Source organism: Quercus suber, unplaced genomic scaffold (assembly GCF_002906115.3).
Source record: "Quercus suber isolate HL8 unplaced genomic scaffold, Cork oak 2.0 scaffold_194, whole genome shotgun sequence".
NCBI classification, from domain to species: Eukaryota; Viridiplantae; Streptophyta; class Magnoliopsida; order Fagales; family Fagaceae; genus Quercus; species Quercus suber.
In genome coordinates, this window is record NW_027069652.1 from 32,388 (window position 1) to 104,476 (window position 72,089).

General features: G+C 35.5%; 2 protein-coding genes across 5 annotated transcripts; one reads left to right on the forward strand and one right to left on the reverse strand.

Moving 5' to 3' along the window:
• The first annotated feature begins 23,208 nt into the window (after positions 1–23,208).
• On the forward strand, positions 23,209–37,227 carry LOC112029285 (helicase-like transcription factor CHR28). 4 transcript variants are annotated; one of them, XM_024061971.2, is made up of 12 exons: positions 23,209–23,673; positions 24,232–24,325; positions 24,598–25,023; positions 25,185–26,452; positions 26,626–26,697; positions 28,008–28,085; positions 28,190–29,081; positions 31,265–31,395; positions 31,570–31,791; positions 33,602–34,222; positions 34,377–34,586; positions 36,751–37,227. In XM_024061971.2, the coding sequence occupies exons 1-12, from the start codon at positions 23,494–23,496 to the stop codon at positions 36,853–36,855; spliced, it is 4,299 nt and encodes a 1,432-aa protein (XP_023917739.1). In that variant the 5' UTR covers positions 23,209–23,493; the 3' UTR covers positions 36,856–37,227. The 4 variants fall into 4 exon arrangements, with proteins under 4 accessions (XP_023917739.1, XP_023917740.1, XP_023917742.1 ...); XM_024061972.2 differs by having other exon boundaries at positions 23,557–23,673; positions 24,606–25,023; XM_024061974.2 differs by having other exon boundaries at positions 23,562–23,673; positions 24,237–24,325.
• A 12,302-nt stretch (positions 37,228–49,529) lies between these two features.
• LOC136069875 (uncharacterized) lies at positions 49,530–50,009 on the reverse strand. Its single transcript, XM_065778961.1, has one exon. The coding sequence runs from the start codon at positions 50,007–50,009 to the stop codon at positions 49,530–49,532; it is 480 nt and encodes a 159-aa protein (XP_065635033.1).
• Positions 50,010–72,089: the final 22,080 nt, after the last annotated feature.

Below are 72,089 nucleotides of genomic sequence, written 5' to 3' on the forward strand. Positions count from 1 at the left end.
GGTTTTACTTTTGTTTATCACATATATTAAATCCTAAAGTATTGGTTGTTGCCTCTGAGTTTTGATAAATTCAAGGAAACATATTTTTGGGTAGAGATGTTTTGCATCAGTGTTATCATTTAGTTCAACAAATTATTTTTTCCTAGTGAGTCAATTTGTATAATTCGATAAGCTTTATATTTTGTGGGGGATATTAAGTAATTTCCATGGTTGATTATAGGTCCTATTTAAGAGTGTTTTGAGACTATTTTGAGGGTGTTTCGACTGGACTTTCAAAGTGAGTTTCAAGGTAAGTTTTCTAAAAAGGTTCTTGTTCATTAAATTTGTTTAAAACCAAGTGATTTCAAAGTTACATTCCTATTTTTCCAAATGGTATATAAAATGTTTCTTTTAGCAAATTGAGCTTCCAGACTTACTCAAGAATTGTAACATATATATATATATATATCTATAAACTCCTCAATTCATATTAGTTCCCTAAAAGAGTCAAGCATCCTTTGATTTATGTTTCAATTCAATATTGTGATCTTTGACATGCCTCTGTATTTGGAATAATTGTTCATATTAAGTAAATTATTCTATTTTGTATAAACTTTGCTTTGGTGATATGTGACTCAAAATAAGTATTTTTAGAATTGATTAGATTTATGTGTGTGGTGGGCCTTTTTGTGTTATTGGGCTTCGATCCCTCCTGCTGTACTGCGGCCTATAAGTCTGAGGTAAGAGAGTTGGGACTAGCTTAAATGGAGTTACATCTTAGAACAGCTTATGCATAAGCTGAGTCGTCCCAATGTAGACCCATTCTGGCAGAGACATCGCGGGCTAAGCGTATCACATGGCCACAACAGGAACAACTGTTACAGATGTTATAGCAGTAATACAATACGATAGAATAACCATAATACTAAACGAAATAAATAAGACTAACACCGAGAAGGAAGGTAGCTAATAAAGTTATGGCAGAGTAATACAACAAATGGAAATAACGCTATAGTAGACAGTTTAATAACTAAACAGTAAACTAATCACCCAATAAGCATAAATAATAAAAAGAAAACTTGTCTACCAGAAAAGTAAGCTTAGCTTCTCAGTAGAAGCAAGTCCAAGAAGGGAACCAATCCCTAACGTGAGTAACCTCAAGGAAGACTCCTGTGCCTAAAATGGTTTAAGCTTCAATCCTCAATTCCTCGGAGAGTAGGTTAGTCGAGAGGGAGAGAAAAAGGTAGTCTATTGATGCATGCCTCTATTCCTACCCCTCGGGTCTCTCTAATTTTTTGTATATTCTTTTCTTTTTTCTCTCTTCTTTCTTTTCTTTCTTTTTCTACCTCTTATTCCTTTTGTCTGTTGTCCCCCCTTTTACTGTTCACAGCTACCCCTTTTTATACTATCTGCCATGATGGGATTTACCATTTTTACCCCTTAACTGCTTTTGGCTCCTTATAAGTGTCCTTCGAAGACTGCGTACTAACCTGCCAGCTGCTTAGCCATTACCATTGCTCTAAATGTATTAGTTGCAATACTCTCTATTCCCAAACAAAATTGCTTGTCTTGATTCTTACCTTTCTCTGTTTTTTCACTTCCTTCATCCGAATAAGGATTAAGCCTCTCCATTACCTACCTTTATGGCATGCATTAAGTGGTCTCAACCCATACTTACCTCTTTTGGGTGAGATGTCATCCCAATAGGACATCTCTCCCCAAATAAGTTTGAGTAGAAACCCCAAAATGGACCCCCTCTTTCTCTCCACCACCATCACATCCTTTGAAAGTTTTGACTCGTGGCCCACCTCCCATGTATTGGTTGGATATAAATAGGTGGTGACATGACCCTTTTGATGGAAAAATACAAGTTTGTATCGCATATAAAACATACACAATGGAAAATTAATTGATCTACTTCATTCACAATTGATAACATGTACTATGTAAGTTTCAGAATATAAAAACAAAAGAGTGTACCTTAATGTGGTGAAATTCATAACTCAAAGATTAGAAGTTCTTGAAAACACTTTTAATCTTCACTCCAATTTCACTTGTGCCCAAGAAGTGTGATCTCTCAATCAATTTCTATGAATGTGTTCAAGAAAGAATTAGAGAATGTCCAACACTCACATACAAACTATTTCATTCTCTTCCAAAATTCTGCATGTTTCCCTCCTTATAACTAATTATCTAATTAGGCTAGTCTTTGGACCTTTCCAATTGAACTTTAGTATGTGGCTTGGAGTGGGACCAAAATGGAACAAATATTGATAGGCCAAGAATGTATTGACCCCTTGTGATATATTAATTGATTAATTACCCAAGTTTATTAATTAGTTAAATTAACTTGCAATGTACGTGGCAACAAAAACAAATCACCAAATAACTAAGTATGCAGCAGAAATTAAATTGACACAGTGATTTGTTTACGAATGGGGAAAACTTACATTGCAAAAACTCCACCGGGTGATTTTAAGATCACCACTTCTAAGAATTCACTATTATCAAAACAAGCGATTACAAGTAAAAGAATTTCAATACTTTATACCAACTTATAGTTGAACCCTTACTCCAATACCCAATTAGACTTGTTCTGTAGTGACATTCTCTCATTTTCAATGCACGGCTCCCAGTACGTGACTAACCAATAAATGCGTGGATCCTAGTACGCAACTTAATTACCAACTTGAGAAAGATGTTGGCTGCAACGCTTTTCAGTTCATTCAGACAATAAAAATCAAGAAGCTCATTGGTCACAATACCCTACCGTGTACAAACATAACAGCTTCTTCAAGAGAAAGATGAACTAGGGCATATGTCTCCAGTTTACAATACGCTTATAAAAAACTTTTACATTGAATTGCATTAGCTGTAATGGCCCTTAAAACAATCCTTATATATATGTTTAGGGTTATGAAAAAATAAAGCTTAACACATATTCATAGATTGGATGCAAAACAGACTTGAAAATCTGCTTTTCATAAACCTCTATAGATAGCCATCTATCGAGCTAGTTGTCAAGCCACGAGCTGAAACAGCTTTTAAACCTCGATAGATGTTAGCAGAGTTTTAAAATCCAGCATTTTCTCACTTGATTCTTGGATAAACTTGCATAGCTTTAACACTTGAAATTGAAACCTTATTCCTTGAAATATTAAACATATCCTAGATCTACCCAATTACAAGTAAAGTACGTTGTTAGGTTCTAAGGTCTTAGGAGTTCTTGTATTTAGAATTCTAATTTGTAATGTTGGCAAACCATGATCAAAACAGTGTATTTAGTCTTGTTTAGAATTGCTCAAAGTTGGTTTAATATTGTAAATTTGGAATCGAGTGGCTACAGAAGTACTTGGGACTTTCGGCCTGGCTCGATCGATCGAAGAATAGACTCGATCGATTGAAAATCGCACAGGTTGAATATTCTGCAAATTTTCCAACTCAGCCCTACTTCATTAAACGTTTAGGGTTTTGTGTTTTTACCCTAGGTATATAAACTAAACCCTAGCCACGTTTTTGAGGTTGTCCATATTGCTTTGTTGCTCATACATTGCTGTTTTGTGTGAATCTCGTGTGAGATCTTTGAGGAGACTTCCTTTACACAAAACTTAGGGTTTTCAAGGTAGAGATGATTTCAACATCTTGAAGATCATTATAGTTGCAACCATTGGAACTTAAAAAGAAAAGCAAGCGGGGAGCTTGTAGCTGATTGAAGAATTCAAGAAAGAAGTAGTCCGTGGATTCGGAGCCTGCGCGTGGTCGTGTCAGGAAGTTTTACTGGTGGGTAGCATTAGGAAGTCGAGCGGGGAGCTTGTAGTCCTTCTGTAAGAACTTCAATTCTTTCATAGTGAATTCTGTTATGCCTTGAGGATCGGTGGGTCAAATCCTCCCCAGGTTTTTACCGAGTGGTTTCCTGGGTGATCATATCTTGTGTTATTTATTATTCCGCTGCTTTATATCTTGATATGATTATTTGATTGCTTTAACCTAGAATTGCATAATTTGACTAAGTAACAACTTGGCTAATTAATCTAGGCTACGCAATCTGTGTGTTTAAGGGGTCTAAATTTCCAACAAGTGGTATCAGAGCGTGGTAGCTCTTTTTGCTTGAGATTTCTATCTCTGAGCTGATCCTTGACCCCAGTTGTCATGGAGCATGGACACTCTTTGTTTGTTCCTCCTCATTTTGATGGGAACAACTATGCTTATTGGAAAGTAAGGATGAAAGCATTCCTGAAATCCATTGATGAAAGGGTTTGGAATTCTGTTGAATACGGATGGGAGAAGCCCACTACTCCTGTGAGTGAGTGGCAAACTTCTGAAAAAGAAGCAGCAGGCTTCAATAGCAAAGCTATGAATGCCATCTTCAATGCTGTTTCTATGGAGGAATTTAAGAGGATCTCTAATGTTGAGGTTGCTCATATTGCTTGGAAAATCCTCCAAACTGTGCATGAAGGCACAAAGGCAGTTAAGATTAATAAATTGCAACAATTGACTTCTAGGTTTGAGAGTATTAGGATGTCTGATGATGAATCCTTTGATGAATTTTATGCCAAACTGAATGATATTGTCAATTCTGCTTTTAATTTGGGTGAAATCTATGATCAACCTAAAATTGTTAGGAAGATTCTTAGATCTTTAACTGAAGATTTTAGACCCAAAGTGACTGCCATTACTGAAAGCAAGGATGTGGACTCCATCCCTGTAGATGAACTTGTAGGATCTCTCCAATCCTATGAGTCTGACCTACCTAAAGTAAACAAATCCAAATCAATGGCTCTTAAGTCAGTTGATGATGTTGATGGTGGTGGATTTGATGATGAGCTCTCTGCTACAGAGATTGCCTATCTTGCAAAAAACTTTAAGAATTTTCTTAGGAATACAAATAGAAAGGCAAGAGGTACCAACACTGCTGAACCTAGAAATTTTAGGAAGAATGATCCCACTAAGGTAAATAATTTTGAAAAATCAAATGATAGAGGTGGTCAATCTTCTAATAATTTTTTGGGTCCTCAATGTTTTGGTTGTCAAGGGTATGGTCATATGAAATCTGAATGTCCTACATTCTTGAAGACTAAGGGTAAAGCTATGGCTGTAACCCTTAGTGATAATGAGGTTTCTGATGATGAGTCCGGGTGTGACGAGGATGGAAACTTCATTGCTTTCACAGCTACTGCTATGGTCAGTGAAAGCGTATCTGCTGAAGAGAACCCTTCTGATGGGGAACTCTCTGAAGATGCAGATCTTCAAGAGGCCTATAACAAACTTTGCAAAATTGCTGCAAAGGATGCTATGAAAGTTGATCTTGGCCTAAAGAAAATTGACTCTCTGGAGCTTGAAAAGAAAAATTTGCTTGTTAAACTGTTTGATGCTAATGAGCTTCTAAATAATGTTAAATCTGAGAACATGCTTTTGCTTGATAAAGTTAGAACCTTAGAACATGATTTATCTATTGCTAGATCTGCTAGTTCTAAACTTGATCACATGTTAAATGTTCAAAAGTATCCTGCGGATAAATCTGGTTTGGGATATGTTGAAAGCATCTTTGGCTCTACTCCACATTCCACAAATTTTGTTCCTGCTTCTTCTTCTGAACCTTCTGCTAGTGAGGTTGTGAGTGAAACTGTCAAACCACCTGTGAGTGAGGTAGTTAATCCTGTAGAAGTTTCACCACCTAAGAAGATTAGGGTAGACTTAAGAGAATCTAAACCTAGGGAGCCTACCAAATCTAAGGACAAGATGCATGGTAAACCTGCTTGGGTTTGTCATTATTGTGGTAAGTCTGGACATATTCGTCCTAATTGTTACAAGCGTCAAGCTGATAAGAGAGCAACTAAACCAAAAGTGCCTGTGCCTCAAGCACAAGACCCTATGGCACTAATTGGTGAATTGGTAAAGGTGTTAAACCTTTATTCCAATCCTGGAGTTGGGAATCACTCGAATGTGAATATGAACTCCAATGCTCGTGGTGCATCCAAAAGGTCTTGGATGCAAAAGACTCGAACTAACTGAGTCTTTCTGACATGGTCCTTGTGCTTAATTGCCTTTTCCTTTGGTGACCATTGTTCTTTGGTTTTTTGTCTTTTTGTTGTTTTTGTTCTAGGACTTGCATTGCATTACATTCATGCATTTCATTCTAGGATGTATCTGTTTTCTCTTTTAATAAAAATAAAAAAAAAAAAAAAAAAAGGGAGAAAGCAAACATTATGTTAGACACTATTTGTCTTGATTTTTGAAAAACAAGGTTGGTCTATCTTGTGACACATATCATGGTCTGTGTACCTTGTTTAACTTTGATGAACTTTTTCATTGCACTTGACTAGTTAAAACTTTGTAGTGCATGTTGTGTGGGAAAGATGTGTTTGGTTTTTATTCTCCTTGTCTTAATCATGAAGTCATATGTTATTTAACTGTCGGACTTGATTCTTTTGAGAAAGGCATAAATAACCATCTCACCACTGTTCACTAGCCAATCATGAACACCTTAGTGCATATCATAAGATTCTGTGCTCGAGAAAGTGTAGCACATGCACAAAAAGAACATAAGGTGTAGCCTCAAAATAAATTAAAACTGGTGTGTACTATTAGGCTTAATGCCAATTCACTTAATTCAAACCGGTGTGTACTATTAGGCTGAATGCCATCTCATGCAAATAAGAGGCAAAAATACAAGAAACTTACATGATTGCAAGCTTTTGTTCTAGGAGATGTGGGAGTTATAGGATGTAACTCTTTAGGTGATAGTCTCTTTTAAATTCTATGTGATGAATTTTGTAGACTTTGTGATTGATTGCTATTCACATATCACCTCACATGCATCTCAAGTTTTTGCTAGTATCACACACGACACAAGTTACTCTTTGTTAAACACTGTACATGCTAGTGTGTGTTTTTGGTCTGACCAACCAAGTTTGAAAATATCTTGAGATTTATGCACAACATATTTGTTGCTTGAGAAAATTCAATGGGAGTTTGATTGAAATTTGTTTTAAGAATATTGGGTTCAAAATTTTGGGTTTTTGAAAAAGCATTCCATCACATACTCATGCATTTTGTTTCTTCAATTTAATGCTTTGAGGAGTTATTTTCAAAATTCGGCTTGTGTCTTTCAAAAACTGTGATTTTTCCAAAATTTAGTGAGCCTCTGCCCATTTCGATCGATCCAGCCTGTTTTTCGATCAATCGAAAAAGTGCTCTCATTTGTCTTAAAATGACTGTGCTTTTCGATCGATCGAATGTAATTTTCGATCGATCGAATATCGTGGAAAAGCTTTTTAAAAAGGGCAGTTCTGACTTTTTCAAAGGATCTATTCAAATTTTTTTCAAACTTTTCTCTCTCTCCGCGTTGGCAAGGCTCCACACCTCAGGATTTTTGTCGTTTTCCTCCGTTGTTTTTGCAAAATCTCTCTTTCCTCAAGCCGGTAAGACTCTTTTGCCCTTCCTTTTGATGTTATTTTCATTATTTCATGCATAAATCCATGCATTTAAGGGTAATTTTCGGACTTTGTTCTTTTTGGATTTTCTGTTGATTCAAACCTTATTTTATGAAATTGATCATTGGGTTTTTGTGGGGACACATTATATTAATGATCCTTGGTGGTTAATTTGATCAATTTTGTGTTTTGTGAAAAATTGAAAATTCTAGGGTTTGTTCTTGATCCGAATTGGGGCTTTTGTTAAATTGGATAGAATTTGATGAAATTGGCTTGTTGTGTTGGTGTAATTAAGCATTATAATCTATGTGCTGTGTTTTGTAATGCTTAATTCATCAATTTGTTGCAAAATTTTCAAGTGGTTTTTCAAATTTTGGGATTTTTGATAGAAATTCCTTGTTCAAGCCAATTTTGTCCAATTACTCTCAATTAAACTTAATTTGTCACTGCATTTAGATCATGCATCACAACATGTTATTGTTCATGCATCATATAGATTTTTGTTCTATATTATTTATTGTGCTAATTTGCAGTCTGCCTTTGGTTTTGTTTTCTCTTGTTTCTTTGTGTTTTTCTCTGTGTGTCTCTGTCCTTTCCTTAGCACTATGCCTAGGAAAACTAGAGCCCGTAGGAGTGTTCCCTCACCTTCTCCTTCACCCCCTCCATCCTTTGATAGTGAGAGGTTTCCGAGTGAGGAAAACCAAGAGACTTTTGAGAAACTGACCGTTAAGAGAAAGATTTGGGCTGAGCGTTCTGTGCTATTAGATGAGCTTGATCCTGCCATTAGGGCAAATTTTGAGCGTCGGGGTTGGTTACCCTTGGTGGATGTTTCTGATCCTCCTCCACCTTCTGCCTTGATTAGAGAGTTCTATTCGAACATCTCTATCCGCGTCTATGATTCCAACACTCTAGTTAAGAGTTGGATACGAGGCGTAGAGTACACCATTACTCCTCGGGTAGTGGCTGATGCTCTAGGGGTACCTTTGGTCCAGCATCCTGTCTATCCTTATGATGAGTCTCCCGAGATTAGCGATGTTTTGTCATACGTCACTGGTACTACTGTCCAGTGGGGTTCTGATCCTCGGATCACTTCTGCTGAGCTCTCTGGGTTGCACTATCTGTTCTTTCGGATAGCTTGTCATTCGATCTGGCCTATTTCCCATGTTCACACCATTCCTCTTGAGAGGTGTGTTTTTCTGTACGCTCTTGTTACTGATGCTCCTATTAGTTTTCCCCATCTTTTTCTTCGTTCTTTGAACGAAGTTTATAGGAGTTCATCTACTGCTCATGCTCTTGTTCATCCTATTTTCATTCATAGGATTCTTCTCTATCTTGGTCTTAGTGACTTTCCTTCCTCTGAGCCCGTCCATGTGATAGGTCCTTTAGGTGCGTCTTTTCTTAGACAGAGGGCCGCTCATCTTCGAGCTGGTTCTAAACACCCTAGATCTGAGCCCTCTAGTAGCGCACCTCCTCCTTCTTCTTCTGCAGGTCTTGCTGGTGAGGATATTCCTATTCCAGTTGGTGATGATGCTGCTGCTGCTGATGTTCCTCCATCTCCTTCGGCCGACTTTGATGTTCGTCGTACTTTGGAGACTGTCATGACTGTTCAGCAGGCTCATGGTCAGATTTTGGTGGACTTGCTGGATGAGATGCGTGCTCTCCGAGCTGATCTTGCGCGTCTTCATTCACCCTCACCACCTCCTTTTGATGGCGACTTGTGATTGCCCTTTGGCATTCCGTCACAAAAAGGGGGAGTGGAGTTTTGACTTGTAGTAGAGTTTTTGTTGTTAGGGGGAGATTTTTTTTTTTTTAGAGGAGCTTGTGGAGTTTTAGATTGTATCTATGTGCTTCACTTTGTATATCATTTTTGGGGATATTCATGTTAGGGGGAGTAACATTGATTGATATACATGATATTTTTTATTGATTCTTGTTGCTTTATGATTCACTGCGTATTGATTTATATTTATGACTTGTTCATTTTTATATGTCTTTATTTTGTGTTGTGTGGATCTTACAAGAATGTTATACCTGTTGTTTTACTCTTTACTGTCACACATGCGTTTATGCGTTTGTTGAGTATTTCAGGATTATACAGGTTGATTCAACTAAGCTGCTGTCTACACTTGCAACTATGGATAGTAGTTAGGCTGAATTGAATTTTATGAGCATTATCTTTGTAAAGGGCTTTTTATTTGTAAAACTTTGAGCTGTTAATTAGGGTTTTGTCACGGATTGCCAAAGGGGGAGTTTGTTAGGTTCTAAGGTCTTAGGATTTTATGTATTTAGAACTCTAATTTGTAATGTTGGCAAACCATGATCAAAACATTGTATTTAGTCTTATTTAGACTTGCTCAAAGTTGGTTTAATATTGTAAAGTTGGAATCGAGTGGCTGCAGAAGTACTTGGGACTTTCGGCCTGGCTCGATCGATCGAAGAATAGACTCGATCGATCGAAAATCGCACAGGTTGAATTTTCTGCAGAATTTCCAACTCAGCCCTACTTCATTAAACGTTTAGGGTTTTATGTTTTTACCCTAGGTATATAAATAAAACCCTAGCCACGTTTTTGAAGGTTGTCCATATTGTATTGTTGCTCATACATTGCTGTTTTGTGTGAATCTCGTGTGAGATCTTTGAGGAGACTTCCTTTACACAAAACTTAGGGTTTTCAAGGTAGAGATGATTTCAACATCTTGAAGATCATTATAGTTGCAACCATTGGAACTTAAAAAGAAAAGCAAGCGGGGAGCTTGTAACTGATTGAAGAATTCAAGAAAGAAGTAGTCCGTGGATTCGGAGCCTGCGCGTGGTCGTGTCAGGAAGTTTTACTGGTGGGTAGCATTAGGAAGTCGAGCGGGGAGCTTGTAGTCTTTCTGTAAGAACTTCAATTCTTTCATAGTGAATTCTGTTATGCCTTGAGGATCGGTGGGTCAAATCCTCCCCAGGTTTTTACCGAGTGGTTTCCTAGGTGATCATATCTTGTGTTATTTATTATTCCGCTGCTTTATATCTTAATATGATTATTTGATTGCTTTAACCTAGAATTGCATAATTTGACTAAGTAACAACTTGGCTAATTAATCTAGGCTACGCTATCTGTGTGTTTAAGGGGTCTAAATTTACAACATACGTTTTGTCAAATGATAAGCCAATTACATAAAATATTGACATACATTCATAATATTGAATCATATATGTCTTAACAAATATGACACTAGATCCAATGGACCTTGGGCTTTTCTGTCAACTCTTGACAAATCCAAAGTTACCATTAATTATATTTAATACCACTATATAAATATAATTGCACTCTAAACTTTATTAATAAATTATATCCCAAGACTTTATTCTACATGTAACATTTTCATAAAATATTCGTAGTAATACAAAGTTATAAATGTAAACTGTCACTTTGAAGATTATTACATCTTAATCCTTGAGTACCCGGTTTAATTCTTTAAGTTATTCATCATATATTTATGAAATCTATTCTCACAAATATATACTTTAGTAACTCCTTACTAAAGTGGTTAGACCTAACTCTCTAAATAACTAAACCTATTGAACTTATCTCAAGAGAATATTTTATATCTTCGTTAAAAGACTAAGAATTCCATCTTGAGAATATATGTTCCATCAACATTAAATGTGGTTGCTCAACATACTGAAATTTTGACCGTGACTTTAAATCTCACTCTTGATATATCAAAGCAACCTACATTTCATAATCAAGTTCATTATTCTCTCAGGATTAAGAGTTCATATAAATAGAAGTCGTGAGATTTATTATTCATTTAACAGTCGTTAGGAGAATAATAAATCTCACAGTGGTCCAGTTCAATATGTCTTAACTCTTAAAACATATCAACTAAAAGTCTCCACTTCTATGATCAAGACAAATCATCTTAGTTGATATGTTATAATCTTTGCAGATGAAATGCCCAATTTTATCACCAACTACAAACTAAAATTATGAGTTTACAAAGAACTTGTGACTTATATCTTTTGTGACTAAATCACATAAATCATATATTATGCATTTCATGGATTATATAATAATGTCTGAATATTCATGTTACCATTATTTTAAATAATAATAAAACAACTTTATTAATTACAACATTAAGTCATACATTAAGTCATACATAATATCATACATAATATCATACAATAGGATTTAAGGGTACTAATCCTAACGCCTCTGTGTATGCTTCACTCTATCTGAATTTTGTTTCTTTCTGACCTTCACACCATTTCTACTACCTCTGTGTTTGTTTGATTCTGTTGTACGTGCTATTTGGTGTTTATTTTTTGTAGCGTGAAGGATGTGTGGGTTTTTAGGCTCATATTCACTGCCTTTTATCCCTTCTTGGGCAAAAGCCCTCATCTTCCTATCAAGCCCATGTTTTCCTTTCCTACGTCTGTGGGCCTTTTAGTTATTGATCCTGCCATATCACTTCATCATGCCTGCTATAACTTTACCTTTCCTTTTACCTCTTGTTACCCAATGAATTTGTGGGCTAATGTTCTTGCTGTATCAGCCCACTTCTTCATCAATCATTACTCAAGGCTTCCCAAACCCACTTTTCACATCTTTACCTCTTTTGGGTTTTGTTGACCAGCATTCCTGCTATGTCAGCCTATTTCATTATTTCATCCGTCGGGCTTCCTCGACCTGTTTATTTCCTCTTTATTTCTTTTACTCCCATGAGCTTTTTGCTAGATCCTTTGGGCTTCCTCGGTCCAATTACCACATTTTTACCTCTTATTAAGTTTTGGGCTTGTTGGCCTTTAAACTGACTCATTGAGTGGACTAATTCATTTCCTAGGCTTTTCCAACTTATTTACCTTTTTCATGGGCTTGTTACTTTATTCTTTGGGCTTCCTCAATCCATTTACTTCTTATTTACCTCTTTTTCATTCTTGTGGGCCTGCTAGCCATCAATCCTACCATTTCAGCTTGCTGGGCTTGCTTCCAATCCGTTTACCATTTTTCCCTTCTCACCTTCTTTATATTGTTGGGCTTCTTCTACTGTTGGGCCCTTTGACAAAAAAAAAATAGGCATCAACAATGCGTAAGCCTGCTCACAAGGTTGTATGTGAGAATAAATGTTGATCCCTCACCAACAAGGGTTAGACGTTGGTATTTGCTTACAAGATTATATGTGAGAATATGTGATATGTGTATAGGTAACACTGTGCTCTGATCAATTATCTATGTTTTTGAATGATTTTAAGATTTGATTACATATGTATTAAATGACTCATTATATGTTTTGGAAAACTATATTTAATACCATTGAGTGAATTTGTGAAATTAAAATACTCGTGCTATGCTTGACTTTATTCTTGTTGAGGACTCTTTTTTCACCCCACATGGCATTACTTCATTAGCAACCCATGCCACATTAACATATTATTGATTTTTGGGTAAATCTCTTTAAAATTCAAAATAAGCTCATATCTCATTCAACTACATGGGTTTGGCTCACATGGCCGATGAGATCCTTACTTCAAGAGGCGGATTGATGGTCCACATTTCTTCTTCATCAATTGGGATCATAACTCATAATATCATCAACATTAACATATGGATCAAGCTAAAGTAATGAATCAAAACTTACAGCCCATATTATCTCTCTCATATTCATGGAAAACAGCTTCTTCAACAAAAGCCCATATTTACACAAAATGTCAACAAAACCCGAGGTACGTCATCTCATTTTCGGCTTGTGATCCAAGCTCATGAGTCTCCTTGGGGAAACTTTGGGAGTCATGGTTTAATGGCCAAGAGGTATGTTCAGTAAAACTCCATCAGTTTAAAGTTGATAAAAGAAACATGTTGTTTAGCGTGTTTTCTCCAACTCCCTAAACTCTAAGGAGTTCGTGTGTAGCGGGTAACATATGGTAAGTCTCTCTTATCACATTGCACTTAAGATGATAAAACTCCCCATTGCACTTTTCCTAAAACTTAATATTCATCATATGACAAATACTCAATATCTCCAGCCATCTAAATGTTAAGAAACTAACCATTCATTCAATCTCCAGCTGTTCCTATACAAATTTAGAAACTTAATTATATTATTCTACATAAACTATATTACTACTTTCAACTAAAATCCAACTCAAACACATGGCCTAATTTGATTGGTTATCTTTAATCTCTAAACATACAAAATATGCATGATGTCTTTAATACCCAGTTGTCATCTGCCATAATCAGGCTAAATGTTCCCCTGCCAGTTGCTAGAGCAGAGCATCAAATACTCTTCTTGCTCACCAAGATTAAGTCACAACACAATGAGACCTTAACTAGATCTCTAAAGTTTTATTAACTATTAATCAACAATTCTATTACTTACTAAAAATGTATTATAATAGAATCTTGGACCAAAAATATTAGCACCCAAAAAATGAAACCTTTCCAGCAGAACACCAGCAGTGTGTTCAGCATTTGACACCTAGGTGAAAGTAACATCACGAGCCATTTAATACTCAAATCTTAACCGTCAGCTGTTATACCCAAAATAGCAAGATACCCTTAAAAGAGATCTTACAATTTTCAACCAAACCCATTAAATAAATGTTGAATATTCTCTCCAGCAGCCTGACATCATCTAGCTTACCTAATCTACTTTTACCCCAAGCAACAGCTATCTTATGACAGCTATGATAGCTTTTTTAAACAGTTGGGACAGTTTTTTCAGAATAGTTGTGACAACTGACCCAACAACCTTAACATTACTAAATTTCCTTACTAGGCTAAAAACCAAAATCAACTAAAGAAATTATCTTTTTCTTGCTAAAATCCTTTCCTTTTCTGCTGCTCTTTCCCTAGCAGCTATTACTTAAAACAACAAGAACACTTTAAAGCAAAATATACCATTTTTGGCCAAATCCTAAGAATGATTTTTTGAAAATTTATTGTTGATTGGGACATATTTTGGCTATGATTATTTGCTAAACCCCCTCCCCTAATCTCAGTTATAAATAGAGTCATTCATCAACACCCTAAGACACACTAATAGAGAAGACCATCTCTCTCATAAACTTCTCTATTCTTTCTCCCTCTAATTATCTTCTTAAGCTCTTAATGAAGTTCTGAGCTTCTAACTTTTTAGTTTCCAAATTAGGAACTAAACTCTTTAGCCCTTAATTCATAACTACCCTTCATAAGCCCTTATCAATCTTCTAGCAGTATATCCTAGCAACATTGCTAAACACATTACAACACCATATTGCCACCTTTATACTCATTCTCTTACTCTCCATATTAAAAAAATACATCTATCTTGTTGTCCATATCTCTAAACATCTCTTTCTCTAGTTCTCTTACACAATTTCATTCACACTTACTATACCATTACATATAACACACCATAACTTTTTCTAAACTCCTCTCTTACACTCTTTCACTATGAAATTCTATTATTTTGCTGCCTATAAGCACATCTCAATACTCTTTTCCACATTTCTTATAAAAGCCCTTCTCATGGAAGGCATAAACTTTCAATACTAAAACTCTTCTCCTTGAAGGCACCAAGATCTCATATCAAAGCCTTTTCCATGGAAGGTACAAATCTATCTTACGTAAAGCTCTTCTCTTAGAAGGCACAAATACTTCTTTAAAAAGTCCTTCTCATGGAAGGCAATATTATTCATAACTTCACAACAACTAAAAGAGCATAGTCAAGGGGAAACTCATTTAAATACATGATAAAAGAGACAAACTTAACCAACCTCTACACACAGCTGGACATACACTCTCTCCCTCTAGTTACACATATTTTTTCCTTTCAATCTTGAAGTTATTATGGCAAACTGCCTCTCCACCGCTGGAATCATTCTACTGGAATACTATTAACTCACCGATGCTACACAGTTGGAGCTACAAACCATACAAAGATAAGTGATTCTACTTCCATATCTTTAAATTTACATCTTGAGTACATGATTACTTTACCTTTAAATACATATTACTTTATTTCAACTATTATAATAACTATTAATCAAAGCTATTATATCAAACATATATTATATATTTATTCAACTATTATCATGATTCTTAGACTTTGGGTTTTACCATTTTATAGGCTTAAAAGTACACCGGTAGCTATTAGACCACATGGCCCAATGTTGAGTTCCGAACACAACTCCCCATACCAACCCAAGCATAGCAAAGTCCCCCTTCCAAAGGACAACACATGGCCGAGCAACGAAAAAAGACCCCTTAAACAATTCTATTGTGTATTGTGTATAATTGTTTACTAGATGTGTGGCTCACCCCATCAATTACAATTTTTAGATTAAAGTTTAGTTAGGAAACAGAACCTTTGGATCACTACGTAAGTTGCAAGGTAGAGAGTGGGAGTTTCCGGTGACATCAATAATGTTGAAAGCCTTAAAGGATTTTTATTTATTTTTATTTCACTTAAAATTTTACAGTATTTGGAGATTAATTCTAAATTGTGGATTTTAGTTATTGTAAGAGATTTATTAAGAGCATTTTCTTTTGGAGTATATAGAATTTTGGGAATTAATTATCTTTATTGAGTTATGTAAAATCCATAAGTTAGTCATGCATCTAAATTCATGTTCCATGGATTTGGATCGTGACAACAATTTTTCTTTTTATTAAATTTTTCATAATTTAAGTTTCTTAATTATCACCCTAGAAAATTATTTTAGAGCTGCCACTAACCCAAGGGTCTTAGATTCAATCTACCACATTACTGATTTATGGAGTTTTTGAGGTATCTTATAGGTAAGGATTAAGGAGTAGAATAGTTTAACTAAATGTTTGTTTTGTTTTGCTTTATTTATTTATTTATGTTTATTTTTATTTTTGAAATGAACACACACATACAAGAGAAAAGAAATGCAGTTCTAACTTCTAACATCAAGGGTCACCACAAACTCTACACACACAAACTACTCTCTCTCTCTCTCTCTCTCTCTCTCTATATATATATATATATATAAATTAATTAATAGGAAAAGTGTAGAGAAAATCCAATTAGATTCTACAATTGAAGTCCAATTTTACACCATGTGTCCTAACTTATTTATTTTTAGAGAGAGTTTTATTTCTTAATTTTGGAGTTAAATGTGGGAGTTCAAACCTTCTATACCACTCTCCTTGCTCTACTCTATGCTCCACAAATAAAAATTTGACACATGTCCACCTATTTAATTAGATGCTATTTTATTGCCTTTTTATATTCCAAACTTTCAGTTTCCTAAAAAAATAAAAATAAAAATAAAACACGTGTTCACTAGCCACCATCACCAGTCCACCACCACCAACTTCGCCGGCTCCACTAGAAAAAGATCACCAACTTTATCATCAGCCATCCACTACTGCCACCAGGTCCACACCTCAACTGCCAAGTCCACACCAACACATGGTTTTGTTGTGTTTACTTTGCTATGTGGCACGGTGCTTTGTGGCTTTCTATTCTTGAAAATTTTTAGTCTCTGTGATGTTGATTGATTAACTATCGTAATCAAAGTACATAAAAAAGGTTATGTACTAACTTGTACCAATTTGGGGTTGAGTATCTGGTAAATTTTTGATGGATTGTTTGGTGATGGTGACCAGTGAAGATGTGTTGTTATGAGAATCAACAAGTATTAAAGGATCATTGCATGTTCTAGTTGGGTCTATTACTAGAGCAAAATCCAAGAAGATCAAAGAAGCAATTAATGTGCTGATTCAAGAGATTTGGGCTGATTCTAACACAAAATATTCCAAGCTTGGCTCAAAGGAAGTGTGAGAGACCGTGCAAATCAGGTGCTCTAGAAAAAGAGATTTTGGTGCTTTTAAAGGCGCCTCTCTTTTTGGGTAAGTGGTGTGGAGTCACCACTTATTTTTTATACAAAAAAATAAGAAAAAATATAAATACAAATTACTTGATCAAAATATTTCAAATGTCATTGATTGAATAAAGACAAGTACAATTTTGGTAAATTAAACCTTACAAGGCTTTGGGTCCTAATTACAATCTATGCAAAAGAATACAAAGTTTTGGTCCTAATTACTATCTACCAAAATTAAATAGACAAAACACTAATCTACCTATCCAAAAACCCTAAGCTTGGGGGCTAGGTTACAAAATAGAAAGGTGTTAGACACCCATTCCGCCTAGACAGAGTCTGGTCTTCTAGACTCTAATGACCAATATACCATTTTTTGAATTATGTTGAATGATATGTTGAACACACATGACAGACACTTGACAAAAATTAGTTTAAGTAAATTTGCTTTATAAATGATGTCCTCTTCTTGAAGAAAATTCAAATCTGTTTTTGTGAATTAAAAAATAAGACTTGGTTTGTAAAAAAATCAGATTTATTTTTATGTAAAAGAAATGATGAGATTTTGTTAAAAAGAATCATATTTGTTTTTATGTAAAGTTAAAAAAAAGTGATTTTATCAAGAAAAATCATATCTGTTTTTATGTAAAAGAAATAATGAGATTTTGTTAAAAAGAATCAAATCTGTTTTGAAAAGTAAAAAATAATTTTAGGTTTTCAAAAGGGAAAATTATTAGGTACTCTTGGAGTACCATAAATGCGTACTCCCTCCTCTCATATAAATGGTGGGTTCCACCAAGAATTTAATTAGTGGGACCCACCATTTATGTGGGAGGAGGGAGTACGCATTTATGGTATTCCGGGAGTACACAATAATTTCTCTTGTAAAAGAAAAATCAGATCTATTTTTAGAAACAAAAAATAAAAATAAAAAAGACTTTTTGAAAGAGGATTCACATTCATGAGATAAATTTATTATGCATGCATCACATAAAAAAAAAAAAAAAAAAAAATCAACCTAACTTTCAATCTCTCATTTTTTGAGAGTTTTTAAGCCAGGAATTGCACTTAGATGCATTTTTAATCCATATTCTAAAATTAATCCCCTTTTCTGGATATTCAGGTTTTTAAAGTGGTAATTATCTTGTAGATAAACACTCCAAAAAAGTCTTGATTATCCACAATTTTTTTTTGTTATCTGATTATCCACTTTGTTTCCATGCAAGCAAGTCTATTTTTGACACTAAATAACAACCAATCACAAAATTATTTAATTAATTTTAACTGTCCACCCAATCAAAATTAATTTAAATTAATCATGCATGGTTGGTTCCACCCAAACAAAATGCATGCAAACCGTGCAAATTTGATCATGCAATATCTTTCAATCCGAATGTCCAATTTGGAAATTGGACATACTATCATGAGTATTAGAATCTCAAGATCATTTTTATGATGTGACATGAATGAATTAATGCATGTAATGCAACTCCAAAATTTGGGTATATGAATGGTCATTCTAGCAATCTTCCTTCATTAAATTATGGGTGCAAAATCGAGTGTTTACAAGAAGATGAAGGAGTAATAAATTTAATCCAAGCTATTGATAAAGCTGATTTGGCTTAATTGGGAATGATTTATAGTTTGGATTAGAACAAAGTTTCTCTCNCTCTCTTTTTTTTTTTTTTTTTTCAAAATTTGCCATTTTGTAACAAAGAAATCTTTTTCTAAAAAAATCAGATCTATATTTAATGAAAATACAGATCAATTTTTGAGTTAAAAAAAAACAAATTTGTATTTAATAAAAATACAGGTCAGTTTTGAACTAAAAAATCAGATCTAAAAAATACAGATCAATTTTTGTGTTTAGAGAAAATCATATTTGAAAAATACATATCAATTTTTGTATTTAGAGAAAATTAGATCTGTATTTAATGAAAATACATATAAGTTTTTAGTTTAGAGAAAATCATATCTGAAAAGTACAGATTAGTTTTTAATTTCATAAAAGAATTTTGTTAGTCATTGCAGATTTTGAAACTTAAGAAAAAGAATTACAATAGACAATCACCTAAGCACATGTTAAAGAAAATTCTAACAACATATCTAAGCATGGTAATTATATATCAAGAACAAAACATAATAAAACATGCTAAACATATTCATGCATCAAACAATAACAAAAAATTAATGAAAGAAGAAAAGAAAGAAGAAAAACAGAATACCTCTTGCATGAGCGTGCTCTTCTAATGAAAGAACATTTTAGAATTCAAAGAAGTTGTTCACCTCTTTGAAGCCTAAAATACTTTACTTTCGAAAAAGAAGTTCCTTAAGCAAAAGCCTCCAGAACTTCTTTAACATTAGGGGAATTGAAAGTCAAAAGAGAAGAGCCAAAAAGAGGGGGGGGGGGTCAGAAAGTGTAAAAAAGTGTGTTGAATTTTGAGAGACATCCTCTATTTATAGAGGTTGGACTGTTTCGAAAATTAGTTGAATGATCAAATACGAATTAGAATGCGTCCTCATCTCTAAAAAATTGAAAAGGGTAGGGCTTATCTCAATCCAGGAGTCCTCAGGTCGGGCCTCAAGTTTGTGCCAATCGGCATTCTTGGGTGTTGGACCTGCGTCTGAATTTTGGTCTAATTTGGACTCATTTTTTTTTGGATTAATGGCTGAATGATTTTCCAACTCCATACCAATTAATAGCTATTTTTCCTATTCTAGAGCTACTAATTTCAGACCAAATCCACCTTAATTTTAGGCTTCTATTATATAGTATGTTTTTTTTTTAGCTATTTTCCTATTTTGAAGCTGCTAATTTTAGACCAAATTAACTTTAATTTAGGCTTCTATTATTTAGTACTTTTTTATCCCTATTTTTAGTCATGTCTTATAAATAGCATGCACTCATTATAATGGAGATATTATTGAATAAAAAAAAAAAAAGTGAGGTTTTGCTTCTTCTTTTGGTTCTTCAAGAACTGTGAACTTATCAGAGATTCTTTCTTATGGCATTCAAATTTTATACCTTTGGTTCGTGATTCAGTTATAATCATTAGGTCGAGGTTTGTTACTTATACCTTTGTTTCACATTTTATTTATAAACGTTGGGTCGGGGTTTCTATCAAAATTTGAATTTCAGTTTTCTTGGACAAATATTCCAATATTATTTCTTAGGTCTTAATGTATGTCGATTAAGGTTCGCATCATGTTAGGTGTTTTTTTTTTTTTTTTTGGCTAATTGGCTTGTCGGCTGAGGTGTGGACCTGGTGGTAGCAGTGGATGGTCGATGACAACATTGGTGATCTCTTTCTATTGGAGCCGGCGAAGTTGGCAATGATGGACCAATGATGGTGGCTGGTGAACATGTGTTGGTTTTTCGTTTTAATTTTTTTAGGAAACTGAAAGTTTGGAATATAAAAAGGCAAAAAATTAGCATCTAATTAAATAGGTGGACATTTGTAAAATTTTTATTTGTGGAGTATAGAGTGGAGCAGGGAGAGTACAGAAGATTTAGACTCTCACATTTAGCTTAAAAATTAAGAAATAAAACTCTCTCTAAAAATAAATAACTTAGGACACATGGTATAAAATTAGACTTTAATTATAGAATCTAATCAAAACATTAGTATTACTATTTTCGAAATTTAATTAGTAAGACTTTCACTTTTGAAAACATTTTGAATCCTCCTCGTACTAAAGAAAGATAAGAAATTTAAATTGAGAAGGGGGGAGGTTTTATTATGTGAAACAATATTTTTCTATCAACTAACATAATGTGTTGGAAACTTTTTTTTTTTTTTTTGACTAAAAGTGTTGGAAAGTCTAAATAAATGATAAGAATATACCCATTAAATTTTCTAAAAAAATATATATATATACCCATTAAATTAAATCTATGACCTCCATTAATTAAATAGTTTTCTTGAAAAACATTCATTAATTATAGAAAAATGTTATATCTATAATATTTTTACAATTTTAATATTTTAGGTTAAAAAAATACTTTTACAATAAATTTTATATAATAAATTATTACTTGTAAATAAAAAAAGTAATTTTAATTAATAAATTATTACTTGTAAATAAAAAAAAGTAATTTTAATGATATATTTAAAATTAAAAACCAATAACAACTTATGAATTTACTCCAATATTCCCGAAAATACTTAACTTACTTATTAAGATAGAAATTGACGCGTCAAAAGTCGCGTGGCAGATTGATTCTGGATCTGATCATCCACAATACTAATCCTAGTCGGCATGGGAGTGTGAAAAGGACAAACGCGGCGCGGAAATTACCGAAGCCTATTATTTCTCACGGGCTAGCCTTATAGTCATAGCCTCCTCGTGCACTTTTTTTTTTTTCAATTCACTCACAAAGTCACATGTCACAACTCAACATCTCCTTTCTCAAGATTGTTGCGTATTTCTTCTACTACGTTACGTCACCTTGGTGTATTCACTTGGATTTATTTATTTATTTTTATAAATAAATCTCATTCACTTGTATTAATCACATAATTAAATTAGATAAATAAATAATTTTTAAACTAAATGCATGTACATATTTTTTATCCACAAATTGTATTTATGGGTAAAAAAAAATGGCAGTGGTAGTTTTATCTTCTTTTCTATTAAACGATATTTGTTATACAAATAAGTTTACTAATTACATTCATTGTGATATATTAATTTATGTATTTTTTTAGTGAAAATTAATTCTAATAGTGAAAGAGACTTGTAGGTGTAGCTCAATTAGCATTTCCACAATTCAAATTCTCTTATTTATTGTAACTAGCAAATTATTAAAGCAAAATAGAGTGAAATTAGGAATATTACAAAATTTACTATGTAATTCTTATAAATTAATATGTCACTTATCATAAAAAAAAAAATTATAACTATTTAGAGCACTAGCATTAGATGTTGTAAAAAAATGTCATTTTGACACATCAAAAAGTTATATTTTCTATTTTAATACACTATTTTATATAATACACTCTACATCAAATGTTTTATTTTACAATTCAACAAATTAAAATAATATATACAACAGAATAAAATAATATTAACTCAACTAACTAGTAACTACTATTGCCACAACCAATGGCCACCACCTAGTAGGTAGCGGCCACCAACAAGCCATTGCCGCCACAACCACTCAAAACTAAAATAATAAAACCCTAAAATTAGCCCCCTCCACCACACATAGCTTGCAGCCATGGCCACCACAAACCCTTCACCACCCATAGCCCACTAGCCACCACCACCAACCAAAACTTCCAAAATAAAACCCTAAAATCAACCCAAAACAAAAACAAATTGAGATGAACCTATGGCTAAGATCTACTGTGGTTGGGCAAGATTGATAGTAACGGAGGCTGGGTAAGATTGGCCTTGGGCCGAGAACACAAACAGTTGGAGAGATCGCAGCAGCTAGAGAGGGTGAGACCGTGAGAGTGAGAGGAACAAAGGTGTGAGAGAGAGAAAGAGAGGGGGGCCTAAGAGGCAACGCGAGAGAGAGAGAGAGAGAGAGAACGTTGTGAGATGTCTATGATTATAACATTTTTGTACGCTTCCAAATTTAAGACTACTATTCACTAATACCAAATATTTTGACATTTAGAACATCTCATGTGAGATTTTTTTTGTTGTTTACCAAATATTTGACATTTGACACACCTGATACTAGTACTCTTCCAGATTTAATATTTTCATTATTTGAAATTGAAATGAAATGAAATTAGGCATTTGTATTTATATATTTTATTAATTTTGTAACCTCACAACATAACATGAGTCATGACATAAACAGGTCCAATTACGAAGATCACAGAAGAAACAACGAAAAGCCAGAAAATCCGGGCATTAAAAGTAAAAAAAAAAAAAAAAGGAAAAAGGAAAAAAAACCTAGTTATAAAAGAAAAAGAAAAAGTCAGGAGTTGGACCCAAATCCTATTTAAACTGGATCCAAGACTTTCTCCTCATCCACCCTCCAACACTTTTTGGTTTCTTTCCCTCCCATACCATACCATACCACACCCACTAGAATTTTTTAGAATTTTAGAATTAGAAAAGTCGCGTATCACGAACTTTCTCCGAAACCACGCCCCTCAAAAACGACCAATTTCTTCTCTCTCTCTCTCTCTCTCTCTCTCTCTATATCCATTCGATCCCAGACTATCTATTTTTCTTCTCAGGGTAGGGTTTGCTCGAGAGATACACTTAGGGTTTATATGACCGATTCTTTTCTCTGATCATGTTGATGGCGGACGACGGGTCGGAATTCTGGACACGTGGCGATTTCTCTGCCGTTGATGATGATGATTGTGATTTTTTTGGTGGCGGCGGCGGCGAGGACTTGTCCATCGACATCAATACGCTGCTTGACATTCTTGGAGAAGATCCTCAGCCTTCTTCTTCACAATTGCAACTGCAGGTATCAATTCAATTCAATTGTGTAGTTTGCTTCTGGTACTTAAAAAAAAACCCTAGATAGTCTCCTCAATCATTGAATGTTGACACTCTGTTTTCTCAAAGCATAGCTATTATTGATTTGACTCTAAAGAAATAATCAAATGTCGAGGGGGGTTTATGAATGAGAATTATCATCCTTTGTCGAAGAAATCTCAGCTTAGTAGAGTGTTGTAGGAATGGTGATTTTGGTTTTATACTGTTTCTCATTGTTAATTTTTTATTTATTTCGTATTTGTAGCCTAGCTTACAATTTTTTAATGAATCTGCCGATTTGGATAAGTTCAGAGTTAAGGGGTACTTACTATGGATAAGTTCAGTATTATGGGTTGAATTGTTTTCTTTTTCCGTTGAGATGTTAAGAACAGTGTGGTATCTGATGGACATGGATTAAGCTTTATGAACTGGAGCTTTGAATTGTCAATTTGATGAGCTTGCTAATCTCTGGGTGTTTTTATTTATTTTTTGGTGGCGGAGGAACTTTTGCTGAGCGCCTGCTGATTTTTTGGTTGTTGAATTGCAGAGCAGTCCAGAGGATTCATCTGTGAAATATGTGTCACAAGGTGAAGCAGCAGCTCCTAATGCTGTAATCAATGACAATCCCCAGTGTCAAACTGGTAAACCATTTATGCTGGATTTTTTTTTTTTGGTTTCCTTTCTCTTTTTCTCTTCTTCTTCTTCTTCTTCTTCTTCCTTATTTCTCTTGAAATCCCTCAAAATATGTTCTCTTTGAGCTAAGTAGTGGGGTATTGATGCCTCCTGAAAGGCCCTCAAACTATATATATATATATATATATATATATATTTTGGGACATATGGTAATACTCAGTGATTACATATGATTGTTTTTTTTTTTTTTTTTTTTTGATTTTTCATGCTTATTGTTTAGGACCTCAGGTGTCACAAGAAGCACCTTCATTAGGGCCTGAGTTAATGGATCCTGTCACATTTTACAACTCAGATGCTTCAGATTCTGGGACAGGGGTCTCAGCTGCTTCATTTGATTCTGCTGAAAATTCGGCCATGGCTCCCGACTATGGAAACATGGAACCCCCAACACAGACAGGCTCTCCTGTGCATGCTTGCTCTGCGAGTCTCAAAGACTGGAATTTACAAGTATCAGGCCATGAGTCTTCCTTCACAGGGAGAGCTGGAGTTTCCCCGATTGAGATACCAACATTTAGTACAGCTTCCAGTTTTGCTGATAGAGATGCTCACAATGTTTCAGATTGCGTAGATAACTTGTATGTTGATTTCCCTAACAGTGAAACTGAAGAACAATGCAGGCATGTAGGGGAGGATGTTGATTCCAAATGTATGTAAGCTCTTTACTGAGGATATTAATTGTTCTTTAAGTATTTGTATAATGGCGTTTATGTTTTGCATGGATAGTTTGCCTAGATCATTTTATTGTACGTCATGTTGTTTGTGAGAACTGAGGTGGAAGAACTTACCACATTTTTCTAATGGTTGCAGATCCTTTATACAACCCTTTCTTTAACAGCTTTGGTGTAAATTCTGCACACTATGGTGCTTTGGCTGAAAATAGTCTGGATACCTTCAGACCTCCCCAAGAAAATATTCCGTGTTCCTATATGGGAATATCATTAAGGGATGCAGATTTGTCTTCCCAAAATGTTACTTCTACCGAGTCTACTATCTGTCAAAGTTCTGATGTTATAAGTAACTTCACTGACCATTATTCTCCTATGCAATATTACATGGCTACAGATGGTACATTTGATTATCCACAGCATCGTTTGCCTAGTAGTTATAGTTCTCAATTTTCAATGGGTAATCCAGAAATGATGACTAACATAAAGGATGAAATAGGGGAATTCTCAAATGAGAGTGCTAGCTCAAGTAGTAAGGTGATTTTGAATGGCCAGAGGGGAATAATGGGTAGATCTGTCTCAGAGGTGTCAATGCCTAATCAGTCATATTTTTTATGTGAAGGCAATAATTATATGTCATCAATCAGTGGAAATTCATCATCTGATAATGAAAATTGTTCTATTGATGACAAGGCGTCGAAGAAACTGTTGATTTGTACTCAGTCATACTTGTCCAGCAAAGACCAAGCAACTTGTGTAAAGGATGAAGTAACTGATGAATTCATTGCACCCAGTAGCCATTCTATGGAAGTAATTGATGAAGCTGTCAGTAGAAAGTCTTCTTACAGTGCTCATGCCAAACTTTGTGTTGACAAAGATGTGAAGCAGTCATCTGGTATTTCACATTCTCAATCAAGTCAGAAGCACATTCACGTAAAACATGAGAAAGAAGATGCGGTTATTGCGTCTAAGAGAGCTTGTCATTCTCAAGATATAGCTAGTCAAATTGTTAGTAGATTTCCCCCTAGTGGTGGACATTTGAATTCAAGTGCATTGGAACAATATGTGCCCTGTGCTCAGCCATCCATGTTGAGCAAGATTCAGTTGGATTGCATTAAGGGTGACAGTGAGACTAAACTGGTTCAATCTAAGACCGTGGGTTCTCATTTATCAGAAGTCACCCTTGATTTAAATTGTAAAAATTTTTCAGGCAAATACCATGTTGAGGACTCTGATATATGTATTATTGAAGATATGAGTCATCCTCCACCCACAAATTATTCTCCCGCAATTGGGAACTCGCTTATTACTTCACAACATTCTACATTTAGTGATTCTGTTCATTACACGGGAGTAGGAGGAACGAGGATTAAGAGTGATGAAAGATATATTTTACGAGTTGCACTGCAGGTTAGCTCTATTAGTTTGGGATTATCATCTTTGGTTTCTCTTGTACTGTAAATATAACGCATCTATGGAATGCGAGAGGCTCCTATCTTTTAATTTAATATGATTTAAGTTATATCTTGATGGTAATTTGTCACTGAAACCTTGTTGAAATTACAGTGTTCTATTCATTTCAGGATCTTTCGCAGCCAAAGTCAGAAGCTAGTCCACCGGATGGGGATTTGGCAGTCTCTCTTTTAAGACATCAGGTTTTAATTGTTCCATAATGTTATTTCTCTTTGAATTTAGGATGTTTTGGTTTTTTGAAATTCTGAGGTTTAAAATTGAGCAGTGACATCTGAAGGTAGCAGAGAACATTTATGAGGACTTGAGAAGCAGTTTTAGGGCCCAATTAGAATCTTGTGATTAAGTGTGCAGGTGTCTTTTACAGCAATGTGATATGGACTCTGATGTGGGTGTTGATGCTTAGAGGCATTGCTTCTCTATGCCAAAGAAGAAATGCTTATGAAATCTTAGTTTGCGTGATATTAAAAAGTGATTTTATTGTGTGATTATGGCAATCACTTCTTATTGCCTCTTCTAAGAAATTTAATAAATAAGGTAGCATTGGCATGCAAGCTTAGATGACCCCTCATGGATGATCGAATAGCGAGCACCTTAAATTTGTTTTTGTTTGTTACAAACATAAGCTATGAAATGGGTTATTGTACTCCAGCAAATGGAAAGAAAAGATTGCTGAGGCTCTAGGAGTTGCTCCCCCTCGTGCTTCATATTAGTGAAAAAAAAAATAGAGAACAAACTTTCTACACTAATTGGAGTTTATTTTCCTCACTTGTGGATGGGGATCTTTGTATGAGAGTGGAGAATAGTTCTTTTCGTGGTTAGCATGTTAACATCTATGAAACCTAGGTGCGAGTTCAGGTTCAGGTTCAGGTTCGGGTGCGGATGCGGGTGTTGGACTTGGTAATTTTTGAAAAAGTAGGGTGCGGGTGCGGCGGGATGCATTTACTAATAAATTATTAAATATATTTTTATTTACAAATTATTATATATATTTCCATATAATGGTAAACATATACCAATTTAAGAGCAATACTAACTACAAATAATTCAGTAATTTCAATTTAAGTAGTTTAACCTACAAATAATTTGAAAAATATATAATAAGTTAATAACTAAATAAGAAATCAACTCAAGTTTTTTTTTTAAAAACATGTATTTCAGCCAGTTTCTTGGCTGATTTTGGCCAGTTTCGGCCCGAATCAGAGCCGAATAGGCCAGAATTGGAAAATGAAAAAAGAAAAAAAGAAAAAAAGAAAGCGAATCGGCACGTCTCCGAGTGTTGGGTGTGGCGGCCTTGGAGCCGCACACGTGCTCTCTCGGTTAACATCTACTTCCTCTTGCTTGATTATTCTGTGCTCTTTATAATTCCAACAATTGTATTCAAAAGTAGAACTAGATTCTCCCTTACTGCTTTGGTGACTGCTTTTTGTTTGCGTGTCTATTGAGTGTTTGTCTGATTGTTGACCTGTTTATTTTTAACTGATTTCCTGGACAGAGAATTGCTTTGTCATGGATGGTTCAAAAGGAGACGGCTAGCTTCCACTGCTCTGGAGGGATTCTCGCAGATGATCAGGTTGATGTTCTCTCCTCTATTAAATTTTTTACACCACTTGATTGTAAGATGTCAAGGAACTGTGCATAATTTTCTTCTGGGATTATATAACCATGTTCTTGCAGGGACTGGGAAAAACAGTATCAACAATTGCACTTATACTCAAAGAGAGGCCTCCATCTTTTAGGGCCTATCAAAATGTAAAACAAGGGAAGTTGGAAACTCTAAATTTGGATGAGGATGACGATGTTCCTCCTGCACTTAATGGAATGAAGCAAGATGCTGAGTCACTTCAAGTGACATCAAATAGTTTGATGAAGAGCATGAACTCTTTGGTCCAAACTAAGGGAAGGCCATCTGCTGGAACCCTTATTGTTTGTCCCACTAGTGTTCTACGGCAATGGGCTGAGGAGTTGAATAGTAAGGTAACCAGCAAAGCTAATCTCTGTGTGCTGGTATACCATGGAAGCAACAGGACAAAAGATCCTTATGAGCTGGCCAAATATGATGTTGTCCTCACAACATATTCAATTGTCAGCATGGAGGTCCCAAAGCAGTCTCTTGTTGATGAAGATGATGATGAGAAAGGGAAACTAGAAGATGATACTGGCTTCTCGTCCAGTAGGAAAAGGAAATGTCCTAGTTCTGATAAAAAATGTTCAAAGAATAAGAAGGGTTTGGATAGCGCACTGCTTGAGTCTGCTGCACGTCCTCTTGCAAAGGTGGCATGGTTTAGGGTTGTCCTGGATGAGGCCCAGAGCATCAAGAATCACAGAACTCAAGTGGCTCGGGCCTGTTGGGGTCTTCGTGCTAAACGTAGATGGTGCTTGTCTGGCACTCCAATCCAGAATGCAATTGATGATCTTTATAGTTACTTCAGATTTCTCAGATATGATCCTTATGCTCAATATACATCATTCTGTTCCACAATAAAGGTCCCAATCAATAGGAGTCCAAGCAAAGGGTACAAAAAACTACAAGCTGTCTTGAAGACAATAATGTTACGACGCACTAAAGGTGAGGTTATATGATTTGTGGGCTTTAATCCTATATTTGTCTTTCGATAACCAGTGATTCTTATTTTATATTTTACTTTCTGGATTTGTTTATATACATGTTGAAATTGTTAGACATGTTAAATTCTAATTCTCTATCCCATCTTGATGCTTATTGCTTGGCTGGTTTCTGACTCTGTGTCTTGTGATCATGAATACTCTTTCACAAATGGTCAGGCTTGCCTGGATGCTTCCGGAAATATTTCTCAACTGTTTTTTCTACATTTTGAAATATTCACCTTTCTTTTGGCAAAACTACATTATTGGTCCCTGAAGTTTATCTTGTGAGTGCAATTGGTCCCTGAAATTTCAAATGATCATTATTGGTTCCTTAAATTTAAAAAATGAGTTGTGTTAGTCCTTTTGATAACTTCCGTTAATTTTATTCTTACGTGGCTAACAGAATAATGATGTGTCACATTTTGACTTTTACAATCTGATGTGTAAGTTTGTGAATTTTCCAACTTAGCATGTGACTCATTGGGACCTAGCCAACCCTTCGTCTTCCTCTTCTCTTTCTCTTTCCCAACAGGTGTTGCTGCCATTGCCACCACCATTGTTAACCACTCTTTCTTCCTCTTGTTCCAAGCAGTTGTTGTTACTCTATTAGCCAGCACAAGCATCTCTATGTCCTTCACCAATCTCCATCAGTTGCTAATATCTAAAGTTCTCTATATTTCTTTGTTCTTAAGCTTTATTTCCAAGGATCTACAAATGACATAAAAATATTTAAATTTATTTGATTAGTCTTCAAATATTTGAATGATTTTAGGTATTATATTTAGATCTTTTTTTAAAAAGTTTTTGCAAAGCCCAAAATCAATCTCTGTGGGATCATCGGTTTTTTTTTTTTTTTTTTTTTTTTTTTTTTTTTTTTGCAAAAATCATTGTTGGGTTTCTTACACCCCAATCTCAGACTATTCCTATTAACAGAAAGGATTTGTGGTCAACGATCCAGATTTGAGAGAGAGGGTAGATCTACTCACTTTGCTAGCATAATTTTGTTGGCTTTTTGAGGTGCTTTGGTGACTCCATTGGAGGACCAGAAGACGGCGAAGTGGAGAAAGGAAAAATAGGGGAGGAAGGGAGGCCAAAATCCTGAAGCCAAGCAGTTTTTTTAATTTTTTTTAATTATTATAATAAATAATAATCAATTAAAGATTACGTGGCAATCTTATAATTAAATAGGTGACGTATCATTTGACACCTAAGCTGCCACATGTCACGTCATTATTCCATTGGCCACACAAGTAATAACATTAACTATAGTTAGCAAAATGACTAACATTGCTTAATTTTTAAACTTGAGGGACCAATAGTGCTCACTTGAAACTTAAGAGACGAATTGTGCTTAGAGGGTAAACTTCAGGGACCAATAGTGTAGTTTCGCCTTTTTTTTTTTTTTGTGTGGCTAAAATGCAAAATCCAATATCTTAAGTTTTATCAAAATTCATTTTAGTCCTCTTACTTTGCTTTCATTCATTTCAGTCCTCAACTTTTACTTTTTCATGACTGATTCTAATATTGCTGCATAAGCTTTTGTAAGCCACATTTTTATTCTAATATATATTTTTATTTTAAACTAATTGGAAATCAGCTTTGTTTTAGACAAAAGCAACAAAACACAAATAAATTATTTTCTTTGAATTATCTAATTTGAATTTTTTATCTATTAATACTTATTAATTATGTATGTATCATATATAAAATTTTTTTTGGTATAAATTTTCCTTGCATTGCATGAGTTAGCGACTAGTTAAATGATTTTTTCTGTGGTTTGCCTTGAGGCTGGTTACTGTGGCTTTAAATTAACATTTGTGGGTACAGTGATAAACACAGCTTTATGTTAGCCATGGGAAAGTATTGCATATTGGTTCACCTATCAACATCTAGGATCCATGAATATCCTGTCCAACTTAGTATGACTCAATAATTTAAACTGTACTTTGCCTTTTTGGGGCTTTATTTTGTTTTATATGTCTATGTTTTTTGGCGTCTTGATATGTTGCCAATATGTAATCTGCATCAACTCTCTACTGTTAATTTTAATTTTCTATGCAATTGAATTCTTATTGTAAGTACTGATGTGAAATGGTACTGCTTTGAGATATGATTATCTGATGAGAAAATAATTGTTTTCTGTAGACACACTTCTTGATGGGGAACCTATTATTAACCTACCGCCAAAGTTTATAGAACTAAAAAAGGTGGATTTTTCAGATGAGGAACGTAATTTCTACTCCAGATTAGAGGCTGATTCACGTGCTCAGTTTCAAGTATGGTTTCATTAAAGAACTTTGGAGTTTGTTTCCTTTTCCTTGACATTGCATTGTTTTGATTTTTAAAAAAGCTTAATTTTGCTAGTTTTTATAATCATATTCTATTGATATGGTGGTTATTTTATTTTGCTTTAGATGGGTATTTCAACCACATATTGTTTGTCATGTCAGGAATATGCAGATGCTGGAACTGTCAAACAAAATTATGTTAACATCTTGTTGATGCTCTTGCGCCTTCGACAAGCTTGTGATCACCCCCTCCTTGTTAGGCCTTATGATTCAAGTTCTTTATGGAGATCCTCAGTTGAGATGGCAAAGAAGCTTCCTCAGGAAAAACAAATTTGGCTTTTGGATCGTTTAGAAGCATCTCAGGCAATTTGTGGCATCTGCAATGTATGTACTGACTTCTTCTTTCTCTATGGTTCTTGTGTGTGCGCGCACATGTATGCAGGTGTGCCTGCTTTAGTGTCGTTAGTTAAAGCGGTTTCAAACCATACTTTTCATAAACAGCTTTTTTAAACTTCCATTTTTTTTCTAGGTACAATTGTTTCAAAAAGCCCTATTTTCCAAAAACTAAAATGTAAGCTGTACCAAACCAGCACCTAATTGTTAAGATTTTTCTTTTATTATTATATTTAAATTTTTTACATCTTTTCTATGGTTGCCTTCCTGCAGTAGGTTTTTGTGTATGACATTTGGTCTTTTATACATGTTCTCATAGTTTTCTAGAAACTCTTGTAAATTTGTGTGGTTAGTGCAGGTTTTAGCGCAACTTGCATTTGCCTCTGTGCTCTGATTTGTGTACCAAAACTTTTGTACTTTTTTCATCAATTTATTGTTGTAGCCAATGAGCTCTAGCTCAAATGGCACCTCTTCCACTTGTACAAGGTGGAGGGTGAGGTTGTGGATGAAAGACCCACTATGTATTTTTTTTTTCTTGCACAAGAAGGCCCACTTGTATAACTTACCAATCAAAAAAATTGTCTTGATTGTAGTAGAGTTCAATCAGGTGAATCCTTATTCTATTCTCTTTTTTTATTTATTAAGATCTGACTATACATGAGTATAAGTAGCATTTACTGTTCACTAGTTTATCAAGATTTAGTTAATTATAAGAAAATTAACTAAATAAAAAGAATGGGGTTCATTATTTACGGGTTGAGTTGTAGGATGGAATAACTAAGATATTGTCCTCCAATTCTTATTTGGAATGCTTGGCAAGGGCAATATAAGGGCATTAGCTCTTAAGGATGTCTAATCTCAGAGTGGAACAAGTTACTTAAGTGGAATGCCCATTTTCGTGACTGAATTTGTATCCAGCTTATCTGCATTATTCAGTCTCAAATAAGCAAGATGTTACAGAGCAAATTCAGATTTATTTTTTTGATGCAGGAGAAAATCAAAACTGATGCAACACTGAATTTGAAGAGAGAGGGTGGGGGTGTAGGGTGAACTAGTGATGAGCACCGAATTAAATAAAACTAAATTAAAATAACATTTTCATTGTGTGTCCCACATCAATTTCAACATAACTGGTGTTTGTGCCTTGTATGAAAGCAAGGATGCTATGGCTTGGATATGCTGGACAATTACATTTCTTAGATGAAAGTATAGATGCCTCTGTAGTGAATAGGGGAAAGTAACCAGTTTAACAAATTAGTGGTTGCTGAATCTGTTTTTTTTTTTTTTTTTTTTGAGAAACAAAAACTGCTAAATGCGCGCCCGCGCGCGCACACACACACACACACTTAATTACACTCTCACCAAGCTCCAACACACACTTAATTACACTCTCTCACCAATTTCAATTGGTGGTTGCTGAATCTGGTATGTCCAGGTCTATTACTTTTGAAAGGATCCTCTATTATTTTTACTTGATCTATTTATTAAAAAAAAAAAAAAAAACCATTTACTTGATCTATTGGAACTGATTGATGTTAAACAACCAAGCTAGCATTATGATGGAAAAATGGTATAATAATAGCAGGTATATCTTTACACTGTGGTTGTCATTTTATTCTCTTAATGAATGTGTTTTTCATGAGAATATCACTACAATGAGTATGTGGTGTATATTTAGAACTCCTCTTCTGCAATAACTACTACCTATGCCTTTTCTTTTTAAATTCCATGGAGTTCTTCTTGCCAAATTAAAAATTGATGTGGTTTATCTGTCCTGACAATTCTGCTAAATTCTCTACAGGATCCTCCTGAAGATGCTGTTGTTTCAATTTGTGGTCATGTTTTCTGCCATCAATGCATTAGTGAACATCTTACTGGTGATGACAAGCAGTGCCCTGTGACAAGTTGCAAAGTTAGACTGTTTGCATCTTCAGTGTTCTCCAAAGCCACACTAAACAGTTCTCTCTCTGATGAGCCTGGTCAGGATGGTTCCCCCAATTGTTCTGTTTCTGAAGTTGTTGATGCAGCTGAGCTTTTTTATGGGGGTAACTCGTATAATAGTTCTACCAAAATTAAGGCTGCTCTTGAGGTCCTGCATTCATTGTGTAAACCACAAGGTTGTTCTTTAGGAGCTAGTTCTGCACAGAGCACTCTTGATGAAAATGCCATCTGTCACAACAACTCTGATGGAGAATTGTGTGAGGATAATGCTGATAGACAACATTTGGCTGTGGAGAGAAGTTCTAATAATTCAGTCAAGGTAGTTGGAGAGAAAGCCATAGTGTTTTCCCAGTGGACGAGGATGTTGGATTTGCTTGAAGCTTGTCTTAAAAATTCTTCCATTCAGTACAGAAGACTTGATGGAACAATGTCTGTTCTTGCCAGAGATAAAGCTGTGAAGGATTTTAACACCCTCCCAGAGGTTTGTGGGAATCATAGCATCTCTTAATATTTTTAATTGAATTTCTGGGTTTTTCCAATCATTGTAGAGGGAGAAGGATGATCAAAGTATTTAGACATTTAGTCAATTGTAATTCCCCTTGGACAAATCTAAAATTTGAATATTTTTTTGGTAGGTGTCTGTGATGATCATGTCTCTGAAAGCTGCTAGTCTTGGTCTCAACATGGTTGCAGCTTGCCATGTTCTTCTGCTGGACCTTTGGTGGAACCCTACTACTGAAGATCAAGCAATTGATAGAGCACACAGAATTGGGCAAACTCGTCCTGTTACAGTTTTGCGGTTAACAGTGAGGGATACGGTTGAAGATCGTATATTAGCCCTTCAGGTATTCTTGTAAATTCTCTCTTATATTTATTGTTAAGCTTTTTCAATCAGCAATTTGTAGACATTGATAACTTTGTTGTTCTCTTGAAAATCTGGTTTTGTATTTCCTGTCTCCTGATATTCTTCTGTTGTATTATATCAAATTTATGGAACGTGATGAATTTGGAAACAAGGAATCACCTTATTTTGGAGAGGTATATACATGGTTGAAGACTTTTCTACTTGTTCAACTGAATTTATTTGCCAAATCCCTCCCATTTTCTCTCTACTTTACCGTGGCCGTAGCATTTGGAGTTCATGACCATGGTCTCGTCCATGGTTATTTAACCCTGTAGATTTAAATAAAATTTAAATAAAAATTAAATATATTTTCAAAAAAATTTAAAAGTTTAAAGTTGATGGATCAATTTTACAAAATACAAAATACATATATAAAATATTCATGGTAAAAGATATAAGCATATGATATAATACCTAATGAAAAATATTACTTATTGAACACTATAAGGTAAAATATAAAGATATCAACAGTTTTTTAATTTTATTTAATTAAAATGAATAGCGATCACAAAATCCTTAAGCTATAGTAGATAGATATATAGAGTTAACATTCAAACAAATACCAAGATGATAAGTCATAAAAGTGGGCTCTAGTTAGCTTAACTAGTAAAGTTACTGACAAAAAAATTGTTAGCTCAACTAGTAAAGTTTTTCTTGTGATCGAATAAGAGATTTGGGGTTCAAATATTGACTGATGATAAAGAGAGTGGATGCTACAGATTGAAATTCTATTCGTGTGTGTGTGTGTATATATATATATTGAGCTAACTTGTTAAAGAAATATCAAATATATAACAAAGATTCTGAAAGAAAAATTAACATATCACATATATTGAGAACATCAACACAATTATAAGTTAAAATAATTCATTTAGAGAAAAAAATCTTATGAAAGAAAGTCAAATTTTTTTAATATAAATTAAGAGATACATTTATGGAAATAATAAATCATGAAATATATTATGTTTGTTGATCTCTTTCCTTAATATAGCATTTTTCATGTACCCTAAATCACTCTTTTATCTAATTTTTAGAATTATTTTTTATAAATAGTTTGACATTTTGGTCTTTCAATTTTATTTTTTCAAAAGACCAAAATGTCAAACTATTTATAAAAATTAGATAAATGAGTGATTTGAATTACATGAAAAAGTACAATCTGGGTTGAACGGGGTTACAAAGAACCCCCAGGGGTTGACTGGGGTTTCACCGGGTCAAATGCTTAAACAGTCTAATTAGTCCAAACTGGTCTAAGAATCAAGTACCAGGTCTTTACTTCACTGATCTGACTGGCTGGGTCAGTTTGGGTTTAATAACTATTGTCTTGCCAACTTCGAGGTGGTTGTTGTTGATGACAGAAGTTAGAGCAATGATGTCCTCCCTGGGAGCTGGTTTGAAGGAGATGGTGGCCATTAGAAACCTTCCCGTTCTTTCTGAACTTAATTGACAGTGGTTGTAACATTTGGGTTCAATTACCATTTATATATTTTTGGATGATTGGGGGAATGTGAAAAGTAAATAGATCAGTGTTAGGTGACACTTGTTGACTTCTGATTTTATTGAAGCTTCAACTAAATCCAGTTTGATGACAGAATGATAATATCAACGTGGGTAAAATGTTATGAAAAGTGATCATATTCATGTACTTTATTGGGTAATGCATATTCGTGATGATGTGGCACTAATTCTGCATATCAGTGATGTTCGGGTGGGCTGGGCCTGCTGTGATTTGGGTACATGGCTTAGGCATATTTGTTTTGTCAAGACAGTTGACAAAGATATCTTGTTTTAGAAAATCCATCACATGTTGTCTAGGCCAACAAAATGAGCTTTGTTTGTCTGCACTGTAGTTTTTTGGAGTTGGAGGTTCTGTCCTCAGCTCAACCTTTTGCAAATTTTATAATAATTAAACTTCAACTAAAATTATAGTTACCCAAGATACTAGTTAGGGTCTCTTGTTCAGCGCCATGCAACTCCGTTTCTTAATTTAGATATTGTCATTCATAATGACTGATTTCATTTTTGTACCTGAAATTGTTCTTGATCTTGTTTGTAATTTCTCTGATTTTAGTTTTTTCTCATGCGGGTTGCACTGGTTTTTGCAGCAAAAGAAGAGAGAGATGGTTGCAGCTGCGTTTGGAGAGGATGGAACTGGTGGTCGTCAGACGCGCCTTACAGTGGAAGACCTGAAATACCTGTTTATGATGTGATTAGGGAGTTCTTTTAGGTTTGACAGATTTTATCTGCTAACGCAGGTTATCAATAGGTTTGTTTTTGGCAGTGGCAGGATCAGCAATAGCTCAATTATTTGGACATTGTCTCTGATAATAGATCTGAAAGGAGTAACAAGAGGCTATATTGAGGAAAATTTTCTGTGAATAGTCTATATAGAATCACATGATCCATTCTTTTTCCTTAAAATTTTTGTTTGTTAGGGAATTGATCCCTCTCAATCTTCCTTGTCAGTCTCTCATCACATTGTATAGGATGTGGAGATCAGTAGTCTACACTTTACAGCAAGTATATTCACTGGAAAAATGTTTCTTCCAATTGTAAATGATAGTGGATTAATTTTCTCTTTTTTTTTTTTTTTTTGGTTTTTTTTCTTTTTTGGGTTTATTTTTTTTTAAATTTTTATTTTTATTTTTTTTTGTAATACAGAGCTTTAACTTTGACATTTGGCCTAATATGACTAACAATGTTACAATGATGACAAGTGGGGAAAAATTTAGATTTTTCTTTTCAATCTAGAAGAGTTTTAGACATAGGTTTAGAAACTTCAGTGTCAACACCATATTTTTTACCTTTGTCTATCCTAGCAAAATTAGCTTTCAACTCTTCATTATTCATTTTAAATGAGGAATATAAAAATCTTTTTCTTTTGAGTAAACTGAAAAACAAGTTTAACACTAGTTAATTTTTTAACTTCAGTTTTAGATTCAAACTAGTTGCTCTTCCAAAGTTTTAATTTTGTCCACTTGAATGAAAATTGATTTTTAAATTCTCATTCAAAATTATGGCTTCATCCAATTTTGCAATAAAATCATCTTTTTCAAGTTTGACCTTTTTAAATTTGGCTTTTAATTTTGTAGAACTTTTAAGATATTTCATACAAAATTTATAAAGCTTACAATAGGCATGTTGAATATCATCATCATGATTCAACACAATATCATGCAAATCAAAACAATCAAGAGTATTCATGACAATAGGAGTCAATGGATCACACAGTAAACATTAAAACCTAATCAGAGTGTGCCTGCTCTGATAACACTTGTTGGGTTAAGATAGCTTGACCCTAGTTAATTAATTAAATTACCCAAGTTATTAATGAGATTAAATTACATGCAAATCCATGGAAGCACCAACAAATCAACAAATAAACTAATATGTTAGAAAATAAATTAACATCGGTGATTTGTTAACAAATAGGGAAAACCTCTTGCAAGGCAAAAGCCCACTGGGTGAATTTAAGGTCACCACTCCCAAGAATCCAATAATCAATAATCAAGCGGTTACAAGTTTGAGAAATCTTACCATACCCTGGCTTATCCCAAAATATAACCTACAGTTGAACCTTCAACTATAATACCAAATCAGACTTTATTTGTAGTGGCCTTCTTTCCTTTGATGCACAAATCTCCAATCTGTAGCTAACTCCTTTGCACGATCCTAGTACATGACTAACTGCACAACAACAATTTTGATTATTGTAGTTGATTTGCAACCATTTCACATAGGAATACCAATAAGATCTTCAATGTTGTTTTAAAGAATTTGCTTGGTTACAGAACCTAAAGGTGTATAAGAATGCTACAAGAACTCTTTGGTTTGGTGAAATAGAGAAAACTTGGTTACACTAGCCACATAAACGGGGCGTTTCTCTCTCTAAAAGGATTCCTAATAGATGGCTTATGATGTTCTTTAAATACTAGTTCAAATGAATCTCAATTCGGGGTTCAAACGAATATGTTATGGGCTTTCGTGTTGTTGATTTTTGCAAATTGCAAAGCTCAATAGATCAAGCTTGTGTCGAGGAGGTAGCAAGTTCTAGCTTTTATTGAGAGGTATCAAGTTGCTATTGAGGTACATGTTGAAAATGTGTTTGTCTTGAGCTTTTCTTGAGCATACTTTGTGTTTTCAACTTGGTCTTCAATTACAACTTTAAAACACATCAAAACTCAATAAAAGACACATAATTTGGCATAGTTGACAATACCAAATACATGACCTAAAAATCTCCCCCTTGTCAATCCATGACAAAGCCTTAAGTACAAAAGTAAGCCTAATACAATAATAATCCAAATACAATGAATGAACTCATGTTCAAATACACTTGCCTATCTAAAAACAGCCAGTCTTAAGAAATCGTAGCACGAACTAGGATTGACTGTTTTGATTAGCTTCATCCTTGTCTTTCTTAAAAGCACTTAACAAACATGTTATGCGCACCATGTGGAAAACAATGACAGATAGTAAACAAGTAAATTGCATTTTGTCATATGATATGCCAATTACATAAAAATATGAACCTAACAGTTATATCTTCGTAGGCTTTCTTATGGATCCTATATTTGCTTGCTTTTATATGTAGATGACATATTGGTGGCATGTAAGAACAAGGCAAAAATTGAACGATTAAGGACTCAGTTGAGTTCAGAATTTAAGATAAAGGATCTCGGTGAAGCAAAGAAGATACTTGGAATGGAAATTGCAGGAGATAGAGTGAAGGCACTATTCATTTGACATAGAAACAATATTGGACTAAAGTGGACTAAAGTACTACAACGTTTTGGTATGAATTCCAATACCAAGCCTGTGAGTACTCCTTTGGCCCTTTATTTTAAGCTTAGTGCTTCATTATCACCGTGCACTAATGAGGAGCGCGAGTACATGGCTCATGTCCCATATGCGAGTTTGGTCAGTAGCCTCATGTGTGCAATGATGTGTACTCGGCTGGACATTTCACAAGCTATCAGTATGGTTAGTCGTTATATGCATGATCTAGGAAAAGGTCATTGGCAAGCGGCTAAATGGATCTTGAAATACATCTTGGGAACTGTTGATTTGGGTTTGAAGTTTGAGAGAGATGATAATGTTGGAGGCCACTTAGTTGGTTATGTTTGACTCGGATTTTGCTAGTGATTTAGATAAGCGCTGTTCTACTACAGGCTACATGTTTACCCTTGCTAAAGCACTAGTGAGTTGGAGGTTGACATTGCAGTCTGTTGTTGCATTGTCAACCATTGAAGCTAAATACATGGCTATGATTGAAGCCATCAAGGAGGCTATTGGCTACCTGGTTTGGTTGAAGACTTGGAATTTATCAAGAGCATGTCTTTGTATTTTGTGATAGTCAGAGTGCTATTTATTTAGCAAAGAACCAAGTCCATCACTCTTGAACTAAACATATTGATGTTTGCTTCCACTCTGTTTGTGAAATTATTGATGAAAAGATAGTCTTCTTAAGAAGATTGGGACTGCAAATAATCCAGCTAACATGATGACTAAGCCAATTCCTTTGCACAAGTTCAAGCATTGCTTGGACTTGACTAGCATTTGCAGTTTGTAATAGCCCTTAGGGCTTTTGGTGGTGACGACGGAGAAGTTTTGATTGTGTGGTTTGATTGGATTCAAGCCAAGGTGGAGATTTGCTATGTGTGGCTTGCATTTGGTCCACTAATAAGTGGTTGAGTCCTATAAGGACTCTTGTTATTGGATTACTTTCAAACTAGTACCCAACCGGCCTTAGATATCTAAGTTCAACTTGGAATACTAGCAACTAGATATCCTTGAGATTTAGAGTTCCACTTGAAGTAGCTTGTCTTGCTTGGATTAGTATTTTGCATGTGGACATAAGGAAATTGTATGTAATACAATTTCTATTCCTTGAAGGACTTGCATCTTAGCCGACTAACTCCATGTATAAATAGTAATGTGTTGCGGCAATTGAAGAGAAGAAAAAAGAGAGTGAAATAGAGAGATTGGTTGCTGCATATTTGTGAGAGTTCTCTAGTTTAGAACAGGTACAAGTTTTTCTCTATTCTTTGTTATTTGTGAGAGAGCTATTGGGTATTGGGGATTGGCGTGTGTAAGAATACTGATACACAACTTGTATATCTCTATATTTGATTAGTGGAATTTTTTTGTTGTTGCCTGTGGATGTAGGCCAAAAGTTGAATACGTAAGTCCTTGGTGTTCTTTTACTTGTGTGCATTTGTTTATTTTCAGATTTTGGGTTTGCTTTATTCCTAATGTTTATTTCTTGGAGATCTTTCTATAGTTATAATATTTTCACAATCAATATTGAGGTGGGAGTGTTATCTGGAGGAGCTTTCCTACAACAAGTGTTTGTAAGCCTAACAACTGTATCACCTTGTTGTGCATAGATTGTAGGCCCCGAAGAATCATCGCTGATTTTTATAGCTAGCTTCTTATAGCAGTCTGGAAATTTATTGGTACACTTTACATCTCAGACGTGATAGTGAGCTTTTGCCTCAACAGTTAGAACATTGATTGAATAAAAGATACAAAAGACCAGCAAAGAAATATATATATATATAACACACACACATTAGTGTTCGTTACAAATAGCTTATTGTACATGTGTAACCGGTAGTGTGCAATGTGCAGTAGTCATTACCCTTATAGCTAAAATTTTGTCTTTTTGTCTTTTTTTTTTTTTTTTTGGCTTTTTAAAGTTACAATTTGAAATAATGAATGCTCAACATATTTTAGGCTAAATAGTTACTCAACATCAATGTATTATTACCCAAGTTAGCTATTTACAGTGATTTTCAAATGTTGCATCAACTAATTTTGAGCAATAGCCATAAATATTAGTCCAAATAATGTGATAAATAACCCAAATAATAACAAGATTAGACCAAGAAACATCAAATGAACAAAACAATCAACAAAAAAATAATTTAAAAAAAAACCCAATTATTTTATACTCATAATTCCTTCAACACATTCATAAAAATAATGTCTAATTCCATTTTCCTAAAAAGTACTATCCTAAAAGAGATACTATGATCATAAGTTTTTCTTGGTTGCACTGACAGCTTTGCTCTTATCCTAACTACCCAAAAGAAATAGCTCTCTTGAGATTATTAAACCAAAGAGAATATAATTGCTATTACCGAAAAGAAGCACGCACAACCACAGTTTTTATTTTTTTATTTTTTTTATTGATATTATTTTTAAGGAAAAATGAAATTAAAGATTATTTTTATGTGATGTGTTGAACTAGTTACAACTTTGAGTTATTAGGAATTTTTAATTTTTTGTTTTGAATAGTCCTTTTGCTTAACAATTTGTTAGTTTGTTGTTGCTTGGGCTAGTCTAGTTTTTGTTTGGTCATTTTTGTTGTTATTTGGGTTCATTTTTGTTTTTGTTATTTAAGTTTTTTTTTTTTTTTTGTTTAAGGGTTTAAGGATTATGCTTTGGGGCCGGAATTATTTTTGAAGTAATATTATACCCATAACAGTTTCACAACAAATCTTATAAGAAAANACAATTCTTAGGTTGATTAAAAAATTTGATTTTATCAATTTGTTGATGAGCATTTTGATTATTACGGTTAATTCCATGCAGTTTTAAATGTAATAGTCGTGGTATTATCCCTCTCCTTTAGTTGACATCTGTTTTATTTATTGCTCATGATCGGTACTGAGATTAATTAAGAGAAGGTAACCCTAGTAAAAAGATGGTGACGAAAGTATCAAACCGAAGGTCTTAGTTTTATATATATTGCATAATTGATTAAGATTTGAGACTAATGAGAGTGATCCAGATTGACACTGGTGCTCTCTCAATATCCATCCTATTGAGGATTAGGAGGGCGGACGCGTATATCTAATAATTTAATTGACAGATGTTGTCACATTTTCCAAGTGAAAGCACGAATGACTGACGTACTCTAATGCTCTCTCATCTACGAGGAAGTATACCCTATTACGGGTGTATGCTTCTTTCCTCTCACAAGTTGGTAGAACTCACCAGCTTGTGAGAGGGAAGAAGCATACACCTGTAACAGGGTATACTTCCTCGTAGAGGAGAGAATATTAGAGTACATCAGTCATACATGCTTTCACTTGGAAAATGTGACAATATCCATCAATTAAATTATTAGATATACGTGCCTGCCCTCCCAACAGCTGTGAGAGGAGAAAAACATACACTCGTAACTAGGTGTATTTTCTCCTCCTCTATTAGTAACAAAGTTCTCTCCAATAACTATAAAAGCTCTCAGCTTGATGATGACCTTTTATTTTTATTTTTATCAACTACTTAGTGAGGCATTTTTATGTCTTAAAAGCTGATCATCGTACAACTATTGTACTAGAGGGAGCTCTTCAAATTTCAAATACATGCAATGATGCAATCATAATAATATTCGTTGTGATTGCTTGATATAGCCGTTTTTTAAAAAAAAAAAATTTTATTTTTTAATTTTGGCTTCTTTTTTTATTGGTTTATTTTGCTTATACATAAGTAAGTTGAGCAGAAGTATGGATTTACCTTGAAAAAATAAATCTCATTAATCAAATTAACTAAATGGCAAACAAACCCTAATATCTTAGATAGTCTCCTAACTAATGTCGTATTTTCCATTATGAATAATAGATGTGTCCTAACTCGTATGCTATATTTATTTTGGCGAACAATTATTAAAGTATTTCAGCCCATACATGGACCGAATATCTACGGAAGAATGGTGCTATTTTATTGTCATGATGTTAAGCAATTTTCAAAACTGCAGGTAAATAACAGATCCAGAGGACCCTTGTGATAACTATTTTGTGTTAAGAAGATTATGATAATCCTAACTAATGTCGCATTTTCCATTATGAATAATAGATGTGTCCTAACTCGTATGCTATATTTATTTTGGCGAACAATTATTAAAGTATTTCAGCCCATACATGGACCGAATATCTACGGAAGAATGGTGCTATTTTATTGTCATGATGTTAAGCAATTTTCAAAACTGCAGGTAAATAACAGATCCAGATGACCCTTGTGATAACTATTTTGTGTTAAGAAGATTATGATAACTACTTAATTTCCTTGTTATGGTTGTGTTCTTGTATTTTAGCTTCTCTGAATTGTGTACTCTATTTCGGATTTTGGTTGAATGAAGTTTCCTTTCAAGCCAAAAAAGAGTTTGGAATTTCAAACCGTCCGTTATAGCAGTAATCTGTCCAAGATGGTGGTAGCAACAAGTAGTATAATGAATTGAAAACTGAAAATACTTCTTATTGAAAGTAGAGCAAAACACTTGCAGTAGTAGTAGTTAATACAAGATCTCAGAACATGTTAACAATTACAAAGCTTGAACTAGTCCTAGTTACAAGGTTTGTAAGAAATGTAGGAAAAGGTAGTAGTAGAAACTAGGAATTCTCTCTCAAAGAAGGCTTCTAAGAAAAGAAAACTCTCTCTAGAGAAAATTCTATCCAAGAAATTCTGTTTTTCACTTAAGGGACAACCCCCTTAAATATGCAATATTCTGAACAGTAAAAGTAACATGAACAGTAAAATCTTTGACCAAAGCATGCTGAAAGAGGACTCGGCATGCTTGAAAGCAGTCTTGGGAACATGAGGAATCTTCTTTTCAGAACATTATTATAGCATGGGAAACAACAGTAGCATTTTCAACAGTAGCATTTTGGCCGTTGTGCAGGCCAGACAAATAGCAATCAATTTTCCCCAAGATCAGGAGTGTTATCCTCATCATGATCGAACAGTTCCTGGTCGTAAGGGAAATAAGGGTTGTGGGTAACAGATTCCTCAGAAGAGGCTTTGGAATTTCCTTGATCAGCAGACTGTCAATAAACTTTTCTTTCCAATAAGGCTTTTAATCAAATGTTTGATGAACGTATTGGTCGAGGTATTCCTGATGGTGTCAATACTTTGATTTATACTATTATCAAACATTTTGTTGGTACTCTATCTAATGTTTCATCTCAAATTTCCGATTTGCTAAATAATTTAAGATGTCCTACTATGTCTGATTACAGACAGTATCAAGATGTTTTCCTTTCCAGGGTAATGCATCGGAAAGATTGTTACAAGCCTTATTGGAAAAAAAAGTTTATTGACAATCTGCCTCCTATCTTTGCTCATAAGGTAAAACAAGAATTAATTGGTAAAAATGATTCCATTGATTATGATAATTTAACTTATGGTGATATATTTTAAGCACTATTAAAAACTTGGTATTAATATTTGTAATGATGAAAAATGTTAAAACACCAATTAAAAAATAAAAGAAAAGCTAAATATGAAATGAGTAATTTTTGTGAACAATATGGTCTGCCCCTTATTGCTCCTTCTAGGCAAAAGGATAAAAAACTTGATAAAAGTTATAAAAATTATAGTCATAAAAAAACATAAAAAATACAAAACTAATTTTAATGATTTTTATGCTAAAAAGAAAAATGTTTCTAAAAAATATGATAAACAAAGATTAGGTAAAAGTAAATGCTTCAACTGTGGAAAACCTGGTCATTTCAGTAAAGATTGTAAACAAAAACCTGATAATTTAAAGAATAAGTTTAACATGTTAAATATTGATGATAAAGTTTAAGAAGAATTATTCAGAATCCTTGAATCAAACAGTTTGTTTGATTCTTTGGAAGATAATTTTTCTTCTTCAACTGATTTTTGCTATCATTCTGCTGATTCTTCTGATTCTCCTAATATTAAAATTGGTTGTAGAGATTCATATTGCAATGTTATTAAATCTGTTAATACTCTCACTATAGGTGAAGAAACTTTGGAAAGATTTACTAAAAAGAAATCCAAATATTTGACTATTAATGATTTACAACAAGAAATTAATGTTGTTAAACAAGAGATAAGCGAATTAAAACATGAATTTAAGAGCAATTAAATGATAATCTTAAACAAGAATTGGTATTGTTAAAAATTGAAAAAAATGTTGATCAAAATAAGTCTGATAATGAACAAAATGAGCACAAGGATGGAGATGAATCCAGTCAATAGGCTCTTCTTTCTGATAAAGGCATTGCCGATTCTAAACTTTTGTTAATAAAATACTTCCTCCAAAATGGTTTACTAAAGTCAACAATATATTTCTTCCTGTGCCAAAAGGCATTAGAAACATCAGAGCAAACATCATCAACCAACATTTTTTGAAAATTATCTATTTTTTATTTTAACAATTTATCAGAGAGTTGTTTAGCAATTTTCTTGTATTTAACTTCTTGCCGATGGAAGTTAAGATGTTTGATTGTAATTCCATCATGTTCAACAAGAAAAGGATACAAAGCATTTATAAAAGTCAAACCTTCATCATTCTTTTTAACAGCATGTTTAACAGAATCTCTGAATTTTTATGTGAGATATGAATCCCACCATCCACAAAGAGTACCAGAAAAACCAGTAGCAAGTAAATCAACAATTTTAGGTTGGTCAAAATCATGATTATTTTGGTAAGCAATACCTACCATAGACATATGTCCCATTTTATTAATAATTTCTTGTTCAGAAAAACCATCAATATTCCATTCATAAATTTTATTAGCAGAAACATAAAATTGAGTTTGAAAAGGTATTCTTCAAACTGCATTTCAGGAGGAGTAGATTTTGAATACCAATTTTTTGTAAGAAACATGGGTTTGGAATTTCCAACAAATCTTTTAATTTCTAGTAAGTCATCTTCAAAAACCTTTTTAGCAGGAATAGAAGAAACAATATCAGAATTTGTATTTTCATTAGAAACAATTTCTTTTTCATTTCTTGAAATAGTTTGAGCAGCAGGAGTACTTGTAGAAGTACCTTCAATTTTAACATTTAGATCAGCAAGCATTTTTTCAACAATTTCAAGAGTTTTAGATTGGGAGGTTTTGAGCTTAAATTTGTTATCATGACTGGGTAAATTAATCAAAGGTTTCTCAGTTTTGACAAAAACAGGTTTTTCAACAGAATAGTTTTTTCAATAATTTTTTCTTCAATACGGTCAAGATGTTGACCAATAACGTGCAAAGATTCACTAGTAAAATTGTTTTGTTCAATAAGACTAACAATAGGAGTTTGATCATCATCAATTTTGAAAGGAGAAGCTTTAACATCAGTTTTGCTAGTAGTTATCAAAATAGTCTCAAGAGGCGGATGACTGACTAACAATGGTTTTGTCATCTTAATAAAATTTGATTTCTTTATCACATTCAAATGATTTTTTGAAACTTTATCTTTTGAAACATAATAATTTTCAAGAAAAGTTTCACAACAAATCTTATAAGAAAAAATATTATTAGTGGGTAAAAAAATTATGTAAGTATTAGGTCTAAATTAGAATTAGTAACAACTTACTACAAAAGATTTCTTGTAAAATTATTCTAAAAATGTTTTGGATATAACATTACTATTATTTTTTTAACTTAAATTCTTATAATTCTCATGTCAGAGTGTCCAACATTTTTATTAGGTGATCAGAATAGGTTAGTTTAGTGTGTGTTTCTACTTATACATACATACATACACACACACACACACACATATATATATATATATATAGACACACATTAGTGTTCGTGACAAATAGCTTATTGTGTGTAATAGGCAGTGTGCACTTGTCCTTGCTCTTATAGCTAAACTTTTTTTTTTAATTTTTTTTTTATAGCTTTTTTAAGTTACAATTTGAAATAATGACATGCTCATCGTATATTAGGCCAAATAGTTACTCAATATCAATGTGATATTTACCCAAGTTAGCTATTTACTGTGGTTTTCAAATGTTGCATCAACTAATTTTGAACAATAGCCACAAATATTAGTCCAAATAATGTGATAAATAACCCAAATAATAACATGATTAGACCAAGCAACATCAAAGGAACAAAATAATCAACAAAAAAGAATTAAAAAAAAAACCCAATTATTTTATACTCGTAATTCGTTCAACTCATTTCATAAAAATAATGTCTAATTTCATTTTCCTAAAAATGTACTAAAAGAGATACTATGATCATGAGTTTTCCTTGGCTGCACTAGCAGCTCTGCTCTTATCCTAACTATATATGCAAAAGAAATAGCTCTTGAGATTATTAAACCAAAGAGAATATAATTGCCAGTACTGTAAAGAAGAATGCACAACCACAGTTTTTTTATTAGAATCATTTTTAAGGAAAAATGAGATTAGAGATTTTTTATTTTTTTTATTTTTTATGTGATACGTTGAACTAGTTAGAAATTTGAGTTATTATGGATTTTTAATTTTTTGTTTTGAATAGTCCTTTTGTTTAATAATTTGTTAGTTTGTTGTTGTTTGGTCTAGTCTTGTTTTTGTTTGGGGTTATTTTTGTTGTTATCTAGGTTCACATTTATTGTTGTTATTTATGGTTTTTATTTATTTATTTATTAAGGGGTTAAGGATTATGTTTTGGGGCTGGAATGATTTGTAGAATGAAGTTATGCTCATGACATTTTCATAAAAATCTTATAAGACAGGCTATTATTAGTGGATAAAAAAAATTATGTAAGTTTTGAGTCTAAATTAGAATTAGTAACAGTTTACCACAGAAAATTTCTTGTGAAATTATTCTGAAAATGTTGTTGAAGTAGCATTACTATTATTTTTTTAAAAATAAATTCACTTTTAATTCTGAAGTTAGGATGTTCAACATTTTTATTGGAATTGTCAAAATATGTTAATTTAGTGTGTGTGAATATATATAAACACATTAGTGTTTTTTAGGAATCGCCTGTTGTGCGTAACAGGCAGTGTGTAGTAGTCATTATCCTTATAGCAAAACTTTTATCTACTTTTTTAGCTTTTTTACGTTACAATTTGAAGTGATGACTTGCTCAACATATTTTAGGCAGAATAGTTACTCAACATCAATGTGATTATTACCCAAGTTATCTATTTATTGTGGTTTTCGAATGTTGCACAACTAATGTTGAACAATAACAACAAAAATTAGTCCAAATAACGTCAAAAAATAACCCAAATATTAGCAAGATTAGACCAAGCAATATCAAATGAACAAAATATTCAACAAAAAATAATTTCAAAAAATAAAAATAAAAAAACTAAATTATTTTATACTTGTAATTCTTTCAACTCATTTCATAAAAATAATATCTAATTTCATTTCCTTAAAAAAGTACTAAGAGAGATACTATAATCATGAGTTTTCCTTGATGACACTGACAGCTCTGCTCTTATCCTAACAATGCAAAAGTAATAGCTCTACTTTTCTTAGGGGCTTGACTTGCAACTAGGATCATTCGTTGTTCTTTGCATCTGTCTCTCTGTCTCTCTCTCTCTCTCTCTCTCTCTCTCATCATTTTAGACACTCTATTATTTTATTACTCTTATCATAGGATTTTCAATTCATATTATATCTCTTATCAGTTGTTTTTTACTTTTTCATTTTTTAGAAGAAATTATATATATATATATATATATATATTTTAATGTCCATATATTTAAGTTCTATTTTATTAAATTTTGTATATAATTAGGTTTTGTACGGACTATCCTAGAAAAATTTATTGGTAAGAGGGATGTGCTTGTATTATTATACATTAATGGAAAGGAATCATGATGAAAAGAGTGGCAAAAAATCTTTTGAAAAGCTAATCCAGTCAATTATTATATTATTCTATACCGATAAATGTCAAGATATTTATTAAAAACAAAAGTTTAAGAATAATAGATATCACAATGGCACAAGAAAGGCCTCCACAAGACACAAATACAACAAACATGGCCTCCCCCATAATATTTTTTTCTTTGAGCAAAGCCATTAATTTTTATTAAAGAGAAAGAAAAAAAAAAAGCCAAAATTATTTTTATAACATTTTATACAGACCACTTTTAACCGCTCACATACAACTCACAAGCTCTTCACAGTTTAATCAAATTTGCCAGATACAAACCGACGCTAGCAATGTCTTCTAAGAGCTTAGTAGTTTTGGGAAAGGGATTGGTCTCGCCATATCCCTGAAACCCTTTGTTGCATTTGTCAAAGTGGTTCTTGGCGGCAGTGATGTCGTTCTTCAGGGTAGACAAGTCATTGTTTGAGAGGTCTTTCAAGGCGCCTTTGGCGTCTTCAATGGCTCCGTTAAACTCATTTATGCATTGAACAGCTCCGAGGGACTTGTCATACTTTTGAGCCACCACCTTTCCATCTCTGGTCTGGGAAACCAATTTGTGCATGGATGCAAGCACACCATCACGAGGGTCAGTCCGATGATAGACAATTGACTCACAAACTTGCTTATTAGGAGCATTGTCGCATAGGCCAGCGTGAGCAGGGCCAGCAAAGAGGATGACGGTTGTTGCTAAAAATACGTAAGATAAAAAGGTGTAGTCCTTGAGAGCCATGGTTTTTGTTAGAGTTACTAACTACAAGGCTTTCTCTGTTGTTGGGATTCAGAAATGATTTATACAAATTAATTTCAAAAGGCTATCTATAGAAGGGAAATGTCTGTTAACAACATTTTCATATAAAATTTTAAATAGTAGATTATTACGGGTTGTTATTAATTGGATAAAAATAGTAATTTTAGTGGTAGATTCAAATTAGAACTAATAGCAACTAACTACCTAAAATTTGTTGTGAAAATGTTGTAGACATAGCATTGTCATTTTTTTCTCATAAACATTTTTGTTTTAGTTGTGGGAAATTATTGGTTTATTTTTTATTTTTTATTTTTATTTTTATATATATATACAGCAAAGTGTTTGACTAGAAACCACCTTACCTTTTTTTTTGTTTTGTCACCTTTAACAAAATTTGATTTCTTTATCACATTCAAATGATTTTTTGAAACTTCATCTTTTGAAACATAATAATTTTCAAGAAAATCAAAGAACAAAATATGTTTTTTCAATTGATTCATTTTTTCTAACCATTTTCTTTTAACACGGTTTTTCTCATACTGAGCATTGACACAAATTCATCCTTAGTTTATGAACAAATATATTAGTAGGAAAATCATAAGACTGATCTAAAGCATCATTAATATCAGTTTCAAGTTTTGAAGCAAATTTGAATTTTACTTTCTGTCTAAAAGGATCAGTAGTAATTCCATAATGTTTAACAAGAAAAGGATACAAAGTTTTTATGAAAGGCAAACCAAGAATCACTTTATCAGTCATATTTTTGACAAGAACAGAAGGAATTTTGAAACAGACATTATCATGGCAAACATGAGCATTATTCAATTCATATCTAATCTTCATTTGAGAACCATTAGCAAAAACCAATCTTTTAGTTGATTTTTCAAAATATTTTGAAGGAATCAATCCTTCCTGGATATAATTTTTATCCACACCAGAATCAATCATAACAATAACAGTGAAATGATAATCATGGGAAACAACAATTTTAAATTTTGTGAACCATTTTGGAGGAAGTATGTTATTAACAAGAGCAAGTTGAGAATCATCAGCATTACCTTTGATGATGTATGGAATCAGTTAGTTGAACACTTCGGCTTCGGTGGACTACGACGTTAGTGAAGGCCTATAAAAAGAGAAAACAGTCAAAGGGTGACCGGGGCGAACCGACCAAACACCCTCCGATGATAAAGTTAGTTTTTTCTTCTAATGGAGTTCCAACTTTATTCAATGTAAAATTTCAGGAAATTCATACCTTTGCATGGTTAAGACCGGTCCTTATATAGGGTATTTTAGGGCAGTTACTAGTTCGATAACTTCCCCCAGAATCTTGGAATCCGGACATAACCTCCTCAACGACTATAAAAATCATAACCGCTGTTGGAAGTTACATACGTGGGAGGGATTGACGGCGATGAACACGGGTTGATGAACCGCTCCAAAATTTGCTAAGTGTTGCGTAGTCGTCCATGCGCTATGCGCATGGACGACTCTTTGTCGTGCCGTTGTGTGGTCGTCCATGCACCTTACACATGGACGATTCTTTCGACTTGATTCCCTGAAGTTTAATCAATTGCGCAAGATCCCAAGGACGAGATATCTGGACAAATAGGAGATGGCCTGGTTGTTTGGCTAACCGTTCCTCATGGACGACCCATCTGGACGAACCATAGATGTGATTTTTTGTTATCCATCAGTTGCCCCCTTGTCCAGGGCGTCGTCCAAGGATATTATAGGGATTTTATCCCATTTATATAGCCACGTGTCATGGTTTAATTTGTTAAGCGATTAAATCGATTACATTTCCCCACGCGATTGCCACGTGTCATTTTCTTAGTGGATGGTGTCGCTTCGCTGACCTACTCCTGGGCCCTATAAATAGGCACATTCTCTTTCTTGCCCTCCATCTTTCTCATAAACTTCCTTCTGCTATCTCGTCCAAAATTCTCGTATAGCGTTCGTCCTAGTTCTCAGGTACTTCCTCTTCTTTTTAGGTTTTCGTCTTGACCTTTACTTTAGTTATGTCTTCGTCTAGTAGTATAGAGAGAGAAATAGATGAGTATCAGGACGTCTCGTCTAGAAGTTATGAGAGTGGTGAGAGTAGCACTAGTTTTAGTAGCAGTTCCTCGGACGAGCAGTATTTGTCCGGGGTTCCTGGCATTTCCTTAGAAGAATTTCAGGAAATACAACGTAGGATGGCCTCTGGAGCTGGGGCTAGCTCGTCCAAAGCGCCACCCAGCCCTTTTCAGGATGAGGAGGAGGAAGAGGAAAACATCATATATAGCTGTGCACCTGAGGTAGCATCCACTTTGGACGCTCCTAAGTTAAAAACATTAGTAGATAGATACCAAATTCCTATCAAGTTTGAACCTCGTCTACCCAGGGAAGGGGAGTGGTGTTGTTCACCTTCTTCTGGTTTGGGAGTATACTCGTCTTATCTCTTAGCTGGTCTTAGGTTTCCCCTAAATTCCTTTTGTAGAGGTCTTCTTCATAGGTTAGGTATTGGTCCTAATCAACTTAATCCCAATGGTTGGAGGACGATAGTCGCCATGCAAGTGTTATGGCGTGAGGCACTGGAAGGGGAACGTCCTATAACAGTGGACGAGTTCCTCTACTGTTATAAGCCTTCAGAAATAAAACAGTCAGCTAGTTTTTACCAGTTCTCGTCCAGAGGCTCTCACTATAGCTTAATAAAGGGTCGTAGCTCGTCTGATAGGCTCTAGAAACAAGAGTTTTTTATCATTTCTGGAAACTGGGCTGGGGACCCAATAGATGTTAGTAATGCCCCCTTCCCTCCTTTTACCAGCCCTATAGGCCGCCTTCGTCCTGAGGGTATGTTTTCTTTTCATGTTATTTATTTTATTCCTTACACTTTCTAACTTTCATTCGTCTAACTACCTTTTTTTTGTTGGTGCAGTTGTTACTTGTCCACGTTTGGACAGATCTTACTTGGATTGAATTGACTAAGTACGTGCCTTCCCTAGAAGGACTTTCCACGATTTAGTAACTCTCAGCAGTTTAGCTACGTGGGGTCTTGGTCCAGAACCAACTGTTGAGAATCTAAGCCATGAAGAAACTACTCGTAGGAGTAAGTATTGTCCAGCTCCTTCCATTTCCATCTCTATTATTAACATTATATATATATATATATTATCATTTTAACTGATTTCCTTCATTGTAGGAATATTTACAATGGGAGAAAATAGGGAAAAAACAATAACTAGTGGGGACGAGGATGCTCATGTGCCTCCAGTCGTCCAGAAGGCTACTGTCCAGCCTGGGAAGAGGAAGTCCAAGAAGATTTCAAGTGCCGTGGACCTGGACGACCTTCCTACTCGTCGAGGTCCTAAATAACCAAAAACCACTCAGACTTCTCTTCCTAAGGTCCCCAAATTCACTCCTCCAACGGTGAATCTAGACGAGTCTCCTACCAATGTGGAGCCCGTCCAGATTATTCATCCTGTTCAGACTGATCTTGCACCTTCAGCTAAGACCTCTCGGAAGCCTCATCTGTCAGAGCAATCAGATCGTCCCTCTAACTTGGTGCTGGACGAGGGGTATGTGTGGAGGACGTTCAAAGGAATCGTCATTGACAACGAAGTTAACCAATGTTACAACATGTCAGTAAAGGAATTTGAACGTTCTGGCGTCCACGACCTCTTTAAGGTAGGACCTTAACTCGTCCTAGTGCTGCTTTTTATATATATATATATCTTGCTAACTCTTATTCGTCCATGCACAGGCTATGTCAAAGTTTTATACAGCGACGTGCTAGGCCAAGAAACTTGCTAAGGAGGCCAAGACGGCAAAAGAGAAGGCTAAGGAGTTGAGCAATGAAGTTTTGCTAAAAAAGGGGGAGGTGATCAGGCTAACAGATGAAGTCAACCGTTTGCTAGGAATTGAGACGAAACTGAAGGACGAGGTTGAGGAACTTAAAGCAGATGTTATTGAAAAAGATACTCGCATCGCATACTTGGAGGGACAAGTTTCAGAGTTTAATTCGTCCTTGGAGAAGGCACGTGAAGAAGCCATATCAGCCTTCAAGAAGTCTGACAAATACAAGAATCGTCTAGACAGCCATTACACTGCTGGGTATGAGGATTTCCATACTGATGCTAAGGACGCATTCCCTGACTTGAACTTCGATGTATTTAAGATCCCTCTTGCCACAGAGAGTTCCTTGCTTATGACGGGTTCTGAGGACGTGAATGTGGAGGATGATGCCACTAATGAGGTGAACCAGGACGATCCGTAGACAAACCCAGCAAATTGAATTCATCTTTCAGAAAGTTTTTTATGGATTTTGTTTAAAAGTGCCCTAGTGTTTTGGGCTTTTACTTGTTTTTTTTATTTTATTTAAATTTATTCAAGCACAATTTCTTCGTCCAAGTTTATGGACGAGTATTATGGATAAGTATTCATTACTCTTCTAAGGGTTTTTGGACGGTGGTCATCTACCCTTTGAATTTTATGAATGTATGAATGTTCCTTCTTTATCATTGTTCATTGTGTTCAATTATTCCTTGTGCTTTGCGAACGAGTTCCATTTATATCGTCCATACCATTTTTGTGGTTGTGGGATTTTTCCTTTTATTGAGGTTTTATCTCGTCTTGATCATATGGACGAATTCCTTCCTGTAACATCATGAGATGTTCATTTTCAAGTAAAGTTCGTCCATGAATGACGTCTTTTTAGCAGATTTAATTGTTGCTCAAGTTTAGGACGACTATTTACTCATCCTTAATGAAATTTTCCCATGAATGCTCGTCCATGGGTTGGACTGTTAAGTTGGTTAGATTCGTCTGTGGGCCTGTGGTGTTTCCACAAGCACATTGTTCGTCCATGGTGTAGACGATTGCACTTCAGGTTTGTCTCGCCTTTGAGCTTAGACGAACATACCTTTATTCTTGCTTTATCCTTATCTAAAGGAAAGCTCTTAGATGATACTTCCTTGCGTCCAAGGATTTTACTCGTCTTTGACTTTTCGCCTTCCGTGGATCATTTTGGATCATAGAAAATGGAGGATTCCCATACAATCATACATATATATTCAGAAATCCATACTATGTAATCATTCGTCCACAATCATGGCACATGCTTAAGAGCTTGTGCTTTTAGGGAATTAAAAATACATAATACAACATAACTTCGTCCATGAGCAGCATAAAATACTTATTTACTTAAGACACAATAATAATAAGCAGGTACTGGAAAACATTAAACAACCTTAAACATATTACTTCAAACGTCCAAGGATCTCGTCCACCTCACAGCTCGTCCCTGATCACCCTTTATTGATAGTACCTCCTTAGGTGTTCAACGTTCCACGGGTGCTCCAACTTCCTTCCGTCCAGGGCTTCCAAATAGTAGGATCCTTGCCTCTTGCAGTTGATTACCCTGTAAGGTCCTTCCCAATTTGGTCCCAATTTTCCGTGGGCCGAATTTTTGGTGGCCAAAGAAACCTTCTTCAGGACGAGATCCCCAATGTTGAAGCGCCTAGGTTTCACCATGGCGTCATGTTGCCTTGCCATGAGGTTTTTGTACCTTGCTACTCTCTGCTTCGCGTCCATCCTTACCTCGTCTATGAGGTCGAGATTAAGACGAGTCTGTTCATTGTTTTCTTCATCTTGATACTTCATCACCCTATGGCTGGCCATATGCACTTCTGCGGGCAAGACTACTTCGCTCCCATAAGCCAATTTGAAAGGAGTCTCTCCTGTGGGAGTCCTCATTGTTGTTCTATAAGCCCACAAAACACCTGGTAATTCGTCTGGCCATACTCCCTTTGCCCCTTCAAGCCGAGTCTTGATAATTTTTAACAAGGATCGATTTGCTACTTCTGCTTGCCCGTTGGCCTGTGGGTGGGAGGGTGAGGAGTAGCGATTCTTGATTCCGAGTTGTTCTCAAAATTCTCTGAAGGGTGTATTATCAAACTGTCGTCCGTTGTCGGACACTAACACCCTTGGTAATCCAAATCTGCATACAATGCTCTTCCAAATAAAGTTTTTGACATTTTGCTGTGTGATTTTCACTAAGGGTTCAGCTTCTACCCATTTAGTGAAATAATCTATCCCCACCAACAAAAACTTCATCTGTCTGGTTCCAGTTGAGAAGGGGCCCAAAATATCCAAACCCCATTGTGCAAAAGGCCAAGGGGCCATTATTGGGGTAAGGTATTCTGATGGTTGCCTAGGAATATTGCTGAAACGTTGGCATTGATCACATACCTTAACATACGCCTTAGCGTCAGCTTGGATGGTTGGCCAATAGTACCCTGCACGGATGACCTTGTGGATGAGTGATCTGGCCCTCGAGTGGTTACCATACGCTCCTTCATGAACTTCTCTTAGTACATAATTCGCCTCGTCTGGGGCCAAACACCTCAGGTATGGTTATGAAAAACCTCTTTTGTAGAGCACCTCGTCCATGAGGATGTACCTAGCCGATCTAACTCTGAGCTTTCTGGCTTCGTCCTTCCCTTCTGGAAGCCTTCCGTCCCTCATGTATGATACTATCGGGGTCATCCAATTCTCCTCACCTTCTATTTGCAGCATTTCTGGGAGGTCTATGCTGGGCATGTATCGTATTTCATCAAACTTGTCCATTGCTTCATTGGCAGAGGCTTCCTTCGCTAGAGTGTCCGCTTCCATGTTCTCTTCCCTTGGGATTTGCACAAAGTTAGCTTCCCTGAATTTCTTTACAAGGCGTAACACTTTCTTCAAATATTTTTTCATTCTATCTTCCTTGGCTTCACACGTCCCATTTACTTGGCCTATGACCAACTGTGAGTCTCCCAAGACGAGTACTAAGTCCGCTTCTACAGATTTGGCCAACTCCAACCCTTTAAGAAGGGTTTCATATTCTACTTCATTATTAGTTGTCTGGTATTGCAAGCGAACTTTGTACTTCAGCTTGTCTCCTTCTGGTGACTGCAAAACAACTCCTATACCTCATGTATGCAGCGTAGATGATCCATCTACGTGGACGACCCATCTCTTACTATCTTCTTTCTTATCCAAGTCCTCATAACTTGGAGTGGATTCTGCAATGAAATCTACCAGGGCTTGAGCTTTTATTGCATTCCTCGGTTGGTACCGAACATCAAACTCACTAAGCTCAACTGCCCATTGAATTAGTCAACCTGCAGCTTCAAGTTTGTTCATTGCCTTCTTGAGTGGATGATCAGTCATGACATTGATGACATGACCTTGGAAGTAGTGTCTTAACTTTCTAGAGGCTGTTGTTAGCGCGAAGGCTAACTTCTCTATCAATGGGTACCTTCCTTCTGCTCCTCTCAGTGCCCAGCTAGTATAATACACAGACTTCTGTACCTTTTCTTCCTCCCTAATCAACGCTGAACTCACGGCATGTGGGGACACTGCTAAGTATAAATATAGTTCTTCTCCTAGCACGGACGGACTTAGCAACGGGGCTGTGGTAAGATAGTGCTTTAGGTCCTGGAAGGCCCTTTGACAGTCGTCCGTCCATTCAAATGCCAACCTGAGAATTTTGAAAAAGGGTAGACACTTGTCAGTGGCTTTTGAGACAAACTTGTTCAGAGCTGCAACTCGTCTAGTTAAGGATTGGACTTCCTTGATGTTCTTCGGTGGTTCCATGTCCAATATGGCTTGGATCTTGTCTGGATTTGCCTTAATTCCTCTCTCCGAAACCATGAATCCTAGAAACTTTCCCGACGATACTCCGAATGCACATTTACTTGGGTTCAGCTTCATCTTGTATCGCCTAAGTGTTTCAAAGGTTTCCTGAAGGTCGTCCAAGTGGCTACCTTTGTCTAAACTCTTCACAAGCATGTCATCCACGTACACTTCTACATTCCGTCCTATCTGTGGACGAAACATGTGATTCACCAACCTTTGATAAGTTGCCCCTGCATTCTTCAGACCGAAGGGCATCACCTTGTAACAAAACAAACCTTGACTGGTAATAAAAGATGTCTTTTCCTGTTCTGCCTCGTCCATCTTTATCTGATTATATCCTGAGAAGGCGTCCATGAAGCTCAACAGTTGATGGCCAGCTGTAGAATTAATCAATTGATCAATATGGGGCAAAGGATAACTATCCTTAGGGCAAGCCTTGTTCAAGTTAGTAAAGTCGATGCATATCCTCCACTTGCTGTTTGCCTTCTTTACCATCACTACATTTGCTAACCAATCCGGGTAATAGACTTCCCGGATAAACTGCGCTGTGGTTAGTTTATGAACCTCTTCCTTGATAGCCTTCTCTAGTTCAGGGGCAAACACCCTCTTCTTTTGACGAATAGGCTTCGATGAGGGGGACACGTTCAGTCGATGAGTAATTACACTTGGATCAATGCCAGGCATGTCGTCATGACTCCATGCAAAAACATTGACATTCTTCTTTAGAAACTGGACGAGGTCTTCTTTTGCCTTCTCCTTCATACTTGTTCCAATTCTAGTAAATTTCTCACTATCATTTTCTCGCAATAAAACATCTTCCAATACTTCAGTCGGTTCTGCAACAATTTTTCTTTCTTCTATAATCATAGCCTGCATTTGCTCATCCACAGCCAACATGGCTAGGTAACACTCTCTGGCTGCCAACTGATCTCCTTGTGCTTGCCCAATCCCGCACTCCGTAGGGAATTTAACTGACAGATGATAGGTAGATGTTACCGCCTTCCAACTGTTCAAGGTTGTTCTTCCAATGATGGCATTGTAAGAGGATGAACAATCCACCACAAGGAAATTTACTTCCTTAGTTATCTGCTGCGGGTATGACCCTACTACTACAGGTAAGGTAATGGTACCTACGGGCTGCATTTTCATTCCTCCAAATCCTATCAGTGGCGAACATGCTAGACAAAGCTGATCTCGTCCAATCCTCATCTGCTGGAAGGCGGGATAATACAATATATCTCCTGAGCTTCCATTATCCACCAACACCCTCCTGGTTCTGTAATCTGCTATGAGTAGGGTAATGACGATTGCATCGTCGTGTGGATGATGGATCCTCTCGGCTTCTTCGTCCGTAAAAGAGATGGTTGGCTCGTCTATTTCCTTCATCCTTGGGGGTCGTCCAGAGAGTTGGACGTTTTGCACCGCTTTGAGGTACGTCTTCTTCGCCTTGAAGGATTGTCCTGTCAACGTCCCACTAATGATAACTCTTATTTCTCTGAGTGGGGGCCGTGATGACTCTTCCATCTTTGCTTTCAATTTTTCATCTTTATGATCTCTTCCAACGAAATGCCTCAACTTTCCTTGTCTAATGAGATTCTCAATCTGCTGCTTCAAGTCATAACACTCGTCCGTGTCATGCCCATGATCCCTATGGAAGCGACAATATTTATTCTTATTGCGCTTGTTAGGATCTCCTTTCATCTTCTCTGGCCACTTCAAGGAAGGATCATCCTTGATTTGCACGAGCACTTGATCGAGTGGGGCATTCAAGGGTGTATAATTCTGACTCCTTACTGACGGACCTGCCTTCCTGTTATCCCTGTCTCGATCCTTTTTATCTTCCGTTTGTCCCTTCTTCGGACGAGATCCTTGATCAGAGTGACGTGGGGGGTTGACCTCCATCCTTTCAGCCCTCTTCCTCTTCTTAGCTATGATGGCGTTTTCTGCATTCATAAAGTTTTGGGCTGAATGGACGAGTTCAGCCATGGATTGGGGCTCTTTTTCATACAACTTGTGAATAAATAAGTCAAAGATAACCCCATTGTGGAAGGCTGCCAATAGGAGCTTGTCGTCCACCTCATCTACTGTCAAGGCTTCCCTATTGAAGCCCGTGATGAAGGAACGCAGGCTCTCATTTTCTCCTTGCTCTATGGTCAGCAAACTGGACGAGGAACGTTTGTGTCTTTGTCCCCCAATGAAATTATTGACAAATAATTTGCTTAACTCCTTGAAAGAATTTACAGAATTCGGGGGTATTTTGCTGAACCATACTCGCGCTGGTCCCTTAAGGGTGGTAGGGAAGGCTCTGTACATAATCTCATCCGGGACCCCTTGGAGATGCATTGTAGTCTTGAAAGTAGTGATATGATCAAAGGGATCACGTGCTCCGTCGTATGAGTCCAGGGAAGGCATTTTGAATTTAGGCGGCAAGGGATGCCCATTGATGGAAGCAGTGAAAGGGGAGTCCGTTCGATGAACCAAATCCTCTACGGGATTTGCCCTTCTCTTGTTCTCCTTCATCTCGTCCATAACCTTCCTCATCTGATCCATTTCCTTCTCCAGATGTGGCACCCTTCGCGAAGTGGTGCCTCTTGATCGAATCTCGGGCTCAGCATTTCCTCCTCCATCTTCTTGACTCTGGGATTGTCTCTCAGCATGCCCTTCTCGGCGCTGCCTTTCTATCTCCCTAGTTAACTCTTGATTCTGGCGGGTTAATTCCGCCATCGCGGCCGCCATGGATTGTATGTGTTGGATGGAAGGCGACTGCGTGACAGACACTGATTGGTGATTTCGGTGGGGATGGCTAGAAGCATCCTTACTCTTTTGGTGGCCTGGGCTAGTAACCCTCGATCTGGTCCGAACCATTCGACTTTTTGTCCCAGAAAAGGCAAATCGCAAATCGATTCAAGTTTCCCCACAGACGGCGCCAACTGATGATGTATGGAATCAGTTAGTTGAACACTTCGGTTTCGGTGGACTACGACGTTAGCGAAGGCCTATAAAGAGAGAAAACAGTCAAAGGGTGACCAGGGCGAACCAGCCAAACACCCTCCGATGATAAAGTTAGTTTTTTCTTCTAATGGAGTTCCAACTTTATTCAATGTAAAATTTCAGGAAATTCATACCTTTGCATGGTTAAGACCGGTCCTTATATAGGGTATTCTAGGGCGGTTACTAGTTCGATAACTTCCCCCAGAATCTTGGAATCCGGACATAACCTCCTCAACGGCTATAAAAATCATAACCGCTGTTGGAAGTTACATACGTGGGAGGGATTGGCGGCGATGAACACGGGTTGATGAACCGCTCCAAAATTTGCTAAGTGTTGCGTAGTCGTCCATGCGCTTTGCGCATGGACGACTCTTTGTCGTGCCATTGTGTGGTCGTCCATGCACCTTACACATGGACGATTCTTTCGACTTGATTCCTTGAAGTTTAATCAATTGCCCAACATCCCAAGGACGAGATATCTGGACGAATAGGAGATGGCCAGGTTGTTTGGCTAACCGTTCCTTATGGACGACCCATCTGGACAAACCATAGGTGTGATTTTTTGTTATCCATCAACCTTTATCAAAAAGAAGAGCCTGTTGACTAGATTCATCTCCATCTTTGAGCTCATCTTGTTCATTATCAAACTTATTTTGATCAATGTTTTTATCAAGTTTTAACATTAACAATTCTTGTTTAAAATTATGATTATCACTTTTAGTATTTTTAAATTCATGTTTTAATTCACTTATCTCTTGTTTAACAATATTAATTTCATGTTGAAGATCATTAACAGTTAAGTCTTTGGATTTCTTTTTATTAAATCTTTCCAAAGTTTCTTCAAAACTTATAGTTGATTTAGGTTTTTTACTAGTTTCCTCTTTTAACAAGTTTTTTCTTAAACATATCCAAATATTCTTTTTGTAATTCAGGGTTTTCAATTTGACCTATCAAATTAACCAACAAACTTTCATTTTCTTCACCTTTAGTGAGAGTATTAACAGATTTAGTAACATTGCAACATGAATCTCTACAACCAATTTTAATATTAGGAGAATCAGAAGAATCATCAACAAAATGATAGCAAGAATCAGTAGAAGAAGAAAAATCATCTTTCAAAGAATCAGACGAACTATTTGTTTCAAGGGTTCTAATAATTCTTCTTGAACTTTATCATCAATATTTAACATGTTAAACTTATTCTTTAACTTACTAGGTTTTTGTTTACAATCTTTACTGAAATGACAGGTTTTCCACAGTTGAAACACTTACCTTTACCTGATCTTTGTTTATCATTTTTTTTTAGAAACATTTTTCTTTTTAGCATAAAAATCATTAAAATTAGTTTTGTATTTTTTATATTTTTTATGGCTTTTATCATTTTTTTTACGCTTTTGCCTAGAAGGAGCAATAGGGGGAAAACCATATTGTTCACAAAAATTACCCATTTCATATTTAATTTTTCTTTTATTTTTTAATTGGTGTTTTAACAGTTTTTCATCATTACACATATTAATACCAAGTTTTTTAATAGTGCTTAAAATATCACCATAATTTAATGAAAGTTCAAATAGCATTGAAAACACTATGAATGTTTAGACCCCCAAACAACAAATTACCAATTCAAGCTTTATATCAAACAATGTATGTGCAGAAAATGATAACAAACATATAACAGACTTGATAAACAATCTAAACCAATTAAAATCACATCCACAACAGAAATTAAATGGTTAAGATTAAAAGAAGAGAGATGCAAACACAAAGACAACACAATGATGTGTTATCGAAAAGGAAACCAGAGCTCTCAGCGTAAAACCTCTCCGCCGCCCTCCAAACGGTCAATAATCCACTAGAAAATGTAGTTGGGATACATGAACAGCAATAGACCCTCTAAGCCTAATCTACCCAGGTACTTAAGCCCTCCAAGCTTCTTGCTCCAACGAGGTTGCGTCGAACCTTTTTCTTCTCTAGCTTACCGGATTCCGTTATAGCCCATAGCGTCAACCAATAACTATTGGTCCCTTCCAAACTGCTTCCCTTAGCACCAAAAGAACCTTCTCACAGACGTGGGTATGGTGAGAAAAGGATTTGGTCAAGAACCTCTCAAGGATGTATCAATGGAAAGGAAGAGAGTAGAGGAATTGGAAGAGTCTTTTAGGTGAAGATTGTGGATGAATCAATCTTGTTTTCTCTAGGGTTTCTCTCTTAAAATTTTCTTTAGAAGCTCTCTACATTTTGTGGGTTTAAGGGGTATTTATACTAGGGTGAGATAGGAATGTGAAGAGTCAGGTTTTTCATAACAGGGCTGGTTGGCGGCTTGGCCTCGCGACTTGGCTGAGTCGCGAGTTCAAGCTGTGAGCTAATGACCTGGCCAGCTTGGGACTTTTGCCCTGTAGTGCAACAGCTGGCATGACTCTTCAGCTCCCTTGCATGCTCCACAAGTGTGCCAACTTTGGCGGCTTACCAGTCGTGAGTCACTTACGAGTCCAGCTGCGAGTCTCTGCATCCTTGCACAATCTTGAGCAATTCTTCACACTCTCTCACTCACTACCCTTACATGATTTCCACCTAAATACAGGCTTACTAATTGCTAAAATACAAGCAAACTTGGCACGGAATAAAGCCAACAAGATGGTTGATTAAATTCAACCTTACAATCTCCCCCTTTGGCTATTCTGTGACAAAACCCTACAACAAACTCTAGACTTAACGTGTGACTTGGGAACAGTTGGAAAACTCACTCACACCTAACTCTAGAATCTGTGAAGCTCTTGAACCATAAGACCAAAAAATCTCCTGAAACACAATAACACAATAAGTTCATTGTAAAACTTGTAATGCATATAGAGCAAGCACAATGCGATTAAGCAAAATGGAATAAAGTAATAAACTATGGCTTGACCAAACAAAGCAAATCAAGCTGATAAGCACAATTAAATACTCTCACACTTGGAATGAACATCCGGATATTCAAGCTGATAAGCACAAAGCAAATCACTTGAATGACCAACACTTAACCAATGCATAGTACATGGAGTATATGCATCTAGGAATAAAATCCTATAAGGGCACAAGAGTGAGAGTACTTAAGGAAAATGCATAACATTTAGCTAGAAGTACTAGGCAACAAAGTATAGAGGCTGCATAAGCATGGTACAAACCATAAAAGCCTACAAATGCAAGGAAACAAACCCTAAAAGCTTACAAAAGCAACATGGGTAGAAATAGTAAATAAACACTGAATAAACATCATCATAAAATTATATAAGTGTACTAGATAATCACAAGTTTTCCAAAAGAGAATTATAAATATATCCACATAGGAGAAAATAAACAAAAAGCAAGCAGATAACTATAAACAAGTGTGTGAGTATATATCAACACAACTCCCCCTTTTAATATGCACACTCCTTCTCATTCTTGAACTGCTCTCCCCCTTTCTATGTGCTGCTACTATCTCCCCCTTTTTGGCAGGAATAGCTAAAGGCTATCTTTAACCTTTTGCTGCATAGCATCCAGTTGTGTCTCAATAGTTGTGAGACGCATTTAAGTTTGGTTGTTGATGGAGTGAAGAAGCTGTTCCAAATCAGAAATTTGATGAAGCACATTTTCAATGAAGTAACTTTGCTTGGGAGTTTGAAATCCAGGAGGAACAGATGGAGTGCCAATTGTTTGCACAGGCGTGACTGGAGCATGAGCAGTTGGAGTTTCATAAGTGGATGACTCACTCTTAGGTGTTCTAGATGAATGACTCTTGCTTGCACGAAGGGTTATCATAGATATTAGTCTAGAACGCGGTATAATCTTTCCATTTGACGGTGAACGAATGCCTTCATGAACCAAAATCTTTATGATGAGACTGCAGAAAGGAAGGCAAGTTCGGGCTACTGATCGAGCTACTGCTTTCCCAATGGTCTAAAATATGTGGGCACAGATATCAATTGGTACACCGGTAATGAGATCACAGAGAAATTGTGCTCTTCCAAGATTGATGAAGGCAGTGTTAGACAATGGTTATAAGTTGGTGAACATGATCAACTTCAGAGTCGTCAGTTCAGGTGAAAAGTGTCCAGTGCCTATAGAGGTTCCCTTGCTGACAACTTCATGATCAGTTCCAAGAACTTGAGGAATGTCCTGAGCATTGAGTACTCTATCATCATATGGAGTGGTGTCCACATTTTCTGGTCTTGTGATGCGAAGAACCTTTGCAATGTAGTCTGGATTGATGGAGAATTCCTTTCCTCGTACCCTACATTTTAACTCTACTCCGGTGTATCTGTCATTGAAGTAGAATTCCTTAACTAATTCCTCAACTGGATCTACAAAATTCCCGAACATATCAGCCCAATCTCTTGATTCAAAAATCCTAGGGATAAATGTTGTTCCTAAGGAATCAAATTGTACTACTCTTTCCATAATTGTCGAAGCTTTCATAAAAACATTTGAATAGGCCTGTGAATCAGTTGGAGTCCTAAATTTCTCAATATCTGAATCTCGAGATAACTAAGTCAAGCGACGAGTCCGCTTAGCAACAGGGGATGGAACATCAATTATAATGTCTTTTCCTTTAGCAGAACAACATGACATTTGCAGAAAATAAGACACACAACAGAGAACCAGGAGCAAAAACCCAAAACATGGAGCCCAATATGATTAGAGTCTAGTTAGTTGAAAAAATGATTAAGCAGAAAAGATCAAAGATTGATGACTTAAACACAGATCATAGACCAAGATAGTACTAAGAAAATGGTGACAAAAAATGATGATTGTTCAGTAACAACACAATAGAAAGTGAACACAGAACATTGCACTGTCACAGATAATTGTCATTGTGACTATTTACCATGAAATGATATGAACAGATCAACATATATAGGAAACCCAACACAGAGAAGCATCTAACACACAAAAACACCAACACTACACCAAGAACACTCAACAAAGATAAACCAAATCCATGTAAGAACACAGTACATCTCAAAACACAATGGCAACACATAAAACAAGAAAAAAAAAATGCTTAAATCATGAACTATGAAGTGAGAAAGAGAAAACCCATACATTTTTCTTGAAGATTGGAGTAGAAATGATGCAAAAATGGTTGCTCTGTGAAGAGAGACTCGGAGTGTTTGAGAGAGAGAAATGAGGAAGACAATGAACAGTCACAAAAATTCAAGGGAAAACAGTAAAGTTTTTGAAAAACTGTCCTTAAAACACAAAACACGCGTTTTTCGCGACTACGTCAAGTCGCCAGTCAGTCACCAGGTAAGCCGTGAAACACTTTGAAATTAAGATTCTTGAAAAATTTTCTAAGTGTTTTTCACGATTGAAAGGTCTACCTGCGAGACAGCCATTAGGTGAGCTGCGAAAATCTTGGTGTACCACTCACGACTAGACTTTCCACCCACAAACAAGTTGCCACACTAAGCTGCGAAAATCATAAAAACTCAAGTTTTGAAAAATTTTCTAAATATTTTTTGTGATTAAGACCTTGACTCGCCAGTGAGTCGCGAAAAATCTTGGAGTGGGCTTGCGACTGGGGCATGCCACTGGATCAACCCGCGACTAAGTCGCCAAAACAAGGCAACACTGTTTTTGAAATTTTTGACATTTTTGTAAAAACAAAATACTTTTCAAAAACAAAATAAACACTCAAAAATCTTTTTGTGTTTCATCAACAAAGATTAAGCTTATGAAAACACATTTAAACAAGTACAATCACACAAATGAATATGACATTTATTGAACATAGACTTGTGTGTTGTGTGTGAATATTAAAAATGAGATAGTCCTTAGTCTAATGTGGAACTTCAATGATCAATTCAATCAAGGCATACATAACTAGTACTAGATAATGTGACCCATCTCAATTATAGAAATATGCATATATGACCTCCCACATAAACTTGAGTACATTTATTTGAAACTTTTCATTTGGCTCCATATACATCATATTATTTGATCATTTTGAATCAATACATCTCATTGTGAGATCGATGCCTGAAATTTTCAATATTTCAATTTGATGAGTTAGCCTTTGGCTTTTTGGGCATCATATATTTTATTTTGGTCACTTTCCCTTTTTCCTAGTCAAATACAGGCTTTTGCAGCTCAATATCTCTTTTCATTTGGAGATTTACATTTGGTGAGCTCTTTAATTAAAAGCAATAAAATAAAAGTGGGAAGATGTATAGGCACAAGTCTATGCAAGTCTCAAGATCAACAAAACCATTCACTAATTATTCATGACAAGGTTGAAGATCTATTTACAACAGTTACATAGATTTCAAGATTTCTCCCACAAAGATATGAGTGCATATGAGACAAGCTAAGCTTGTAGATGCACAAAGCCATTAGTACAAAAGTACAAGGCAAAACATGCTTTGAGATAATGCTCAACAAAGTCGATCAAACTTTTTGGATTTTCTACTTTTTATGTGTTTTTGGATTTTTGACATAAAAGTAAGAAAAGATTGATCAAGAAAAATGTAAAAACATTTTAAAATGAAACGAATAAACAAACAGATTCTCAACACTCAAAAGCAAAAAGCATACTACCAAAATAATCACAAAGCATAGGAAAAATTGATGCATGGACATGTTATAATGCTTATGCATGGGTACCCTTTGTCATCCACACGTCATGTGCGTTTGGGGTGATATCCTTAACGGATTGGGTATGAAAGTTAGGACTGTCAAACCTGCTTATGCATAGGAAGCTTAACACTCTCAGCTTATGACAGTTTGGCTTGGTATGCCCTTGCAATCTGCAAAAGTGAAAGAAATGATTCGTTCTAGGACCCCGTTGTGATCTTGGAAGTGATCTTCCTCTAGCTTCAAGTCTAGCTTCTGATTGATTATGGGACTTATTTGACACCCGTTGATCAACTACCTTCTTCTTCTTTTCAACCTTAACTTTCTCAGGAATTGGTTCTTCTTCAACCGTCTCTTTGGCCTTCACAAACTTCACTTCTTTGGTGACATTTGCTGATGAGCTACTCCCTCCGGTATATCCCAACCCGGGTTTATCTGAGGAAGGTTTTTGAGATGAAATAACATCTTCTAACTTCTTGGATGAGACCCTCTCTATCTTGACTTGTGCTTGCACTACCTCTTGCTCAAGGAATCGAATTTTTGAGTAAGCTTCTAACAGCTCCCCATTCATTTTCTCCACTTCACATTTAGTCTCCTTGTATTGCACTAGAAGAATTTTGTAGTCTTCCTCGGCCCTCTTCATCTTTTTAATGGCTACGTTAGCCACCTTAGCATATTCACCGGTCTTCTCAAGAAGTGAATTGTAGGTCTCTTGCAATCCCACTGCTTCTCCATCTTCCTCATCTTTAGATTCCTCAACTATTCCAATAGACTCCAAATCAGAGTGCTCACCAAGCTCCTTCACAAGTGTACCCAAATCATCTGAGAATTCTACTTGTGCAATGGTCATAAATGCGGAATAGTTTCCTTCTCCGTCACAGCTTTCCTAAGAATCAGAATTTGATGAATCTGAGTCGCTTAGAGTAGTTGCATAGACCTTCCCCTTTTATTTCAAATAATTGGGACATTCTTTCTTGAAATGTCCGTGTCTGTTGCATTCAAAACACGTGATTCCCTGTGAAGATTGGGGTTCTCTACCATCTTTTCTTCTAAATTCCCTTTTCTCCTTCCTAAAATTCTGAAATTTCCCTTTGTCACCAGGTTTCCCACTTTTCTTAAGTTTTAAGAACTTCCGGAAGTTTTTTACAAGGTATGCCACATAAAGCATCTTCTTCCGAAGAATCATGAGATACTACCCTCTCATCAATTGTCTTAAGAGCGAGAGATTTGCTCTTCTTTTGTGTTGGCAGTGACAATTCATATGTCTGCAAAGAACCAACCAACTCTTAAACTTTAATGTCGTCAAGATCTTTGCTCTCTTCAATAGCTGTTACTTTGGCACGAAAGCTTTCCAACAGTGACCGAAGGATCTTCCTTACAGTTTTAGAATTCTTTGTCTTTTCTCCCAAATTAAATTTGCTGACAACCACCTCGTTCAACTTGCTATAAAAAGAGTCAAAGGACTCATCCTCGCTCATCTTGAGCTCCTCAAAGCGAGTGGTCAACATTTGTAGTTTGGTGTCTTTCACTTTCTTTGTTCCTTCATAAGTAGTCTTCAAAATCTCTCATGCTTCCTTAGCAATAGTGATATGTGAAATCCTGTGAAATTCTTCTGGAGAGACACCACAGAAAATAGCATTCAAGGCTTTACTATTAGCATTAGCTGTCGCAAGAGCTGCCTCATCCCAGGTGGATTTTGCAACCTCTGGCTTAGTCCAACCCTCTTCAACTGCATCCCACATAGCATCATCAATAGAACACAAAAATGCCCTCATTCGAACTTTCCAAAATGCATAATTATTACCATAAAAAAATGGTGGCACATTTAGAGATTAAGACCTATCCATTTCAATGTGGGGTTAAGGATTGCACTATGGTGTTTAAACCACAACAAGTGCATCCGCTCTGATACCAATTGAAAGTTCAAATAGCGTTGAAAACACTATGAACGTTTAGACCCCCAAACAACAAATTACCAATTCAAGTTTTATATCAAACAATGTATGTGCGGAAAATGATAACAAGCTTATAACGGAATTGATAAACAATCTAGACCAATTAAAATCACATCCACAACAGAAATTAAATGGTAAAGATTAAGGGAAGAGAGATGCAAACACAAAGACAACACGACGATGTGTGATCGAAGAGGAAACCGAAGCCCTCGGCGTAAAACCTCTCCGCCGCCCTCCAAGCAGTCAATAATCCACTAGAAAATGTAGTTGGGATACATGAACAGTAATAAACCCTCTAAGCCTAATCTACCCAGGCACCTAAGCCCTCCAAGCTTCTTGCTCCAACGAGGTTGCGCCGAACCTTTTTCTTCTCTAGCTTACTGGATTCTGCTATAACCCATAGCATCAACCAATAACTATTGGACCTTTCCAAACTGCTTCCCTTAGCACCAAAAGAACCTCCTCACAGACGTGGATATGGTGAGAAAAGGATTTAGTCAAGAACCTTTCAAGGATGTATAAATGGAAAGGAAGAAAGTAGAGGAATTTGAAGAGTCTCTTAGGTGAAGATTGTGGATGAATCAATCTTGTTTTTCTCTAGGGTTTCTCTCTTAAAATTCTCTTTGGAAGCTCTCTACATTTCGTGGATTTAACAGGTATTTATACTAGGGTGAGATAGGAATGTGAAGAGTCAGGATTTTCAAAATAGGGCTAGTTGGCAGCTTGGCCTCGCAATTTAGTTGAGTCGCAAGTTCAAGCCGCGAGCTAATGGCCAACCTGGGACTTTTGCCTTGTAGTGCAACAGCTGGCATGACTCTTTAGCTCCCTTGCATGCTCCACACGTGTGCCAACTTTGGCGGCTTGCCAGTCGCGAGTCACCTGTGAGTCCAGCCGCGAGTCTCTGCATCCTTGCACAATCTTGAGCAATTTTTCACACTCTCTCACTCACTACCCTTACATGATTCCCACCTAAATGCAGGATTACTAATTGCTAAAATACAAGTAGATTTGGCATGGAATAAAGCCAACAATATGGTTGATTAAAGTCAACCTTACAGTTAAATTATCATAATCAATGAAATCATTTTTACCAATTAATTCTTGTTTTACCTTATGAGCAAAGATAGGAGGCAGACTGTCAATAAACTTTTCTTTCCAATAAGGGTTGTAACAATCTGTCCGATGCATTACCCTGGAAAGGAAAACATCTTGATACCATTTGTAATCAGACATAGTAGGACATCTCAAATTATTTAGCAAATCAGAAATTCGAGAAGAAACATTAGATGGAGTACCAACAAAATGTTTAATAATAGTATAAATCAAGGTATTGACATCATCAGGGATACCTCGACCAATACGTTCATCAAAAATAGGCAAACCTTCATTATTCTTTTTAACATCATGTTTAATAGAATCTCTGCATTTTTCTGTGAGATATGAATTCCACCATCCACAAAGAGTACCAAAAAAACCAGTAGCAAGTAAATCAACAATTTCAGGTTGGTCAAAATCATGATTATTTTGGTAAGCAATACCAACCATAGACATATGTCCCATTTTATTAATAATTTCTTGTTCAGAAAAACCATCAATATTCCATTCATAAATTTTATCAGCAGAAACAGAAAACTGAGTTTGAAAAGATCTTTCTTCAAACTGCATATTAGGAGGAGTAGGTTTTGAATACCAATTTTTTGTAAGAAACATGGGTTTGGAATTTCCAACAAATCTTTTAATTTCTAGTAAATCATCTTCAAAAACCTTTTCAGCAAAAACATAAGAAACATTATCAGAATCTGTATTTTCATTAGAAACAATTTCTTTTTCATTTCTTGAAATAGTTCGAGTAGCAGGAGTACTTGTAGAAGTACCTTCAATTTTAATATTTAAATCAGCAAGCATTTTTTCAACAATTTCAAGAGTTTTGGATTGAGAAGTTTTGAACTTAAATTTGTTTTCATGACTGGGTAAATTAACCAAATGTTTGATGAAAACCTAATAGTAGTATAATGAATAGAAAACTGGGTATCATGACTGGGTAAATTACTGGACTCTGAATCTAGTAACTCGAGTTCAAATCTCGGTCGGACCTATTTTTCCCTTTTTTGTTTTGTTTGTTATTGTTGTTGTTGGTTTTGTTGTTGTTTCGTCATTGAAGCAAATATAAGCTAAATATAACCTCTTATAGGGATGGTAATTTTTTTCGCCCCGCACGAGTTTTCCTTGCCCTATAAAGGTGGTGGGGTGGGGAGGGGGCAAGATTTTAACCCCACACCACAGGGCAGGATGGAGATGGGGATGGATTTAAACTATTTAGACCCACCCAACCTTGCCCTGCGTTATTAAGGATTATAATTGTAATTTTTTCATACCCTAAAATCCTACTATTTAAACAAACATATCAATATTAGTTTATTTTATTTTACTAAATGTGGTTCTCTGCCTTTATTTTGTTATATATTATACTATGAGATTTTTTTTTTTAAAATTTTTTAAATTTTATTTTTTATGATTGTCTTATTAAACACTTATACATATTATTCAATTTTTTTAAAAAAATTGATTTGATTTGATGTGATAAATTTAGTTGTAATTTCAAGTACATTTTTATTAATGAAATAGGTTTCATTAAAAAAATTGTTCGAGTTCTAGAGCAAATTAACAAAAAAGTAGAGTTTTACGGGATGAGGCGGGGCTTCGCAGGGCCCCAAGGGGCTGGGATGGGGTGAGAAAGTTTTCCCTGTCATGTGAGGCAGGGACGAAGACCCCATCCTTCAGCCCTACTCCGCTCCATTACCATCCCTAGCCTCTTACATTATTAGCACAAATATGGAAAGATTGCAACAATGATTTTTTT

What these genes read in the sequence shown, in the direction of transcription:
- LOC136069875 (XM_065778961.1), bottom strand. Translation starts at nt 50,009, where the DNA reads ATGGCTCTCAAGGACTACACCTTTTTATCTTACGTATTTTTAGCAACA.
- LOC112029285 (XM_024061971.2), top strand. Translation starts at nt 23,494, where the DNA reads ATGTTGATGGCGGACGACGGGTCGGAATTCTGGACACGTGGCGATTTC. An exon ending in GGAGGATGTTGATTCCAAAT is followed by an intron (nt 25,024 to 25,184) that starts GTATGTAAGCTC and finishes TAATGGTTGCAG; the next exon opens with ATCCTTTATACAACCCTTTC. An exon ending in TCTCTCTTTTAAGACATCAG is followed by an intron (nt 26,698 to 28,007) that starts GTTTTAATTGTT and finishes TTTCCTGGACAG; the next exon opens with AGAATTGCTTTGTCATGGAT.